General features: G+C 34.9%; 1 protein-coding gene across 2 annotated transcripts; it reads left to right on the top strand.

Moving 5' to 3' along the window:
- Positions 1-27,098: 27,098 nt before the first annotated feature.
- Positions 27,099-64,589, top strand: LOC106618802 (protein G12). Of its 2 annotated transcripts, none has more exons than XR_011396234.1 (2): positions 27,099-27,241; positions 64,392-64,467. XR_011396234.1 is itself a non-coding variant. In XM_014236689.3 (2 exons), the coding sequence occupies exons 1-2, from the start codon at positions 62,710-62,712 to the stop codon at positions 64,494-64,496; spliced, it is 678 nt and encodes a 225-aa protein (XP_014092164.1). In that variant the 5' UTR covers positions 62,696-62,709; the 3' UTR covers positions 64,497-64,589. The 2 variants fall into 2 exon arrangements, 1 of the variants encoding a protein (XP_014092164.1); XM_014236689.3 differs by lacking the exon at positions 27,099-27,241 and adding an exon at positions 62,696-63,282 and having other exon boundaries at positions 64,392-64,589.
- Positions 64,590-72,089: the final 7,500 nt, after the last annotated feature.

Genomic DNA, 72,089 nt, shown 5'->3' with positions numbered 1-72,089 from the left:
TTATAAAGCATGATATTTATATATTTGTATATATTTGTATATAAATATATTTATACGTGTCTGTTTGTACGTGCAAAATAAGTTAACTTTTCTCCCTAGTGCCATCGCTCCGTTGTTCGCATACTCGTAGACACTCTAGCAGCTAGCAGAAACAAAAGTGAAAACGCTTAAAATTATGCAATAGTAAAAAGGTGAAACTCTGGCAAATGTGTTGCATTAAAAATGATGCGCTTGAGTATAAATTTTAGCGCGCAAAGCACTCGTCCCGCTGTATGCAGGGTGTGTACCCTGTAGGAATATTGGGGGCAGGTAGCTAAACTGTAACTTTTTTCTTAGCTGTGTGTCTGTCACACCCAGAAAGAAACATCGGCTACCATATAAAGTATATTTGTATGAATACATGATCAATGTGAAGAGCTCAGTCAATTTAACCATGTCTATCTATCTGTATGTAGTTCCTCAATTTTTAGATATCGATCTCAAATTTTGCTCACCTTTTTTTCTTAAGAAGTAGTCATTTATCGCAACTTCCGGTATTGGACAACTATAGCATATATTTAACTATCATAAAACTGACCGATCAAACTCAAATCTATGTATGGAAAACTGTTTGATTTTAAAAAATAATTTCACGTAATTCGGCATTCGCCTAGACAGCTACACAACCTTCGAACATCCTGTTCAGATTGGATGACTAAAGCATATAGCATCATTCAAACAGACCGATCAAAATCAGGATACAGTTATTTTTAAACCCTTTTATACTATAAAAAAATGCAACTGTGAAGGAAATTATACATAGCATCAGTGCAGCTAAAGTCAACGTTTTCTCATGTTCAGAAATATCTTCTTTCCACCTTTTTATTGCGATAACAAAAGAAGTTATAGCGTCAGTATTAAATAAACTAAATATACACTTCTGAAAAGAAAAGCTTAAATTCAACAAAATGGATACTCGAAATGCCTTTCTAAGTGTCACCTTCGGTTTCATGTGACCTATTAAGTATTTGCATGCTTGGAAGCATTAACAAAAAAATCTCTTCGCATTGTGGCTCTAATTTTAATGTATAAACGTTTATCGAACTTGATAAAAACGAAAGGAATTCTTAAAAATTCTATTTTCTTTCATTTCCTTAAAATCATCCTCTTTTAAATACAGTATACTTTTCTACATGGCAGTTGAAATCAAAAAATCGCTGCGTCTGCGTTTGTGTTTGTGGCCATATCAGTGTATGTGTATCTTTTATTCATATCTATAAAAATTAATCGCTGGAAAATTTTCTTCTATTCAACAAGGTATGCTAATTGTGGCCACGGATGAGCTGATGCTGTCGGAAATGGCATTAAGAGCAACACCACAAAAAACGAAAAGGTTGGGTTCGGTGTTTGGTCGATGCAAGCGTTGGGAGAAATTAGAAAAGTTATGTAATTTATGCTCCTGTGGTTGCTGGCGTATTTGTTTTTGCAATTGTTAAAAACTGTAACTGTTGAAAAATTGAAGCTGGTAAGGTAGTACCACTTATATATATATATAAATAAGTATTTACCATACAGTGTGGGAAATACTTGTATTTAATGTTCAAATATTTCAGAATGCAAGAATTGTAAAATAACAAGGTAGTACAATAGAAAAATATAGGGTGCGCTATCTACTCGTATAATGCCTCACAACATATTTGGATAATATTTTGAACACATCATCGATAATGTGAATCTTTTTATTTTCGAGAATTTCGATTAGTAAAGTCATGCTTTCGGCAAAAATGAGATCGTCCATTTTCCTAAGAGTTTTAGCGTGATCTTTGTTTTTCAGATAACACCTCTAAAATAAGAGTTGTTGGTTTTAAATGAGAGATCTGAGTGGACACCTGTCATTTTTTTTATATTTTTTTTTCTGAATTCAGACGTCCAGGATATAGTCCCTAAAACGATGAGGACAGCAGTTTTATAATATAATTTGTGTTATTTGAATTTTATATAGAAACACATATAGTAAATAGTTACGCCTCTTAAGTCAAATGGTTCCCCTAATGTAAAATTTCAGATCTCGCCTATGATACAATTGATGAATGTTAACAACAGTCTTTCTGAAACTTTAATTCAGTTCATAAAAGCGTTGGGGATCTCTCATTTGTCTCCTTCTAAAAACAATTCCAGCAAACGTCATAGCGTTATCAGAGGATGCCTGTTGTTTGTGACACTACTTCGACGAGGATGTAATTGTACTGGATTGAGGTTTTCAAAACATGTATTTGTAGAACTTAATGTTATATTTCTAAGCCGACATAAAAGTGGCGCCCACTCTATTCACTGGACAAAAGTGCGAAAATTCTAGAAGAAGAGAAATATAAAGAATATAAAGAAAAGTCTTGAACTTTATGAACGAACATAGCTACAAAACACGGAATATTCGTAACTGTTCGTAATATAACCTAAAAATCGTATATAATCCAAAATAAAAAATAAAAAAATTTAAAAAATCGTATTCTCTACAAAAACTAGAAAAACACATTAACTTCGGTTGCAAGTTAGAATATCCTTTACAAATAAAGAAAATTCCATACAACAATTTGGTTTTTATTGTTCAGTTTGTATAGTAGCTATATGATATAGTCGTACGGTCTGGAAAGTTTCTTCAAATATTCTCTCGAAAACTCAGGGACTATTTTTTGAATCTAGATCAATAGAGGGTTCTAAAAAATACCTAACTCTGACCATTTATTCTGGGAGCAAAGAAAAAAAGATCAAATTTTTTTTAAAAAAAAGTTAATATTTTCGATGAAGCTAAGTGACCCAAACGCTTTAGCATTACAGTGAACTGGATAAGCAAAAAATTGGTATTCGACTATTCTACCAATGTAATAGTGTGTACCCTAAAGTGTACTTTAAGGAAACTAATTTTATCTATTTAGTAATCCTAGACCGGCCTAACTCTTTCCTGAACTTTCTTTTAATTTGAATATTTACCTAATTTTATGAAACACCAAAGGAAATTTGCTTTTTTATATTTTGTTCTAGAAACTATACACTTTCGGGTCTATATGACCGAGCATGATCATAGTGGTGTTAAGCTACATACTTTCACTCGTTTACGCGCAGTGTATATCGCAGCCTACAATTGTCCAACCGCTTGTCCCCCATGAGCAAGGGCAACCTTACAACAACAAATACCAACCGAACAGCATCAACATAACGACAATAAGAATTACTCACCTCGACCACCATTGTGGCATTAATATACAGAGTAATGTTATAAAAATCAACTACCCCACATAACTAGCGAGCGCGCCAACTTAGAGCTTGAATGGGCATTTAAAATGTTGAGTAAAAATCCGCGGATACAAGAGGAGGACGAAGAAAAAAGATTCATTTTAATTTTTCACTTGGATGAGTGCGAAATTAAGTCATTAAATAACAGTGTTCGCGTTCGAGCATTAAAGCATTGTGCCGTGGCGAGCATTATGCCATAACTGCCATTTCTCGACTGACACCGAGTCAGCGACTGAAGACAGCAACAAAAACAACAACGACAATGGCGATGGTAGCAATATGCGTTTGTCTGCCACGCAAGAACAAATGATTTTAATATCATATGATTGCCGGTGTTGTTGCCACAGTTGTTGTTGTACATAACGATGCGTAACGCAACAGCCAAGGCTAATAAGTCGCCCCACCATCGAATTACTTTGCCGCCTCTTGTTGCCACACAACTACAATTATTCCGTTAAATTAGTGTATGCGTGAATGTGTGTTGGTTTTTCAACCGCTTATACAAGTATGTCTGTATATGGGTGTGTGTGCGCTTGTAAAAATTGTTATGTGCTGTATGATGAATATTTGACAGCTCAAATAGCTTCATTAGCATTACCTTGCGCCCCCACGTGCCTCGTTTTGGTTGCCATTTAACTTTGCATATAAATGGGCGTGTCATAAGTTGGTTTTTCGAATCACCATAATTATGGTGTTAGCTGATTTGTTTTTATAAGGATGTGTTAGCTATAAACGGCGGAATCATTAAAGCAGATAGGCTCGGTTAATTTGACTCACAACGTAACCTGAAAAAAATTTGGTACACAAAAGTTCTTCAAAAAATTTCCAATTACTAGTTAATCCAGATATTTTAGAAGAGTTTTAAAGACAAATACCAGTCAAGCCAAAAAGTTTGTATCATTTGAAGAAAAATTAATATCTTAACATAGGCTAACCCGATGGCTAAATTTAATTATAGCGATTTTCCAACACGATTTGTCTTTTGCTTCATAAAAGATATTAATATAGGCGATTACCTTTTGAAATATGTTTCCACAATATGGAAATATTGAACAAAAACGTCGGACCTTTTTGGACCTTTTCAGGAGCCCATAGCACCCACAGCGATGTCACTTGGGAAGGTCGAGCGGCTTCAAGCTGTATTCTGTAGGCTTTCCATTTAAGATCTCGACATAAAATGCGCCCATTCATTCCATACGTCAGTCCGGGTTGCTGCGAACGGTGCCGAATCGACTCTCCACGGTCTTCGTGTTTACAGAACGTTAATTTTCGTAATAAAGTTGAACAATTTGTAAACGTTTTTCAGGCGTAAGTCTTGCTATGATAAAATGGCAAATAATATTGAACAAAAATAACATGACACCTTTACTCGACTCATGCATGATCTGTCAAAAAAAGGACATTTAAAAAAGTACCTCTACTTGGATCACCCGTTAATAGGAAATTGAGTGCATTTAAAAACAACTGGCACATTAGTAATGATTATCCACAACATTTGTGCTCGAATCGGTAAACATGTTATCAGTATTTCAATGGTCCGGTGACATTAATCAACAGCAGTCGTCTGCTTTGGATTGACTGTATATATATATGACCCAATTATTATAGCACGATTTCGTTCGTGGAAAATACGCGTTGGCCGTTTTCGAGATGCAGAACTAAATGGATAACTGCTGGATTCTCTTTATGAATTTGGAAACCGAAAATATGCCAATTTGATAATTCGTTATTTCATCATTTTGATTTGCTTTTCATCAAACAGAGCTCAACATAAATATATGCAAGTATGGAATGTTTTACTCAGCGTGACGACGTGAATATGGTACCACTCAACGATTGTCCATGTCAATGTTTGCGATATTGATATTTTTAGCACTAACAAAGAATGTTAAATTCACTATAAGAAAAAATTTAACTTGAGAGTTGCACTGAAAAATTAAAATGATACGTATAACAGTCACTGCTACGATGGAGACAAAAATAAGACCAAATAAATAACATGGACGAAAACTGTATAGAGAATGGGAAAAAGAAAGCCGGCTCGTTTACATCCCTACTCCGTAATGTTTGCTGGTTTAGAAGTGACAATGGGAGGCACCTAGTGGAGATAACTGATTGATTGATAGAACTATACATGAAAATTATAGTATACTATACTATAATATTCGATTGCCATCTTGTGGATGTGTGAATGGAATGGAATAACCACCCTAACCATTTAGGGGCAGATGTTGGGCGATTCTCATACCTACCCGCTGAGCATACCAAATTTTAGCAAAATCGGTCCAGCCGTTGCGGAGAAGTTTGGCAACAAACACCGTGGTACGATTATTTTATATATTAGATTTTCAACCAAATAGTTTAAAGGAGAATAAACTGCAGTTTCGTACAGTAGGTATACCCATTTGCTCATGCCAATTGCTGTTAATTAAATATAATTGAAAAAGAACAGTTTCGTTTTCTTAATATAGGACAACTATAGTATAAAGCTGTCATACAGCTGAAGTTAAGTTCTAGTAAGGAAAGCTTTTTTACTTAACAACTTGTTCAAGGCAACGCTGCAATATCTGATTTTTTTCAGATCGGACCACTGTAGTATAGAGCTGCCAAACAAACTGAACGATCAATGTCTTTTGTATTTAAGTAAAGTATTACAGTTGCGGTGCAACTCAAGTTAACGTTTTCTCTTTTTTCAGCTTGGTAAAAACTTTTTCAGTAATTCAATAAGTGTGGCAACGCTTTTGATTTACATTTAAAGTAAAAACTGTTATACTGTATAACTGTAGTTTATTTTGCATTCACAGGAAAAAGTATCGTATATTAAGCAAATGGTTTATTGTCAAAAATATAGTTTATGTCAGGTGGCAACTCCATAAAATAAAATGTGTTCAGATAATTTTTTAGTTAGGATTTTACTTAATTCAGTTATTTATTTGCTCTCTTTTAGGTTCGCTTTATAAAAACTTGTTTACTAATCCAATAAGTGTGGCAACGCTTTCAATTAGCATTTAAAGTGAAAAGTGTTGTAGTAGTTTATTATATATATATAGAAAAATGTCATATATTGTATTAAACAAATTATTTAATTTCCAAAATAAAGTTTATGTCAGGTGGCAACTCCATAAAATGCATTCAAATATTGGTTTTTTATTTGTTAATAATAAGTATTTAAAGTCAAGTGGCAACTCCATAAAATAATATTTTTGATAAAAAATTTTCTCAGGAGTTTACATATATACATATGTGAAAATTTCTCTCAAGCTCTGAATCTTAAAAAATCTGTTGACTAATAAAACGGAAATATTAATAATTTTTTTTAATTTCTCTGTGATTTATATGAATATATATTCGGAAACTTTAAAAATAAATTTTTAACCGAGTAAATTATATTTATTTTATATTTTTTTTTGCAGTGCGATGCGAAATAAATAAGGACAACCCGGTCTCGGACCAACCAGGGTTATTTTTTCCATAAAAAAATTTAATTGAAACAAAATATTTACTTCCCATTTTATTTGCAGTAGCCATATAAATTGATTTAGTGTAGTTATATATTATTCGTACAGGATACGGATAAATAGAATCAGGCATTTTTGTACCTTCATAATAACTCACTTGATATTTTCGTGGAAACTTATTTGAGAGCTATAAATTTTATGGTTTTGCTTGTAATGATTTAATGAAAAATATTAAATTCCGCAACCGAACAATCACCTTATGAAAGCTTTATATTTATATGGAATTTTTTTGTTTGTTATCATTTACAATTATAAGCGCCACTCATATTATTCGTTCTTCTAGTTTGGTCCTTGTGAGAGGGCTTCACATTAAGGGCGAAAATAAAAAAAAAAATTGAAGAGCATAAATGCACAGGCAAATATGCTTTCAACAGATTGCATTGCATTTTCACACTCGATTACCTCGAACGAAGGGCTTACTGAACGGCTGGCTGGGGTTGACGAGCGACGCACTGCCGCCAATGCTTGAATGCCTGCACGTGCTCAATATGCACTTGCATAGAATTACGGCTAACGCTTTTACACTTCAAAAACAAAACCTGCACACAAAAACAAAAATAAAATATACAAACAAAACAAACAAATACAACAGCAATGTATGCGCAAATACAACAAAGCTGACTACAACCGTGGGCCACGGCGTATGAGTTACGCAAATGCGTAAATAAATACACACAGCGCCGCAGATCGATTTTTTCCCATTATGAACGGCTGATGTGTGGTACCATAATGCGTTTTTTTTCGCTGGGAATTTCTTTTGTTTAAAATTTATTATGTTTTTGCGATTTTTTTTGTACTAACTTTGGTATGGTAGAACCACAAGCAGGGGTGACTATATGGCATCAAAAATCGTCTTGCCACTCCCTCAAAAACAATAAAGGAAAAATAAATAAAAAATGCGTGTGGCTAAAAAGTGAAAGTATAGAACGCATGCCAAATTGCTTGTCTAGCTGCTTATTTGCTGCTTATATAGCGCACACGTGATGCATTGCATATACAAACAAAAATCTACATATGTATGTTTATCAACTGAAATGCTTTTGAACCCTTGAATTTCACTTTTCACAATGCCTCACAGCATTCTTGCTGCACTACACTTCATTTCACTTCATATTATCAACAATTTCGAATTATTCAAACTGTGTTCAATAGCTCTATGCCACATACAAGTACATAACATACATACATATCTACATGGTAACGCACACAATAATGAAAATGTTTTGTTTGCTAAAAAATTCCAATCGTTCCATTGCGACGCAATCACCAGGAACATACACACTTATACACTTACATACTCTTAAAGCTGAGCGTGTCTGCCCGCAGGCGGCCCCACTATATACCCAAACACGCAAGGTAATTTTCAGACTCACATATGTGCAGAGGTATTTGCCTCACACTCCGCCACACGTCTTACACGCTCACCAAGCATTTGCCAAGCTTTAATGTGTTTCTGAATGCATTGATTTCGTTTTGTTCATTTGTTCATATAAATTTTGGTTTTTGCCTGGCATGGGGAATGTCTTCCGCTTGGTTGGTAATAATTTTTAAATCTATACAATTCAATAAAGTTTTATTACTGCAAAAGTATGCAATTTTCGATTCGAACTCACATTCATTGATTCATTTTCATATTGCCATTATTTGGCTCTAAATCGGTGAGTTGGCATGCAGTCAGGCATTTGGGCATTCAATTGGACAATTGGCTTTCGGGTTGTTGCTCAACACAACTTGTTAAAATACAAGCAAGATATAAATATATTTCAAATACTCATAGGTAACCAATTGAATTTGTTCGTTAAAGGTGGTTTGGTGTTTTAGATGCAATCGACAGAGAAACTTGTTGGTGGTGTATTGAATAATTTGTCTTTGACTGTCGTTAGGAGCTTTATTGTTTGCAAAATTTATATGAATTTTGTGTCTCTTTTACAGTAAGCACTTTTACTTTAATTCTTTTGTGAAGATTGTTTGCAAAAAAAAGTTAGGAATTGGTTTCAGTTGACAAGAATTTTTTCATAACACGTATAATAGATAACATTAAATGACAAAATCGAGTTTTATGAGTATTAAATACAACCATTTTCCCCCAGAGATTCAGTGTTAAGCAAACACGTAGAAAAAGGCCTATTTTTTAAAAGTTAATGTCAAAAAGATTTCGAGTTACGAAATTGCGCTCACTATAAACAGTGTTTCTATATACTCTCGCAACATGTTGCTATCGAGTATACTAGTAGTTTTGTTCACCTTAAACTAAACGAGATAGATATGAATTATAGTAATATTGACAAGATGAGTTGAAATCCGAGTGACTTTCTGTCCGTCACTTCGTCCGTCTGACCGCGCAAGCGATAACTGGAATTAAAACTGAAATGTTTTGGTAAAACTTGCTTAAAATGTTCCTTGGTCCTCAAGACGGTATAAAGTGCCATAACTAAGCGCTACATTAAGATACAAAACTGTTCATCTGGTTCAGAGGTTCGCAGTAGTGTGGAAACCCTTTGGGCTAAACATTTTTGAATGTAAAATTTAAAAATTTTTCAAATCGCTGATGCTAGCTCAACCAAACTGATCCAAATCCATTTTCTAAGTAGTGATCCTAAATTATACTTAACTGATATTTATTCTAATACCTATTGAAAGATAAAGGTAGCACTTCTAAAAATCTAAAGATTGTTCCTCTAAGAGATTTTTCTGGTCTAGAGAAGCACGCAGAAGATCCTTGCTCTTAGAAAGATTCTTGCTGCTTGAGCTTGAGAGCTTGTCGCAATCATAGAAGGTTAGGTAGAAATATCTAAGTTCTTTCGCCTCCATTGTCCAACTTTTGCATGATTGAGCTTAATCGTGAAAGGGTAATCAAACAATCAAAGGGATTCCTATTGGTCCTGGCCATATGATCGACTTTTTAATCTAACCTATGCCCTAAGTATCAGTAGGTAATCTTTCAAGTTAATACCCGCCTAAAATATGTTTTACAGTTACTGACACATATAGTCCTTCGAGCTTAAACAAGTAATAAATATCGCTTCCAATATCAGTAAAAACACTTTTCATACTTTCAGTTGTGTGTATTGAATTTTCAGAAGAAATCATCCGGTTTTACATTTTCTTTACCTACGTGAAAATGAGAGCAGCTTTTTCCTCTCACTCCATAAAACAAATACTTTAATTTAATTAATGGAACTCCATACAAACCAATGATAAGAACCGATTTTTCTTTTTTTTACGAAAGATAATTTGTAACCACTAGTTTTCTATTAAGGATTATATATGATTTGCTTCTTAGTAGTAAACTCATGGAAGCACTACAGTTCGCAGCAAAATGATTTTCCCAAGAAAATAATATGTGACAACATTAATCCATCAAGCGCGAAGCCACAAATTCGCGCGTCAAACACCAAGTATACACGAATCTCAGCAAAATAGTTGTATCTTCACACATACATTTGCGAGTGCTGATTATCCATTTCAACGCTTGGATCAACACTTTGTCACGCAATAATCTTACATTTCTTCCTTGCCATTTTACAGCTTTCATTTCAACACCATTTTATTATTGTTGTTTCCAGTAATCTTGGCAATGCAACAGAGCAAAGCAACAACATGGCGCCGAATGTGAAATTATTGCAACGCGCCACGAAATCCTTGCCACACCACATCACACGCCTTCGCAATACTTAATTGCTGTTGTTGTTTTATTGTGAATGCTGCTGGTGCCACTGCAACTGGCATTGTTGTAGCATGGTTACTTCAACGATGTGCCACAAAATTTTTATTGCATTTTACAAGCGCCAAAAATTGCGTTTATGACATGTACTGTCAGCATGCAGCGTGTGGCATGTGGCATGCGGCGTGCGGCACGCGGAATGAGCGCTGATTGCTGGGTACAGATAATGCATGGGTGGAGAAGGAAAGGGAGTGTAAAGTAAAGGCGAAATATTTAAGATATTTTCTCTGACGACTGAAAATGTCAAGTAATTATATAGTATAACTCGAATAGTTCGCCCGCAATTCTATGCAGCTCAATAATTTCAAGATATACTGTTAATGGCGTGTGCAGGCACGTTTCAGTTAACAAAGTATTGATGGTGAAATTTTTCATAAATCTTGAAAGCAGTAATCATAAAGTTAAAATCATTCTCTTAATAATCAAATTTACTCATTAGCTTGATGAAGAGCAATTTACACTCTAACTCTCACTTCCTAGCCGAGTTTTCCAATTTAAATAAATTTCTAATTAACACTATTTTTAGCAGGCCTGAGATTACAAAAATTACGTCACGAATAATTTTTGATCTTTTCATAGAAATCGGGTTTTCCAATAGGAATGATATGATTTCTAAGTGTCGTTTCGGCCATTTTTAATATGTCATCATATGAAACTTTTTTCGTTGTATTCAGTGTCAAAACTGTCGATTATGGTGCGAAGAAAATCCACAAATTATTTGTGAACAACCATTACATTCATTCACCTAAATTGACAGCTTGGTGTGGTTTTTGGTTTTGAAGCTGGTGACAACGTTACTGTCAGTGCAGAGCGTATGACATTGATTGGCCTTACAGAAGTTGTGATTTAACATCATTAGACTACTTCTTGTAGGGTTATTTGAAGTCATTGGTCTTTAGCAACAAACCAGACTCTCTTCAAGCTTTAGAAGTTAATATTGAACGTGCTATTCATGACATTTGACTTGATTTATTCATGGAATTCGTTGCTGCAAAAGAAGTCGTGGAGGCTATTTGAACGATGTTATATTCAGAACTTAATTGTACCGACTGTACTTAACATGAAATAAAAAACATTTTAATATGCTTAACAACTAGTGTGATTTTTTAAAAATTAAATTATAATACACCTTTAGTTACCAACTTACCATAGACGATAGGTGTTAGGTCTAAATATTCTCCGAGAGTTTACCGAATATTATAAAAAGTAGAGAATAAGATCGAAACAATTAGAGAAAGCTGATGACAGAAATTATTTGAAAATATGCAACACACAAAGTACTTATTCTATGTTAGTTAAAAAAAAAATTTGTTAAATTCATCTTCAGAACTTAATCCTAAACTTCAAACTTCGGGAATCGAGATGTTAATAAATTAGGGCCAGTCTGTATATTCTGAGGGACAAGTAGTTTTTGAGATACCATTCAGAAATTTTGCACACGTCTATTTCTCACCAAGAATCCACACATTTGTCGAAACTGCCGTTGTCGGATTATTCTTGGAAAGAAACTTTTTTTTATTTGTAAAGGGAATTATAGCCGAAGTTATTTGTTTTTCGTTTAATAATTTTTTTTTTACATATAAAAAGAAAATATAAGAGAATTTACTTCCTTAAATATTATATGTTTGATACATTCACTGCTTTCAAGTTCGATATCTCATAAGCCTTATCCGGGGGGCCGGGTGTCATAATAAATAAAATCGTCGCCTACATGTCGGAGCGTAAGATGATTTTTTTGGCAATTATTTAAAGAAAAGGAATACAGTCTCAACTTTTTTGAAACTTTAAACAGTTTAATTTATTATTTAATTCATTAGAAACTTTTTTTAATTTTTTTAAATTATTTACAGCGATTCCCTTAAAACGAGTTTATTGGATAAATAACATATGGATGTAAAATGCTGCTGCCGCAATATGGTGTGAGTAAATAACAAGCTTAACTAGTTTATAATATATTCTCTTTATTATAATATTACGGAAATACTAGGTATTAATCAATAGATATTGTACATTACTCAATCATTTTTGCTACAGTATAAAAAAGAGCTTTAAACTCTCATATATCTTAAATATATGTATGTACGTAAAATGTAAGAAAAATAATCGTATTAAATCTAAATTACAACAATTCATATTTACTCCTTCTTATATAAATCGTTGCCCACAATTAAATCATCCTTTATTTTTCTAATCGTTAAACAGTTGCTTCTTCCATTGAGCTGCATAACTTTCATACTTACTTAAGCTTCGATTAACCAGCAATTACCAGTTATTAGTCAGCTAGTATTAAAACTATATCCACCTTCACTTTACGGCATATTTATCCACATATATATTTACAACAAAAACGATAAAATGCATTTTTGCCTTTCATTCTTGAGGCGGATAAAGTTAGCTCATATAATGTTCTTAATTAATAACTTCTCAATTGAACACATTTAAGTCTTACTGCAGCTGTTGTTAAAATCTCCTATAGATCCTTCATTACGCTGCCACAGCGGGAGTGTATTCTTGTGCTTCTTGTTAATTGCACTTTTATGCTGCTTATAGTTTAATACGTTCTATTATGCCGACGTTGTCTTAAGCCTTATAGATATTCTTCTTTTTGTGAAGGGTGTTTTTTTTAGAGAAATAAAAATTGTATTTCAAATACAGTACAGAAAAGTTATTGAAGTTTGCAATTTTTTGGCTTTACCAGTTTACAAATTTTATGACATTTAGAATAATAAAAAAATTTTTAAAATATCGTCACCATAACCACGTTTTATGTAGACCATCTAGACGATCCTAGTTCAGAATTTATAAAAATATGAACCAGTAATGGTTTCCTCATACAAAACACATTAAAAAGTAGGATCTTTTGGAGAAAATTTCTGCATGTTTGTTCAACCACTACAAAAATTACTTGTTTACTTATCCATGAAGCCGAAATTGTGCTTCATGATTGTAAATGATTTGACAGTAAAAGTTTAAATACCAGTTTTCCGTCGAAAACGATTTTTAGAAATAATCTTCATGATTTTCAAATGTGTAAGTCTTGTAATGATATTTGGTAAGGTCAGAATCATGTATTTACTTTAACAGTATGTTTAACAGTTATCCCCCTGAAAATGTCTAGATATATATTTCGCTAAAAAAAGACTCTATATATATATATATATGTAATAGTGCATTCTGACACTGCTGATCTAGCAGCTTGCCAATGTGTTCGTAAGCAACAAGAAAGTGATTTACTGAAACTGTAAACTGATTTTTCGCGTAACTACAATTTGCACAAATTAGTTAATGGAACTCAATATCGAAAGATGATAATCTTATAATCACTTAATGTATAGGAAATTAAGAAATTCCTGTGGAAATATATGATGTGAGAATTTATATCGTGTTCTTCATACAAAGTTTTTTTGATTTAGAAGAACAAAAACTTCGCTGTTTAAGTAAAGCTAAGTAGATAATATGAAATTTTTACAATACAAATTATATAATGTTTCAACTACTTGAAACTATAAAAATACTAAAGGAAAATGGAGAGCAACATTTGTTGCTTACTAAAAAAGTTGCTATTATTTTGCACTGCAGTTTAACTGAAAAACTAACAAAATTGCCATCTTCGTACCGCCGTTTCTATGCTCGCTATCTTTGTCCACTCTATTGACTAAACCTTTTCATGTTATCATTGCCAGTTGAACTGGATGGCATGCACGCTGATAAAAGTATTTATTTTACAAATTATATCGCCTGTTGTCATCCATTAGGCATTATTCTGCTTTTTATAATTGGAGAAAGAAATAGTAAAAGAATTTACATTGCAGAACGTTAAGTATACAATATATAATATATGTAAGTAAGTGATTAAGTACAAGCATCAACAATCTGAAGAGACTACACACATATTGTATAAATGCCTTCTAATTCTTCAATAACCTCTATATAAAGTCATAAATATTCTGATTTTGTTTCTAGAGAGGTATATAATATAATTTATACAACATCTTTAAAACGGTCAAAATGTGCTTATAAAGATCAGCTGTAGACTTTTAAATATTAAAATACAGATTGAGCAGTCATTAAAAAATTTTCATATAACCTTTAAATCTATTTGTGGTACGACCCATGCATAAACGCTGAACAGGTTATATTATACAGGGTATATTAAATTTGAAACACCCTGAAGGAAAAGTCGGAGACCTAATAAAGTATGGTATATACCTTAATAAATGATCAGCGTGATGAGCTGAGCCGATTGAAACATGTATATGTCCTTTTCTCTCCAAGAAGCTGCTCATTTGTTGGAAAACCTAATATCAGGCCACTTAAGTATATAGCTCTCATACAATCGTGTTCTTGTATGGAAATCCATGTTCCAATAAAATCCAAATAAAGTTCTTTTATAGAAACATTTTTTACTTGACGAGATATCTTCACGAAATTTGGCACGGATTATTTTCCAAAGCAACACTATAATCTCCGAATATACTGTAGCATATTGCTGCCATACAAACTGACTGATCAAAATCAAGAAGAAAGTTTTCTATATCCTTTTATGCGACAATAAATGCAACTCTGAAGGATATTATAGCTACGGTGCAGCCGAAGTTAATGTTCTTTCTGGTTTTCAGATATTTTGCTATGAGGCTTGGTTTTGTGAAGCTTGCTAAATTATTTAAATATAACCGCAATGACTCACGAGAGGATGAAAATTTGTTGTTACTGCTGAGAATATATTTCATCGCTGACGGCAGAGAGAGATACACACCTTTGAATATGTTGAGGATTGGAATAAGCGTTGTAATGTTATTAATTTTTTTCAACAACTAAAAGATTTTAATAAAATAAGCTAGTGGAGAGGGCGTTCGGGACCCCTAACTGAAAACTCTTATTCATTAAACTAATTGAAAATTAATATTGTTTATACCACGAGGTAATAACCATTTACTCAATACATCATAGTAGTCATTAGGCTAAAGATTTTATATGAAAGTCTCTATAATAAGTTTTTTGAATCTTAACTGCGACGCTTAACTATTTGCATATAATAAAACCAAAGGAAAACTACAATTTATAATACACTTATGTACATATATATGCTTGGGCAACGTTTTACACTCAGCATATTTAGTCACTTTGGAGCACTCCCTTTGGACCGACACTGCACAGAAACTTTCAACAATTTGATGCATGTAAGCTAACCAGTGATGAACTCAGAGAGTAAAATTATGAACAACATTTTAGTTTTATTGTTTTGCTTACAACAAATACACACAAACACACACACGCATGTGTATATACATATATATGTATGTAAATAATGTAGTTTGTACCCACACGTAGAAGTTTTGTTGTTGTTTTTTTTTTTTTTGTCACTACTATGTCTTTGGTCATTTTGCTTATGTAGTTATTTAGGGAACTTTGAACCATGGTCTGCTGCTGTCTCCGACTCAGACTCGGTTGGCTGCCCAGCTGACTGACTGGCTAACATGTTGACAAGAAATTGCATAATTATGGGTTTCCGGTATCCGCTTAGATCAACTCAACCGCAACTGGCATCAGGCATGTGTGTGTGTGTGCATATATATACATAAATCTGTGGGTGTGTGTGAGTAAGCATATGGGTTTGTTCGCTGGCAGCTGCGGTGAATTGTTGGTGCAACAAATACCATTCCTTTATAACTGATGCCACCATATGTGCGAGTGCCCACACACACATTGAGTGTTTTTGTTGTTCATGTTTCGAGAAGATGAAGTTCTTGCAACATGCAACTATGCTAAAAACTAAACATCAGTCCTTGCAGCTACCGAACAGCATGATTCTGCATTGGAGTAATGGCAACAAATGGTGGAAGGGAATGGCTTGGCTGCAGTACAGACAAAAAATTTGTTCACATACATGCGCAAGATATGGGAATGTCATGTGGATGCAACCTACCATCACACAAACATAAATACATACATTCATGCATAAGCTGCTGCAGCAAACAACTATGAAAGCTAAACAATGCTCGAAGGCAGTGAGCAGTGCAACACAATAGCAAAATAGCATATGCGTGGCAGAGCAGCTTAACAGTGCAGCATACAATTTATAAAAGATAATTTCTAAAGAAGTGATTAATACATTTTAACAGCATTTAAATAATATATGGTATATCAGGAACATTTCTAAAGAGTATTATATATATTATTATATATATGTTAACACTGGGAAAATGTGAGACATAGAATATGTTCTTTTTTCATCGAGCGCGAATTTTACTTTTATATTTTATGCAAGTAGCATACTCTTTCAAGACTGATTCTATCTTAGATAAGGATAGAGTTAAAGGACCTAATCTAATGAATAAGTAGACCTATCGATAACTTCTCGTAAGAAACGTTTAAAAAGTGACCTGATCTATTGAACTATATGATATGCTGGAAGCATCTACTACAGCTATACCTAATACTAGCATGGGACATTTTCAAAGTATTCTCTCTATATTTTTTCGGATTTTAATGTTAAGCGGGTCATCCCATGTGATGTGCTGAAAAAGTATATTTATTTTTTATTTTTTAACTTGTCTAGAATACGGTAGCAAAGTGGTTTTAGGTGAAATTCGAAGTCGGTTTAAAGATACTGCAGTTAGAAGAAAAAGCTGTTCAGAGCAGTTCTAAGATGACTTGAAACTTTAACGCGTTTCTCTCAGAACTGTGTTTTCCAATATTTCCTCCATCGTATTTTAAAACACTGAGCACATGGAAAACTTCCCAAAATTTCGTTTTTTTCAAAGCAAAAAACAAAAGAATGCAATATTTGCAACTTTTTTTTTTCAAATAAAAGCAATTTTTCGTATATTTATTTGATAATAGTTCATTTCGTGCACTTGAGCTTACAGATTAAAACGTTTTTTTTCTTTTGCTTCGGATAAGCCAATCAGCGGGAATCGTGGGGGAAGTGCGAGCACTTTTTTTTGAGGCGGGGATGTTCAAAACACTGTAACTCATGCTCTACACTATACTTTTAGCTTAAAATTTATATTTATGCTATTGTAATACAATAATAAGCTTAAAGCTCTATATATTTACTGGTCACAGGAAAAAATCATGAAATATCCCTAAAAAAAAGGGCGTCACATTTGATGAACCACTTACGGCTAAATAAATTAACTTTATCCTATTAAAGACTTTGAAGCAAGCATTGACAACATAGGAAATATTTATCACAGACTACATAAAATAGTCTGATTTAATTTATACCATAATCCCAGAAATTTTTTTACTTTTATGCATGTTATTATGGCACAGGAACTGCGTTCATGGTAGAGCTTTCGGTTTCGACTGTTTTTGCTTTTTTTGTGTCATTCGGCTATTGACATCGCTTGAGATCTACAAATATATATTTTTTAAACATCTTTTTCTTTTATTTTTTACTAAGTTATATGCATCCACTTTTCTAGTTTTTGATCTGTCTAATACCCATTTGGTTACGCTCACTATAAATAGTATCAGTTTGGCTTTGGAGAGGTTGGTAAGCTATCAGAAGTTTTTGAAGCTTTAGTTGATAAAGTCTAGATATTTGTATTTAGCACCGATCCCTTTCCATTTTTTCATTCATCCGGAGCTTTTCTTTGTATGTGCGTGTGGAAAAACTTCTAAGATTGCCTTGGTTCCCCTAGGCTTGGTGGTATTCTAAGTCAAATGGTATTCATCTCCAGAAACCTTTCTCTTATTTCCATTCTATCATTAATGTAAGTGCCAGTTAAAGGATTCCTAGTATATCCACTGGTATGGATCTTTGGGTAAATATTTTTTGAACTTCAACAAAGGCTTCAATCTATTCATACATTGACCATTTAGAATTTTAGAGCCGGATTGTAAGGTAACCAGAAAACACAATGGATAACTAAATGCTGGGATATTGGCAGAGACTTTACAATTTCAATCGGTCCAATAGTTTCAATATGCAAATTCGAAAAACACTGGCTGTCTTCCTAGTGTTTCTTGGTTTGGTCTTTTAGAATGAGGCGAACCTGTAGGAAACTACTTTTTTAGGTTCTGTTGGGCGTCCAGTGGGTACGATGGGTTTTGGAGTCGAGTCCGGTTAAGGAAACTCAGAAATATGGTATTAAGAATTAGCAGACGGAATAATTATAATCAAAATTTTTCCATTTAAAAGCTTTTGTTTTTCGAAGCACCGCGAACACTTTTTAGAATTTTTCAGAATTCTATTAAACATGAACCCGAATGAGGTTTAGTCGAATATCTTTTAATGGTGAAGGTACAGCTATTAAATATTATTATTTTGTCAACAATTTTCTCATATTTGACACACAGTACCTACGACTAACTCCAATCCTTTTGTTTCGAGTCCACGCAGGAAGTCGAACAATTGAATTGAATAACATGAATGAGAAATGAATTGGCACACCACGATATGGACTGAGCGAAAATGGCTTGAATGCTGACGCTTAACCGCAACACCGTTGTATGCGTAGATATGCGAGCGATTATCGGAAACAAGTGCGATGTGTGCGGTCAGAAGAAACTAAGGCAACTATGAGCGCTGCGGCCAAAAGCTTTGACAATGCCAATAACCCGAGTTGCAGGGGGAGGCAACAACACGAGCGCTTTCTACATACAAACTAAGGTTATGGCGCACAAAAGAACCGTGCGGGCGGCGAAGGATACAAAACACACACAAAACAAAAACAAAAAAAGCAGAAAGCAGAAATGCAAATTGAATACGTTCAGGGCGCCGTAACTGTAAAGTTCTCATATTTACATAAGTAATGTGTGCATTAATTTATGCGAGTGCAGACAGGCGTTTCAATGGCAGCGCAAACGGGGCAAGCAGTCAGTGACCCAAAGTGCATATGCGCCTTATAGGCATCTGCTGATGTGTGTGTTTGTGTGTGCGCTTTTCGGCCGCTATGCTTGTGGCAGCGTTGCATTTGCGATTGTCAATGGCGGCTTTATTCGGTAAAATGTCATTAAATGCAAATCATTTATGCACTTTCGCCAATGCCAGCACATCACACACATATGTAAACACATATGCGTGCTTGCATTCAAAGCATTTCCTTTTAATTTGGTGGCTGTGTGTGGCGCTTAGTTTGCTGCCACTCATTCCTGCCACGCGGCATTCCTTCAAATGCAACTTAAATATGCGTAAGCGTTACCACATCGCTTGAATGCCGGCACCTACTTGTATATGCAAACAGCGGAAATCAAATAATGCCATCCTTGACATTCAAAAGCGCCGCACACCCACTTAACCCGCTCTCTCCAAATATCACCTCTCCAGATACCACCTCTTCACATACCCCTTCGCCGTATACTTCCACTCCATATACCTGCACATACATTTTTGCATCTTAACTGTCGCTGCCTACCTTTAGCTCTGTCACACACATATGGAAATGCGTCAAAGTTGCTTTGCGGTCGCCGTTGCCACAGCCACCTTCACCAGCACTCAGGTGGTTTGGCAAAAGTTTTGCGGCGTTATTATTTTAGTCTATCTGTCTGCCTGTCAACACTGAGTTCCGGTTCCGTTGACAGCGCAATGAAATTGCATTTTACGCATAGAAAATTCGTTCGTTACAATTAGTTTGCAACTTTGTTGATTGAATGAGCGACACACAGACTTGTGTGGCATGAGTTGAATAATGACTGTGCAATATGCATATGCAACAATTTTATTGTAACTTTGCACTAATTGAAATCAACGTACTTTCAGCAACAGCTTCTAAGTATTTTTATAGCAGCAACTAATGTAGTTCTTAGCGGTTAGTGGACTTGATTATGGCTTTGAGAAAATTTGCATTGAAAATTGCAATAAAATGTAGTAATTGTTTTATGTTTGTACAAACTTCATGTTATTATATCCATTTATTATGAGAGACTGCTATATCCTTTTTATTCTCAAAACTCCTAGATATAAACCAGCTGACCCTTATAGAGCGACTTAGCGTTTTGAGCTTACCACAAATTTGTTCAGGCGGCTAATATCAATTGCAGCCACTTCGCCAGTTTCACCGAAGGTGTGTCTGAGGTGATGTTTCAATTTCAGTCAGACGGTTGAGAAGAAAGTATCTCGATGATTTCATTTCGTCTGTGTTCATACAGTTTTGGCAATTCACATTCGACAAGATATGTAGCCTCACCGCATGTGAGCCTATTGCAAATCATTTCATTTCAGACTGTGGCATCTCTACGTAGCAAAGCGGGTTTGCCAGTAGCACTACAAGCGATGTGAATTGCTCCCTTCACAGCTCCCCTAAGCTAGATGCCGCCTCTTGCACCTCCAAGACCTGGTCTTGAAACTAGTCCAGATGTCAAGCCGTGACGTTGATAGCAGTGGCGTCCATTGCTAATTCAGCACCCGCGGGGATGATATAGCTAAAAGGGTATGCGCCGGCTTACAGTATGTGAGTATATGGAGGATAGGGTAAGTTGTAGGTAGATATTATCTATTTTGAGACGAAACCAAATTACGATCTAAAATACAGGACATTATTCCTTTAATATAGCTTACCTATTGACTTATAAGTAGGGTAAAAATTATTTTCACCCAAAAAGAAACCTATTTATGTATATTTTTATTCTCTGAACAGAGTAGTGAACGTGAACTAGTAACTCAATTTTGGAGATATCAATCTGAAATTTTGCACACGTTCTTTTATTTTCTAGAAGCTGCTCATTTGTCAGAATACCTGTTATCGGACTGCTATAGCATATACTTGTAGCTGTCATACAAACTTCAGATATATTCACGAAATTAGCCATAATTATTTATTCGGTTTACCGATAACCTCAACATCCGAACTCAAATTTCCAAAAATTTCAATTCCATGCATAAACTATAATCTGCATAATTAGTTCAACGAATTAAGTTTTTTGCTTTTTGCACGAGTTGTGCGAAAGAAAATTAGCATAATGGAATTTTATTTGTTTTCGCATCAATGCCGATTAGCACAGGAAAATAAACATACATACATGTGCAATGAGAACACTGCAAATCCCCATTTGACGGTTTATTTATACGCAATGTAAGCATGTGTGTCCATGTGTGCAAATCGTATTTAGCTATTTGTACGCTCATTTGTTTACTTGACTAGCGCCAATTTTCTAAGCCAAATTGCCAAAGCGTAAACGGTCAATTGGCGGTGGCGGTTGTTGGTGTACAACAATTTGACTGATGTTGCACATATTTACATAGTTGCCGTTATTGTTTGCACAACTATGACCATGTGGCAGTAGTTAATGTCGTTGTTATTGCTGTTGCAATGGTCAGCTAAAATGGTGGCAATAAAAATTAAATTAAATCAACGAAACAATAAATTGTGAATGAGCCAAGTGGTCGAGCTGAAGCGGCTGTTAGCCGAATGGTTTGCGAAATAGTTAAATGAATATGTGTAAATGCGCTATTATTTCACGAGTATGCACAGTTATACACATATATATTAGTCGTTTCGTCGCTAACTAGCCACTCGGCCAGTGCATATGTTGGGCACTCAACCGGGCAGTGGAAATTTGTGTTGGCTTTTGTTCGCAATTAATCAACGAAACGGGAGAAATGTCAACAGTGGCAATGAAAGCCACCCACAAAAGTCAAATATGTACTCGTATGTTTGTGTAAATATATTTATCGTTCATTTTGCAGTGTTTTCATGTTGGTCTTTCTTTACTGACTAGTGCTCTTAAATGTTAAATACTATACTCAGCTGGGAAAACCAGTTTAAAACAAAGAAGGAAGGACTTAGTTTGGGTGTAGCTGAATATTTTATACTCTTGCAACTTGCCATAGATCATAGCCAGGGAAATACCCTCAGACACATAAGGTTTGTTAGAACAACGAAATTCAATATATGTATTATATGGTAGTTTGGGAAATTTGTGAACCAACCCAAAAATATGTGAATTTTCGACATTAAACTATAGTATATATATCTAATTTTATATGCCTAGTAAATTTCACTAAGGTACCTTACTTATTTAGCGATATATGCAATATAAAATCAGTCCATTTTTGACATACAGGCATATAATTATCTGAAAAAGATTATCGATAAAATGTTCGCTGTCGGAGCTGGGGTCCACATATTCCGTATCAGGCGGCTTGAATACTTTTAGTCCAATTTGGACAATTTTTGGTAATAAGGTGGCGCACGTCAACGGCATTATTCGTGAAGAGTTGTATCCCGATACACTTATTGGTGCAGTTTTAATAGACCACAGATGCCTCTTGCTACTGTGATACCCTGTGCCAAATTACAGTTTTGTACCTTTATTTAGTGCTTAATTATGTTGTGGGTGTGGCATTGATCCTATTACGCCCATCTACGAACTCGTCCTCACTTGTTTACCAAGGAACACGTGTCACAATCAAAGGACGAAATTAGTGTTCTACGATATATAAGAGCTCAAAGGATAGACTGATCTGATCTCATTTTAGTCCTTTAGTACGTTAAGAGAAATAGATTCGCAAAATATTATTTTTTAGCCTCTTCAATTTTGATAACAATATCAAACAGAAAGAACAAGTATTAAATTACTTAAATTGAAAATATGGGAACTGAACGTAAGAGAAAATAAATTTTATAAAACTTAAGTGTTATATTCAAGAAAATTTGTGCATTTTATTACGATGATATCTTTCTTAATTTTTCGAAATGTAGAGTTTTGCATCATAGTTTTCACATAGCTACGGAATCAATAAATTTTTAAAGTATGCAGACATAGCATAGATTAATCTAAATTGATCGAGTAGTTTGTGATAAGAAATCTCATTCTTGAGTTGGTGAAGTCACGCACATTATTCATTATACCCTGATCAGGATATTTTATGTTTACCACGAACATTGTAACACCCAGAAGAACTCGCCGAAGACCCTGTAAAGTATATGTTTAAATGAGCAGCGAACTACGCAAACTAGTTCCTCATTTATATATTCAAGGAATTGATCTGAAATTTAGCAGATATACTTTCTTTTCCCCCAAGCTCATTTATCGGAATCACCGATATTGGACCACAACAGCAGATGACTGTTATTTAAACTGATTGGTCAAAACAAGATTGATGTTATAATAAATGCCCGTGTGAAGCGTATAATATCTTCAGTGCAGACGAAGTTCTTTTTTTTCCTTGTTTTCTCATAGCTTGAGTATTTCACGTAATATTTTAAATAAATTTATTAGAATGAGGAAACCAAATAAGCAGATAGAAATGGATTAGTCATAAATCAAAAAAAAGTAAAGGAACTTGTTTTATTAACGAGGAGATAAAAAAAATTCCTCATGTTACTCTGCCCTCGTTAGGAGGCTTTATTCTTCAACCGGTGGACAAGCTGAAGTACTTAGGGCTGATCCTGTATAGAAAGTTCTCATATGAGCATATGAGCCAAGAAGAGAGGGAGTAAGGCATCAGTCGCCTCATACCGTTGTAGAGAAGCAATTAGAAAGAGGTGAATCTGAGGATCCACTTTTAGGAGTTTTGTGTAACACAAAGCAAAGACTCTTAATACTTCTCTCTACTATGTTAAATTCGAAATATACGAAGAGGCATAAACCGCTACAACTCAGTGCGAAAAATACGATATATCTCTAACGAAAAACGAAGGAAATTTGAGAGATCTGATAGGGATCTTTTCAAAGCGTAGTAGACTTCTACATCGTGCTATCCAGTAATATTAACTATGCCGGTAATTTTATTCAGTAACTATGGAAAATCAGATTAATGAAACATATTACGGCGTAATAAAAATTAGCTAGATTTGTGATTGAAATAATTTACAAAATCATTGTGTACGTTCTACTATAATATATTTTCCGACAGAGTTGCCATATGTATTACAAATCACACAATTATGTTTTAGGTGGGTAGAATACAACAACAATAATAATTCTAACCTTTGGGAGATTCAGATTTCCCTACCGGCTGAATAAAGCTTAGCTGTTTACGGGCAAAACGCTGTCAATCACACGTGTACCATATTGGTGACCATCAAATTGATGGATGAAATTGCTGATTTACCAGCAAATAATAAATATGTTTAGCGCACATAAACAAAACACACACACACACAATCACATATATTTCGACAGTGCATGCATGTATGTATGTATTTGCAACATCACAAAAACGATCAAGCAAATAAAAAAGCAAACTTGGCAAATATTAAATCAATGTGGAGGTCAAAAGCAAAACCAACAACTGATCAAAGCAAAAGGTAAAGCAAAAATTACAACAACAGCAACAACATTAACGCTAACGAAATCTTTGCCTGCTCGAACAGTATTTTAAGGTGAGCCTGCAGCGGATGTGCAGTGATTATTGCAAACAGTTTTTGTTAGAATAACCCGCCGCACAAGCACATACACATCTACACACAATTACAGTACAACCGAAATTACGGAGAGGATGTTTGCATAGAAGAATCTGAAAAAATGTCAGTCTGTATGTACAGGTGTTTGTACAATAATCCAAAAAATGCTAAATGAGAATTTATTGCGGCTGCCAACTGCCACTGTCTGACTGGATGACAAGATGTCACAATGTTGCGCCAGCTAAAAGCCAAATCAATTGCGCTTGCGTGTGGCGCGCAAATCAATAAAACAATAAATAACAACAACAAAGAATCCAGCAAAGTTACGGTAAACAGTTGTTTCCGCTCAAGGAAATCAAGCAATGATTGGGCTGTGAGCATCTTTGTTGTTATTGCAGAAATGTCAATCAACGCTGAGCAAAATGAAAAAAAGGTGTACAAGAACAACTGCAAATTACAATGAAAATGTACATAGCAGCAAACTGAAACAAAAAGGCTTTTGTTAGCAAACGAACCAGCGAACCGGCGAACCGAAAAACAGAAAAAAGAGGAGAAACGAACAACGTAATCAAGGCTAAAACACAGGTCAGAATGCATAATTAAATTGGAGCTGACAAACGATTTGTTTGAATTGTACGAGGCGTAACGAGGAATATGTGGGACTAAATCGATAAATAATTGATAGCTCGGAGAAGGAGTAAAAAAGATGTCAGTATTAAAAGGTGTCACATACCATACTTACCTACACGGGGGAGAGGTTCGTTGAGTGTTTTGATTATGTTTTTCTATCCAATATTTGTTCATATCGTATTGAGATTGTGTGTATTTTTATTTTTTTTTTGCCAATTTTTGCTTCCAAAATTTTCTCATGGCTGGTTTGTGAATCTCGCTGAACCTACATACTTTTTTAAAACAATCAAAAATTGCGTTCTTCGATAATTGGCCGTAGAAATTTACCAAACAATCAAAACACAAATCTGTCCACATTAAAAAGTTTCGTGTTATATTCAGCTTTCAAACGCTATCTTGCATTCTATGATATCTTCGTTCTATAAGAAGTTACAGATCAAAAACAAGACCCGGTGCTCAACCTAGCCCTCTCCCCTGTATATATATATTAGAATGGGGCGTTTTGTATGGCGCCAAAAAACGCAAAATTCGCATATGCGTAGAAATTGTTTACGGATAATTCTGTGATAGGGATTATAAAAATTTGTTTGTCAGTTTTTGATGGCAGCAAAAATAAAAAAAAATCGGAGACAATAACATATATCTCCCATACAACCGATTATTCATTATTATTATTTTATATATGGTATACAGCGTCTACCAATAGCATAACACAGAACTGCAAAATTCCAAAATAATTGTGGTCTCCACGATAATGTGCCACCTTCCCGTCAAAGAAATGCCGGAGTGAAGAAAATATCGCTGCCGTTCAGACCAGTGTTGAAGCCAATCCAAATCAATCGGTTCAACAGCAACGGTCGTGAAGCTCGCAGACAACATTCAGGGTTATCGCAAATAGGCACAAACGGGTGAATATATGCAAACGGAGCCGTGGTGGTCATTTGACCAACATTTTATTCAAATAATAAATGGCATAAAATTATCTGCATAATAAAAACAAAAAAAAAAACAGAACCCATTTTGACCAAGTTTGAAAGTTTTATTTCATTTTAAAATCACGTTGTTCTTGTTGGAGACCCTTTACACTTATTTCATGTCATATATGTATGTACATGTGGGGTGATATTTTGCAAGTCTATAAGTTTTAGTTGTACCAGAGAACGTATATCAATAAATATGATTGCATAGGTATAAGCGTATAAAAATATAAACCGAAAGAGTAACATGCGGCTGTAAGTCAGTGCAAGTCCTGAGCATAATTTTTATTCAATGCTCAGCTCTGTTCACGCGCCACTGTTAAAATTTCTCCTTCCGAGCCGACTGTGGAGAAACACGCTCATCGCATTTTGTTAGGTTTTGACAATTCACACGCTGGTCCGTAGTTGGACCTTCTCTGTATTTTACGTTCTCTGGTTGTACCTATGTATAATAGGATTCAAATCCTAAATTTGAAGTGTGCTTGTTTAATAACTTGAAAAACGAGCAGTTAGCAGCATACAGTACGTAAGCAGAATCATTCATTATGATTAATTTTATTTAAGTATAGAATAATATTCCCCTCTATTAAATATTTTTTAGTATGCATTGTAAGACAGCTATATGCTATTGTGGTACATGTAGGTGATTCCGACAGATGAGCAGCTACTTGGAAAGAAAAAAATGTGCGAAAATTCGGACTACAACCATGCTACTTCCCATATATCACAACTTAAAATTCCATCTGATTTTTACACTTTCCAGTATAAAAATCAGGCACCAAACAATATATTGAGATAAAACTTTACACGAACAGTGCTTTTAAGGTATGCCTTCTTAGGTTTAAAAATTTTTAAAATCGGACTATAATTATTCAAACCCCCATATACCGGAAATGTGAACCCCAGAGGTAATGGGTGACTTTTTACCCAAAATTGCGGTCAATGTGTGAGATATATAAATTAAATTAGGAGAGAACCCTTTCCTAGAAAAAGTATGTCCGTACGTAAAAAATGGGTTGAATCGGGCCCCCATATACCTAATAAAAAGATTTGCGAACTTCGAGATAAAATCGGGTGAAAAGTTGCCTTAGCCCACATATAACTAATAACAAGATTTTAAAAAATCTATTTTACTTTATACCGCATATATTGGTAATGGTTTGTGAGGTACCTTAATAAAACTCACAGAGCATCTGTTGTTGTTAATAATATGTAGTAATGCCCAAAATAGATAAAATCGGTTTAATACTACTTCCGGTTCACTTTATATCGCATATATCGGTCAATATGTAAGATATAACTGAACGTATAAAATATAGTTATAAAACTTATTGAGTCTATGCCCTATAATATAACTTAATAAAATACCAAATTTGATTGTAATCAATTTACAATTTCGCCGAATAATGAATGTTGAATTCTTTCGCAAAATTTTTTCTTAAAAAGTTTTGCCAATAGCTAAAGGTATTTAAACGGCTTTGAACCTTGCAAATTTCAAGAGTATTAAATGTTCGGTTGCACCGAAACTTAGCCTTTTCTTGCTTGTTATATACTGAGTAAATGGACTTATGACGCGTTCCCTGAATTGCTTTTTTCAGTTTCGAAAACATTAATAAGTCAGAGTGAGCCGAACCTAGCGATTGTATATTAAATTTTATAAATAATTCCAATTCCAAAACCCAACATGGTTCACCATTTTACATTTAGGCCAAACCTAGCACAAAAATCTACTAATAAAAACCAATAAATAACAACTGTCTACTGCTACTAACAAAAATGAAAGTGATTTTCGGCTATAAAGCGACTGCAATGAAAAGCACTTTCCCGTTAAAAACAAATAACAACCACCACGCGCATGGCTGGTAGATGGTTTAGTTTTTTCGTTTTTAATTTTTGTGTGTGTACAACTGTTCGCAAGTGCTTAATTTGCTAAGCTGTAAAGTAGAAAATCAAACATAACTGAGCGGCTAACCAAAGCTGCCAGCCAGCCGACCAACCAGTCGATTGCTCACAAAGCAAAACCCAACCGAATGATCAGTCAACCAGCCGGCCAACCGACCAACCGACCGAACGGCCAACCGGCAGACTAACCAAGTAACCAACCCAACAACCAGTCAACCGGCTAACCAAACAATCAAACAAGCCGACAAACAAGCGGGCACACAACCAGACATCATTCATTCAGCGCCTTCCCAGTTTAACACAAACCTGCCTTTAGGCTGGTGGGTGTGTGTGTGTGCGTTTGTTTTTGACCAAAAGTCAAGGTGTGTTCGTAAGAGCTCTTACTTGGTCCACCACGACTTCGCACCACACACCTGCTCACTGCTCGATTTGTTTGCTCTAAATCAACTTTTGCATACTGTTGTTTGATGTTTTCTGTTTCTGTTTCTGTTTCTACTTTTACTTTTTGTTTTTGTTTTTGCATTTGATTTCCTTTTTGTTTCAAAGCAGAAACCATTAAAAGGTAAACAATGTCTCTGCGTATTAGTGTCCCATCAAATGCATATGTGTGTGTGTGTGTGTGTGCTGATGCGCTTGTATTGTACTTCATTCGTTTCCAGCATATGCGTAACCCTGCAAATTACACCTCCCACCCTCACTTCTGTTATTTACTTGTGTTTGCTGTCAGCAAATATTGACCAGCATTGATTGTTGCTTTGCTTTTTGCGACTTTCTGCAGGAAAATTGTTGAATTTTTTTCTCTCCGTAATCGTAACTTGTTTTTGATTTTCCAATGATATTGTTATTTACGCTCTGTGGAATGTGCAAAATAACAAAGTTTATTTTGTTTATACTTTTTTCTTGTTTCGACTTGTACTGATTAGCAATTTCGAGTTGCGGAAATGTCAAGGAAGTGCGGTGCAATCAGCTTGACAAGCACTCGAGTAAATTCGAGGTAAAGGTTAATATATGTATGTATGTGTAATTTTTTATGAACCACGCGTTTTGGTATAATTTTATGTATCTCGACCCCTCTCATTATTTACATATAACATTTGTTCGAATTTGAATGGTCCAAAGTCAAACATATAGCTGAATCAGAGCATTATTGGAATTATAGAATTTAATTAAGGTTTGCACCGCTACCGAAGGTCTCTTGTGCCCATCCCCTCTATAACATATCCTCGAAATGGCCCAGCACTCTGATGACTTTCAAGAACTTGCTGGGCGCTATTGAGGTGATGTGATCCCGATCTACATAGATATAATATGGATCTAAGTGTTGTAAACCTACGCATACAGATTGCTGTGGACTCTATCAAATACTCAGCTGTTTCCGGGTCTAGGTCTCTGGGTGCCTCTTGAGTCTGCAATAATGATCAGTGTGCGATTAGTAGGTTCCTTTATGGTATTGAACCCTACTGCAAAACAAGGTTCTAGTCCCACTAGAAGCAGCGGCAGAGCGGGCAAGTTCGTCAGCCAATTCATTGCCGTAAGTAAGGCAATACCATTATTACAATGGTTGCGTTGGAGATTTTTTTCTTCACACTGATGTATAGCAAAGATCTCGGCTTGAAATATTATCGAAAACATCTCATCCGCTCCATATGTAATAGTCGGTCCAACGATCATAGTATACAACCACCTGATGATGCTTGGCTTACAGCCACAGAATTTATCGGCCAGGCGTCTGCATACCGTGAGTGCTTTTTAGCTTTAGACAGTGTTAGCTCCACATTTTAATTCCACTGTAAAATGGAGTTCAATGTGAAGCGCAGGGCTCTTCTTTTTTTGTAAAAAGGACGATGCTTGTTTTCGTCAGATTAACATTTAACCTAATCCCATTGCACTATTTCTTTGCTAGGCATCCTCGTAACATATTGGAGAGAGCCTCTTGCCATTACAACAATGTCGTCGGCGTACCCTGGACACCGAGTCTCATTGTTAGTGAGCTGCTCAAGGAGCTGGCCTCAGCTATTATAGATGTAGATTACATTTTCTATTCTCCACGGTTCTAGGATAAACGCCATCAGAAGACTGTCTGACATCAGCCCAACAAGGTGGGGCAGTAAAACTTAGCTGGGGAAGGCTATGCCTTATATTTCGAGAAGGAAGCCAGTATCCAATTGATTGGGTATACGGTAAATAAATTACTGACTTATGTGCGTCCACTGGTGGAATTTAATCGTCCCGAACTGTCTGCGGGAAGTGCGCAAGCATCAGTGTCATTGGCCTTTCCTTTAGGTTGGTCGTATAGGTCCTCTAAAATGGGTTTTCGACTAAGAGTATGTTACCATAGTAAGTTCTCATTGATCGGGTTTCGTACCTTTACGAAAGGTAACAAAATTAATCTGAAAAACATGTTTTAAGCTAAACGTTATTGTCAGCTGGAGTCCTTATGGTTATTTCAATTATATTTTTTAAAGAAATTATGGAAGAATTGTAAAATTAGCCGAATTTCTTCTTGCGAATTGATCTTGTGTTGCGCTTACTTCACCCCCACTTTGGTTAAGTTTCCGAATTTCCATGTGTCTTAGTAATTGTGAAAAGTACAGTCTGGTAGTCTCAGGACTTTTTGTTAACCTTTAACCCATACCTTGCCGACGGTCGAGGTGTAGCGGTTATAGATGTGTACGACCACTATCAAGCGGTTGAATTCAACTTTGAAATAGCTTAGGTTAGATTATACTGACTAACTGTTATGCCATACATAGACCTACAAGTTTTTATAATGCCAGGTGGAAGCTCAGTTTAATACGAAATGAAGTTTACGTCGTGGAGGACGTGAACGCTTTTTGCGAAAGTTAATAGAGGCTTGATAATTAATTTTGATACTTCATCCAGCCCTTTAAATTGCGAAACTTCCATGTAACTAAGTCGAGTTCTAGATAAGGCCTACTTCCTTGTACTTTCTATATATGTCATCGTTAATAATGCCCATACGGTCTTCTGTTCCCTTGCTCATGATCTTGCCGATCTGCATGTCCTTAAAGCATTCCATCTCACCCTGATCTGTCTGCAAGCACTTTTGAAAATGTCATTGTTTGTCGTTTTTAGCGAGTTTCATATTTCCTGTTCTGCTTCTGTAATCAGACGGATGGCACTTTTGGCAATCTCATCAATTATTTCGTTTCCGGGAATACCCTTGAGACCTGGAATCCAGTATACATGTAGCTTTCCGGCAGACACTATGTATCTATTGGCTATAATGTTCTTAATGTCGGTTTCTGATTTTAGCTACATATCTCAGCCGTTTGCCTGACCACACAATTTTCTGCCTGGAAGGTACTGCAGTATGCCGACAGCTTGAAGCTTCGCCTGAGATCTAGCTCCGCGCCGTTGCGCCATCCACCTTCCTTTAAAGTGACTTAAAACTTTCTCTCCCAGATCAAGCGTAAGAATATGTGGTGGTTTTTGAGGAAGATTCACCTAACGCTACCAATTTTGCTGGGTATGAATAATATTTAGCATAGCTTAATTATCTACTGTTCCCCAAGTTCCATAAGAAAGCTTTTATGGCGCTGTTTTATAATAAGAGATTAAAATTTTATCTGTGCGGTGGTGGTGGTCAAGTGGGCTTATGAGCTTTAACCAGTTGACTGAGAGAATAGGTTAAAAGCTTCATAAGTCATTACAATTATCTCTGAGTTTGCAAATATGTATGTATATACCATATTTATATTATATAATATATTATATACCTATATGCGGCTTATAGATACAATTAATTAACAATAGTGCGAACATTATTCGCGAATAATCCAGCTAATTTGTAGGTGTTACTTTAAATGGGAATTTCATAATAAGCCCAAACCAGCATAGCTGTGAATTTAATTTCAAGTCATCAGAAGTCAAATGGGATTAATAAACACCACCGCATTACTAGGGAAGCCACATTCATACATAGGACTTATGAATAGTAGCTGCAATAGAATTAATTTTACACGGAAAGGACTGAGAATGTGTTTGAATGTGAAATGTAGCAGAAGGCAAAGCGCTTAGGCTTACGCATAAAACCGCAGGCTAGCTCTAATGGCGAGATGACTAACGCGAACAATTTCAATTTGATGTTATGTCTGTTTGAGAGGCAGGTAGGTAAATAATCTCATGAAATATAGTGTGCTTTTAGGGTTCTAGAATTTTCGCAGCTGTCAAACCAACTGTCAAGTGAGACACATGATTTTAGCATATATGAGGAGAAGTTTTGGTGATCTACAGGACGAGGCTCTTCAAGCTCTTTGTAAACTTGACCGATGAGGTCAAAATGTCTTTATTTCAAATAAAAGTTATATACGCCTAAAAACACACCCTATATTATGTCACTTTGTGTAAGACATGCAATTGCATCAAGTCATACTGACTTATCTAATGGTAGCTACATGCATATAATTTAATTAAATGCCAAATGCTTCTGCGGAACTTAGTGTAAGCGTATGTAATATCAATGACTGACTAAAATTAACGTCCACTACACAAAACAAGTAACGGAAGTAAAACAGTATCTAAGGAAGAGTATGAAGAAGTGAAATTTAGTAGAGTGGGACAATTCAAGTACGTTTCGAATGTCCTTTTGAAGTGTCCTTATCGCTGTAAGTTGTTTGTGGCCACGGAACGAAAGTTAGCGTGCTTGAAGGAAATGTGAAGTGCGAAGCAAGAGTAAGGTAAAGAGAAGTGTCAATAACTAAGTTGCATGCTATATATAAATATATGAATATTTTTCTCATACTCTGTATCTCAAAATCATAACAATAACAATATTTCAACTACAATACAAATTATGTAGAACAGCGGCAATCAACTTTTGAATGACAGCTTAAGTACTTGCCAAACAAAACACTTTGTGAGTGGCGGTATTTTTGTTTTCTTTACCGCGCCCTCATTAGGGTGGTTTGAGTTGGGAAAGATTATTTTTATTCGAAGAAAGCGCAAGCGAGCTCAAATGATTTCAATTTGTTCCGGTTAACATGAATTATGTATATCTAGGAAAGAATTTAAAAGCTATAGATTTTGCTTTAAAAATAATATATTCTCATATTTGAAAACATTGTGCAATGTAATGATGAAGTCACAGCAAAAATAACTGAACTGATTTTGAGTTTATTTGGAATAATACACTGAAGGATATTCTTATGCAATAAAAAAAGAATTATTCACTATTTATTTTTATATGATAGGAGAAAGGTTCGTTGTAAAAGGCCCCAACTTTACTATCCCATTTCGAGCTATGATATATTGAGTAATAATTTGAGCTTTTACCCTTATAACTTACAAATGTGTATTTTTGTGTCTTTTCAGAACTTATATTTCCAAACTCTAGATCCGGGTTCTAGATATCTTCTCAAAGGTTTGGGTAGTTTCATTAAAAGATTCTAAAATATTTAAAAAATGTAAAGCAACTGTGATACTTAGGGACAACCCTAATATAACATACACTCATATCTGATTCCCTCCCTATTGATATGTATTTTTCCCCCGCAATAGAGTATATGTTAGCACTTGTGCTCATCTGCGCTTATAAAATTCATATACATGTATTTAATTGAAACATCATTTATCATTTTTTGACTGACTCATTCGAACTGCCAAGTTGAGCACGCAAACAAAAAGTTTCCGACAGCTTTTATAGACCTATTTGACTTACGCAAAGTCTGCAGGCTTATACAAACATACATACTGTCTTGAAATTATTTGCTCACACATATTGGTGACATTAGTTTATATAGTAAACTCGGGATCGCAATACTGTTCGGGACTATGTTATAAGTAAATAAGGCGAAAAAACTATTTTTTCGGAGCAGATGTCGACTTAAAGATGGGTTATAATACTTAAATGGACATGTGGGATGCTTAAAAGGAATTAGGTCTATATAGCCCTCAAAAATACTTAAATTTGGTAGTTTATTTTAGAAGGAAGGGAGAAAAAGTTTAATTTCTCTCTTTTATTCGTTACTAAATGTATTTGAGATTAAAAAATAATACTCGTTTATTGACAATTTGTCACAAAAAGGCAGCTACTGGGGAAATCTTTTTTCTAGAGATCCACTACAGTAATTCTAAAAATTCACAAATAAACAAAATAATAACTGCCCATTTATCTTTATGTATGTTTTGTAAAAAAATTTCAACATTTCACAATTTTAAAAAATTCAACATTTTATTTAGAACAGGGTATACTAAGTTTGCCACGCTGTTTGTACTACCCAAAAGCAAACGACAGGGTCAAAGTATATATTTAAATTATCAGCGTGGTGAACGTGGCGTCCGTCCCTTAGTTTTTAAGATAACTATGTGAAATTTTGTGCACGTCCTTCTCTCACCAAGAAGCTGCTTATTTGACGGAATGGTCGATATCGATCGGCTATAGCATATATCTGCCATACGACCTGAACGATCGAAATCAATTGCTTGTATAGAAACATTTTCCATTTGACGAAATATCTACACTAAATTTAGCATAGGTTATTACCTAATGCAATGAAACAATCTCCTAAGAATTTGTTTAGATCGTAACACAATAGCATATAGCTACCATACAAACTAACGGGTCAAAGTTCGTGTAAGGAATCTTTTGTATTTGTGAACGGTATAATAGCTTCTTTTTGTAAAAAAACAAGAAAGAGGATTACCTAACAAGGCAAAAATATCTTTTATGTGTATCCTTATCTTGATTTTGATCTGTCAGTTTGAATGGCAGCTATATACCTAGTCGCGCCATAAGTTTTGGCCGTTATAAAAATTAAACTATAATAAATTTTTTAATAAAGTTAATTTTATTTAACAAAGCATACATTACATAAGCGATGTGGCAAATATTATTCGAGATGGTCACCTGTTTTTTTTTCACGCAAGCCTCAAACGGCCAAGGATCAATAAAAGCACGTCCATTTTCTATTGGTACTGACGACGTAGCAAAGATTTTTTGAGACTATCCAAATTTCTGTAAGATAGACCATATTATCCAGCTCTGACCACAAACTATACTTCAATGGATTCAATCCTCTGCGGCTATGAAACCAGATATATTACCTTTTAGCAGCTGCTGGGTTATATTTGCCCTGGTGGTGAACCAGAATCTTACTGCAAGATCTAATATACTCCACCGAAGAGATTATTGTTCAACAGCTTTACCACGCCTTCTAAAACAACAAGCTGGTAAACTTTTGCCTCAGAGGTATATCGCATTTACAGGAGACTCCCCACCAAAGCATTACAGCAGCTGGATGGTCACGTGGTTACCGTTGAAACCTTGAAATAACATGTTTTGCGTCGGAAGGCCTAACCCGTTAAACTATTTTTAAAATTGTATGATACTTTTTTTTTGCATTTAAATATATTACTCTTAAAGTAATAAAAAAAATCATCGCTCATTAAATAATATCTTAGTTCTAAATCAGTTTATATACATAAATCGATATAAAATTACGGTTTTTCGATATCTCAAAACGCACATCAATATCTTCCAACAACAGCAACAAAAACCGCGCAAATTTTTCATAATAACTAAGATCGATTTCTACAACTTTTCGCTGATATGACGCCGACAAAACAAAAACAGCAAAACAAACTCAAAAAACAAACCGCCAACAATTTAAGCGCAGTCAATTCTCATTTCACTTGCTCAACTCAACCACCAAGTGAGCTTGTGACTTGCATTGAATTTGCCTAAAATGCTTGAGCAACAGTGATGTGGCATGTTGTGTGGTTAGAGTAACGTGCGGCGCTCTGCGGAAGTTTAATATTTGTTATTGGGTTTCTTGTTATGTTTTTTCCCTTGTTTTAGCTTTTCTTTATGCGCTTCTAATTGACAACTCACGCAGGAAACAAGCGTTTATCCTGACCGTTGACTGGCGTGGCGGGCAGTGGCTGTGTGAGTGGCGGCGCTCGCCGTACGTCAGCCATGAAATTTATTTATTAAACATCTCTCGAAATTAGCGCCAAGTCATTTTTCTTTTGTACACATAAGTTTTATGTATGTGTGTGTGTACATGCTCACCGGGAAGTGCGTCAACTCAAACTTTCACTCTCAAAGCCATTTGGTAGCTCGAGCTTCGAGTAGTTTGTTCTTCACTTAAGTGACCTACATACATTTATTCTTACTTCGCTTGAAATTTGCTATATCATAGTCTGTGTAATTACTTTTTCTTGTTGTTGCTGTAGTGCTGTTGATTGCATATTATATTTACTGTTATGATTTGTCAAATTTGACATTTTGGTATTTGATATCAACGATTACACTCGTTTGCGTTTACATGTCCGATGGACAACAGTTTGTTGTAGCAAAAGCGTTCGTAATTGCAGATTACTTTAATCAGTTTGAGCTTTGTACCGTTGGAAGTAATACAACAAAAATGATTAATGACGTTTGTGTGTAGGAGTAAATATATAAAAGCAATTATATAGTCGGATTTGCAAATTCGATTGCTGAGGCGCAATAGAAAAAAATATATTTGTGTTGCAAATTTCGAAAAAGACTGAGAAAGTGCACTTAATCGATTCTAGAAATAGAACCGAAAATTTAGTTTTCCACTACTCTTTTCACTTTACTTTTACTCTTACAATTTTTCTATAAGTTGAATGATATATTATAAATCTCTAAAAAAAATATATTCGAAGATTTCCTAACTGATATATTCAAAGGGAGCTAAATGCAAAAGAGTTGGCTATTTCAGGATCCTTAATATAAGCAGACCTAATCATTAAACAATTTTTACCACTTGTAAATTATTATTAGTCACATTATTCGTCTGTAGCTTAACTTGGCTTCCCTTCGAAGTCTATTAATGGTTTCTAAGAATATAAGACCAGAGTTAAGTGCATTCAAGAAGCTAGATATCTCGCTACCTATAACTACAATTAAGAGCAATTTCATTATTCTAAACAAAGTATTCAATGCCTATATGAGATATATATTTAAGATATAAGAGTCTCAAGAGACTGATTCTCACGACAGACTTTTCTACAGTTGTAGACCGCTTCTTTATAATGTCTGAAAACACCAAAAGATGGATCAACTTTCATATAATATATCTTCAAAGTGTATTAAGGCGCTCAAAAATCAATTGAAGCTACCAATATAGACTCAAACCAGTTCGCCCGGTTGGCGAAATTTTGGGTAATATTCAGTAAAGACAATAACTAAGGCAAGGTAAACCTTGATGAGAGCAAGCTTTAATGGATAACTTGAGATCTAATCTGTACCCTAAACGAAGACATCTATACTGATTACACGCTATTTTAAGTTTAGCTCTTGATATCTAGAAGGATAAGAGCAGAATGCAACAATGCCAAGAAAGTCTATAGATGCATTCCGCAGTGGAGTGTTATCTCTGCTCATATGGACATTAGTGGTGAATAAGCTGTTAAGAAACTTTGAAGGCAAATCCACCAAGATAGTGGTATATGCAGACGACAGTGCTATCTTAATAACGGGAAAGTGTCTACACACCAGACAATAGCAATATTATGACCACCACACTCAATACAGTCCAGAATTGGGCATAGTAAGCGTGTATGAGGTTGAATCCGGAGAAAACTGGGAAAGAAGGTTCAGGGTAAACATAAAAAGATATGGTTGACTTAAAGGTGTGTTAGCTGCGTGCAACACATTAAAAATTTATAGGGAGGGCTCGAAAATCGAGGATTGTTGGGGCCAGGATATACTGTCTGGAGTTAGGCAAAAGGCAGCCCTTTAAGCTGCCGAACCACTGCAGCATATTGCTATTGGGCTGGCTTCTAATGCAGAGGCCTCTAATCTAGAGCTAACATCTACGTGGACAGCCAAGCAGCAATCAAGGCAATAACCTAGTTTCGCATATCGGCTTTTGAGAAGCACGGCAGCAGTAGAGAGTGTCGCTAGGAACAAACGACTTCACTTCAACTGGGTGCCAAGTCACAAAGACAACAAGGCAATGAGATAGTGAATGAGATTGTCAAGAGTAGTGTACGGCTGTCGTCCGAAAATGTATTTGACATTGGAGCATGGTATAGCAAAACTGCAAAAGTCATGTGTAGAGCGGTATATCAGGAATACGCAAAGTTTTTACTGGCACTCATTAGAAGGGACTGTAATAAGAACATGATTGAAATACTCACTGGCTACGCCTGCAGAATGAGGATGACAGATCAAGAACGCTGCAGGAAATGTCAAGATCAAGGCACCAGAAGATAATGGATCATCTCTTGTGCGCTTGTCCCGCATTGACAACGCAACACTTCAAGCATTTGGGGCCGCACTATATGAGACGCTGGAGAAGGTTTCGTTAGTGCAGCCACAGAACCTGTTAAAATTCGCGTCAAGCGCAGGCTCGCTAACGAATGACTACTCTTTATGGACTATGCAACGGCACTCCTTCTAATATCGCTAAGAAAATTTGACTATGGCGCTTAATCCTACTAGACTTATCTAACTTAAGCTTAGCTGAGCTGTTTTGTTGAAAAGAATGAAACACATACATAAAGTCATATTTTTCTTAAGGCAACAGAGAGCAGAGCGGCAAAAAACTTGCTGAGGTCCTTCATGAACTCCTTGATGGTTGCAGCTTCTTGGTGATTTTTTAAAGCTTTAGATGTGTTAAAACGGATTGGGACATTGGCAATAGCCAGGCATGAAGGAAAACTAGAAAAACTTGATAAATAATTATAGATATATTATTCATAATTTGTTTGATCAAGGAAGAAAAAAGGTAATTTTGCGTGCTAAAAATCTGGTATAATAGAGAACACATTAATAATGCCTCAATTGCTATGCTATTCTAAATTAAAATTTATTTACAAACGAATATATTTATTTATTTTTAAAAATTTCAAAGGGGAGTGATCAAAATTTGTTCATATATTAATATAGTCTACTTTTAGCCAGCAGTAAGGATATCCTTAAATGACTTGTGTTGGCCACAGAACAGATTAGCATAGTCTAACGACTACTTCTTACCATCACAAGAGTCATTTTCATAAAACAAATATAAACGTTCTCTCAATAAAGTCTGCTAGTACATAATATGTCAATTTCCAAAAAAACCAAAAAAAAAACAAAATTAAATAAAAACAGCAGTAAACTGAAATAGTGTAATTATGGCTTTTGACGGCAGTTTCAAGAGTTTAATACGAACAATTAAAGACAAAACTTCAAATCAAAAATCTAAAAAAAAAAACTAAAATAAATACAATGCTAATTTCGAGGAGGACATCATGGACAATTAAAAGGAGCCAAACGAAAACGAAATTAATTTCGAAACAAGCGTCGATTAAATTAAACGAATTGCAGCGAAGTTGAAGGAAAGACAATTAAATTTCAACACAAACACAAACAGTTCGGTGCATAGTTGTTTAATGTCAGCAAAGGAAGGGCAATAAGAGCAAGAAGACACATGCGGACATACAAATTAATTGCCTGTCAACCGCAGGCGAAGCACGATACGTGTCACTCAATATGTGACGAATACATACTTACATATATACATGTACATTTAAACATATACATACACTCATACAAGCATACATTATCTCACCTACTTATTTGGATGGCTAGTGGCACTTGTCGTCCACCTCGACTGGATGCAACCGCACTCAATCAACGCCGCCATTGCTGCCGCCGTCTTATCAATTTGCCACCAGCGGTTGACCTGAGCACCTCTGTGCACACACACACACACACACAAATACAGGCAACACTGCCATTCGCCGTTTATTGGCATTATTATAGCAGATGTGACACGGCCTGATAGTGGTTTTTGTCGTGCTTATGCAAATCTTCAGCGCTTGTATTCAAGCGGCGTTTCTTAGGGGCACCTGCACTTTCATATGTGTGTGGGTGTACGCAATCGCCATTGTTTAACTGCTAGCGCACTTGTCATACCGACGCTAATGTCATTTCAGCGCCGCAATATACACACCTGCTGTTGTTTATTTGTTGTTGCAACAGGGGGTTTGCTTGTGTGCCACCAACTAAATCATCATTAACCTCAACAACTTGCAACATCAGCCGCAAACTGCTTTCTTAACTGTACATAACACACTCGACGCCTATCAACTTTTATGCTGATGAGCTGTTACTCCCCTGACAGGCATCAGAAATCTAATAATCACACAGCTGCCTACCACCGCCACTTCCACTACGGTCACTCGGCTGTGCTTCACTTCAGTTTCATCTTCAGTTGACTCGCCGGCGGCACAATTGTCAGCTTACAAGCAGTTAACAATATGAGCAACACCTAGTCGAGTATCTGCTTTCCTACACATACTTGTACTCGTACGTACCGTTATAGTTTGTGTGTTGCTGCAATTGCTGTTAACCCTACGAGCCGACGTTGCAATTTGGCGGCCTAATTCGATTGCTTATTCTTGCCTTCAGCAGCTGGTGTACAATAACAAAAATGACAACATCTCGGTTCGCTGTTAAATATGCAAATCTCAGGCCGTTGGGTGTCATAATCAAGCTGAGATAGTGTAACGCAATTACACACGCACACTTGCTTAATCAGTTACGTTTAGGAAGGCAGTTCGAAAAATTTTAAATAACTGGGTGCTTTTGAACTTAAGACATGTGGTTGCTCTGAAAGCTTTAAAGCTCTGTAGGTTATGTAGTTCCTTTATTAATTAACTAAGTAGGATTTCAGAGGTTACGGAGTGCAAACGATTGCGTCTTAAGACATAGCCTTTAAAAATTTCGGTATACCTTATTGCAGAGTAGGTAAGAGAGCCTACAGCACGTTTATTCTCTTTAAGATAAATAGAGAAGTAAGTATGAAGTCTAATGTGCTACAACAGGGTATATGACGACTAGTTCCACAAGTTGTGTAATGATTTCCTTAACGGTTGCCTTATACTGCTGTAGAGGAGCTACTTGTATAAGGAAGAGGTGGGAGCTTTCATCAAAGGTGGTGTTTTAGCTCTACGAAACCGTAGTCAAGCCAATAATGTTCTACGGTGTGTTCGCCTGGTGGATGGTGCTCGAAAAGACCACATTCGTTAAGAACTTTGAACGTGTCCAAATAGCGTCTCGCATCTGTATCTGTGCCGCACTGCGCCAACAATAGCAATTAATGTAATTCTACACATGTATATTGCAATATGTAGGCTCAAAAAAGATGGGTATATGAAGAGATCCAAACAGGATCGCTCTCTGAAATACTTCCCTTTTTCAATTGCATCCCTCAAAACTTAGACCACTGCGCCACAGAACTACTCCTGGTGACTCTTTCTCCGCTCACATACCGACCAAGGATATTTTGACGGGGACAAGTCAGGCAGTGAGTTTTTTCACGGAGGATTTGTTGGAGTGAGAGTTTTCTGTAAGAAGCTCTACGTAAATCTTAGCCTTAGGTTACGAAACCAATGTAGTGTTTTTTAGACAGAAAGGGTTGCTATTAAGGTAGTAGTAGACGTACTACTAAAAACAGCACTTTCAGAGAGGTGATCATTTACTCCGACCGCACAGCGGCAATATTAACGTTGAGTTCGCAAACTGTCAAAAATTGTCTAACCACACTAGATATAACATCAATCTACGTCATTCTCAGACTATTTTCGGTGCCTGGTCATAGCGATAACGCTGGAACCTGCATAGCCAATGAGCTAGTTAGAGGGAGCACTCTTATCCCGCTCACATCGAAAAGGGAACAAGTTGGATGCAACTCGGGTGCGCTTAGCAGGCAGCGTTTGCGGGACTGTGAGATACTTCTGGCCAAGAGTAGAACATAGAAGATCTACTAAACTACTTGCCCTTAGCAAAGTAACAAAGTAAGTGCGTGCCCGTCTAACGTACTCAATCGGAGAAACAATATGAATGAAACTACAACAGTAAAGCATCTCGTTACCTAACTTGAACTTTCACACAGTTTAAAGCCAAATAATATCAAAAATGCAAAGAGTCAATGCCTTGCCTTTACAGACATTGACGATCGTCATTAATAAATAACAAAAGTTTAATGTACCAATAAATGCACTAACGTCAAATATTTTCAAAACTATTAGACATAAAAAAACAGCATCACAATGCACCAGCAATTCGCTTGCAAGTGCTTTGATGGGCTGTAAAATGAAAACGTCATTTTAAACGTCAAAGATTTCCAGAAGAAATACATCAGACTTTATATTTCCTCATTCAATTTTAATTATAAATTAATGACTACAATGAAATATGTGCGAGTACATATTACCCATTCGCGGTAAGACGTCAAGATACTAAGAAAGTATTAAATTCGATTAGGCACATTCGCTGATGATGATATTTAGTTTTGTTCGTACGTACGGATTGATACTTCCTGGCAGGAAAAAGTTAAAGTCAAAGTTACTTCAACCAGTATCACATCAAGAAAAATAGAGAAAGAGGGACAAAAATTAAGACATTATGCGTTAAAGGCAAGAATTATTTTTATTTACTAACAAGTGAATATTAAAATTTAAAGTGAAATCAAAATCGTATAATCCTATAAATGTAGATAAATATTTACCACATATTTTTATTTAAATTGCCGCATCGGCAGCCATTAGTGATGAATCGTTAGATCCATAAATAAAGTATTAATTGCATCTTAAGACAAAAATTGTTCAAAATTTCGTACAGCGCTTCATCAATTCTTTGGCTAATATTATCTTTGATCACCATAGCATCTCTTACAGAGTTATATACAAGAACTGATGTAATAGCTGTCTATGATGCAGCTGAACGTATTGGAACACCTCATTTAAGTGGTACAACAAAGCAAATCATAAACTGTATACTTCAGGTCATATTAGATATTAGATTCGGAATTATAAATAATTTGTTAAATAAGCCAGTCTCTTGTATTTATACCAGTTGTTTGTTCTATTCCAGTCTCTATAGCCAGTCTCTTGTATTTATACCAGTTGTTTGTTCTATTCGCCGCTTACCACTCACTCTGGTGAAACGAGGCATCTACTTCCTCAAAAGTGTATTCTGTTCGTAATAGCAACTCTTAACAAGACTGATTCTATATTGGTACACGAGGTTGAAATTTTTTTCGTTGTTGATAGAGTAACATCAAAGTATTAACTATCAAGAGTGTAACAGTTGCTCATTTGCCAGAGAATTCACTCGCCAACTTTTACCTATACCACACAAAAGCAACTTTTCTGCGGATTTTTAGGTCGGCTTTCTCTCGAATCTTTAATATTTTCACTAAGTACCTGGGGAAGTCTTTCAGTAATGCTTTGTAGACTGATTCTTTAAATCATGCTTCCAAAGGATTGAAATGAATGCTATTTATTGGATTCTAACAACCATGTTCAAGTAGTCTACATAGCTAAAACAGAAATATAAATGGATAACTCAAACTTCAATGAACTGCGCTTCGAGATCATTTGTAATGAGATTTCCGACGAACACTTCTACCTATGTTAAGCAATTTCTATATATTTATGTAATTTATCTCTTTTTATACCAATTTCTCCGAACTATTGAAGAAACCAACAGTTTGAAACTTCAAAATCATTACTAGAAATTCCTGCATCCAATTGACTAGAAATCAATATAACCACCTAAATCTATATACAAGTATATATGTATTCTTCCATTACCATTACTCACTTGCACTTAGTTGCTCGCTTTTGTAATTTTTTCCAATTTTTTGCTGCTTTTGTTGTTAATGCTTTTAATCTCCTTTCGCAGCGCTGCTATAATCAATTAACAATTTAATTTCCGTTCACTTTGGAAGGGGTCACGAAATGTCTGCGCTTCGGCCATTTGCGAGAAAGGATAGCTGAATTTAGTTTGTTGGTATGTGAACCATAGACATTGGCGGGGGTCGGTGTGTTTGCGAATGGCGGTTGGCGCCAATAAGTGATGACAGCGAATGCATGAACACGTCATGCAAGCCACTAAATCCATTTATGAATTGGGAGAGGGGAGTGACTGGTGCATGCGCTTGTTGCTTAATTGAACAGATTTCCACGATAATGACATGTGATAAGCGAGCAGCGCAACAGAAGAACATATAGTAACATGAGCAGAAAATTAGATTTGTTGGTAGTTTGTTGAGCAATTTAATACAATTTTTAACAAAGATCTAATTGGCTTATGAAAATATGAAACATTTTTATTATGTTAGCTTTAGTTGAGAAACCGGAAAATTTTATAAAAATTTTTAAGTAAAATATGGAATTCAAAACGATTTTGCTACAATAGCCAAAATATTTGTCACTTCATTGCATTTAAAATATCCTTTATAAAACCTTATTGTTGCTGCTGTTATTATTGTTGTTGTTTTGATTATTGTTGTAGCTCTTGTTGTTTTTAATATTGTCAGCATTTTGTGTGTTGTTTTAGTTGTTTTTGTGTCGATTGTTTTTATTGTTGTTGTTGTTGTATTTTTGTTGTTGTTGCGCACATTGCTATTTTATCAATTTTGTTGTTTTTGTTTACTGTCCGCGCATCAAATTTCCCTCTATATAGCTATGTATGGCCATACCGTATACACATAAAATACCCTCACACGCATACATACATACCCACATACTCGTATATGCGTCACATATAAAACGGCGTTGAACTTTTACGAAAAACGTTTTGATGGTTATTGACTTTTAACAGAAAAATTGATGTAATGCAATTAGTTTTACTGCTATTTCGTTCATGACATCAACGATTGGCGACACTACAACAAAGCTGCAACGGCGGAAACACACAAACACATGCGCATAATAAATGACGTATAAAGTGGCCGATGAAAGATAGCCGATAGATAATGTACTGTTGGGTGCTGGGCTTTTCGGCAAAAGGGGTTGGGGGTGTGGCACATGCCAAGCTTCAAAGTAGAGACCATCAGTTGGCCAGTGTATAGTCATAGTTTGGGGGTGCTGTGTTGGAGCCGTGGACGTGTTGAACTGACGACTAGTTGTTGTGTTGGCCATTTCAGCATTGCGCCCCATTGACAGATATTTGCGTTTTTGGGGTTTGAGGTGTAAATTGATGTAATATTTGAAACAATTTCAGTCTCCATGGCTTTAAAAAAGTTCAACGACACGTTTTTGTTATTGCATTTGCTGTTTTTGTTATATTTTTATATTTTTGTTGCTGAGTTTTATGGGGTTGATTGTAAACTTTGACTTGACTTTATTATGACGCAATTACTCCTGAGTATTAATTAATGTGTCAATTCAATTTTGTCAATATGAGCGTTCGTAAATGTTGAATATAAAAATTGCTTTGGAAAATGGTGAACTTTTATATACAATAATTGAATTGTATGAGCTCGTGTGTTGAAAGGCTGTTTAAAAGTTGTGTGAAATTTTCAGCAAGTGATACAATGCGATAAATGGTATAATAAAGTTTTAGACTACTTTTTTATACCCTGAACAGGGTATATTAAGTTTGCCACGAAGTTTGTAACACCCAGAAGGAAACGTCGGACAGCCTATCAAATGTATACATAAATGATCCGTCTGTCTGTACGTCCATCCGTCTGTATATAAGCGAACTATAATAGTTCTCAGTTTTTGAGATAATGATTTTAAATTTAGCATATAACCTTTTCTCACCAAGAAGCTGCTCATTTGTCGGAATGGCCGATATCAGACCACTGTAGTATATAGCTGTCATACAAGCTGAATGATCGGAATCAAGTTCGTGTATGGAAAACTTTTTCATATGATAAGATATCTTCGTTAAATTTGGAACCAATTATTATCTAAAGCAATAATGAAATATAAAAATAAATTGTTAAGATCGGATCGCTATAGCATATTGCTTGTTCTTCTAAGGTACTTTTTGTATTTGTGAAGAGTAGTATAGCTTCGGTGCAACCGAAGTTAACGTTTTTTCTTGTTACACGATTTTTTGATCAAAGCAGATCACAAAAACGCGAACTCACAAGACAAAGATCTCAAAATGTGTATATATTTATTTATATCAATATGCTGTCAGATGTCTCATTGTGTCCAGTGTTAAACCGAAAACAGTAAAAGTATTAAATAATGCAGACAAATATGGCCTTAAATTGAAGTCTGCTCACTTAAAGCTATTGACTTTTTTTCTCTTGAAGCAATCTGTATATTGCGACGAGAATAAATCAGTCAGAATAGTTTACAACTAACATCACATGTTCTTCACTAACTTAGATCCGCATCTGTGCTAATAGGCATTTCCGTTTTCTAAATCTTATATACTTCAATCACATCATTGATTCAAGCGCAATTGAGTTCCCCGTCGATATCAATAAAGTTCAGCTAAAAGAGAGTTGCACCTCAGCTTTCATCTCATTTTCCTTTATCTATCGCATCACCAAGGGAATCTAAGACTATTCTCAATGATTTTATTCCGCTGCTTATTCAACGTTAAATAAAAGAAAAGAGGAAAACTAAGCGAACTGCCAGAAAACTCGTGTAGTATTAAAGTCGCTGAAGAGAATCTAACCAATTTTAGCAACAGAAGTGCTCGTCCTCGCGCGGTTTGAATATATTCAGCTTTAAAATCTGTTCGCGGACGCATTCGCAGAAATCTCTTTAGAAAACTGAAAGTCATGTCACGGGAAATGGATATATCGAGCAGAGCTATATCAAGACTTACTCGAGATTGTATCCAGCCTACCGTCGATCAACTAGTCATCTTCTGACAAAGCGCTTGAAGCAAATTAAGTTCAGTGGCACCCAGTCAACGGTTATGAAAGCAGCTTCATCAATGGAAACTGTGTGTAATGGCGGTAGAGACTTCCCATTTAAGCATTTACAGATACGTTTTAACGGGTTTGGCAACGTGAGGTCGAGCATTGTCATGCAGCAGAGTCACATTTTTTTTCCCAGCGCATGTAGTCGCTTTGAAATTGCTTGGGTGTGACACCCAATGCTGAAGCAAGCTCTTATTACGTTTGACACGGATCCTCATCGAGCATCGTCTCCAAATCCCCGTCTTCGTAGGGTTTTGGCCTTTCTTCACGAAGACGGTCATTACTATCAAAATCGTCATCTTTGAGGCAACGAAACCAATCATGACACATTATTTCACTTCAACATTACCTCCATAAACTATTTGGACTTCCCGATGTACTTCCGCCGCCGATTTCTTTGACTGAAAGAAGAAAATCAACACTTCTCGCAAATGACGATTATTTGGCAAACAAAATCGGACATATTCGCAGAATCAAAAGTATATAACTGATATAATTATGCTACAATGTTAGCACTCACGAAAGATTTCCCTTTTTTAATAAAACGCTCTTTTTATGTTTAAATTAAAAATGTTTATTTTTTTTATTAAATGTTATTTTCACAACCGTTGAACTAAACGTTAATACCACGATTTTTAAAAGGGCGGTAGCGCAGATAGCGATTATACGGTGACGTTGCGCAAAAGAGATCGGAATTATTTCGAATGTGGTGAATTGAAGATCCAATCCCTCTTTTTGTTGATTGTGTGGGGTGTCATCGTGTATGGTGGTAACTTCTGTGCTGACATCGTGTGCAGTGTGGTCGTTTATGTTGTGAGTGCGTGTTGTGTTTCAAGGTGTGGTGTGTTGTATTAGGGTGTGACATTATTTACCCTGAAGAAGCGGTGTAGTTGGAAGGGGAGTTTTTGTCATTTAAACATCCTGGGCCCCCTAGGCGAATATTTTGCCTAGTAGTACAGATATGCTGTAAATGTCCCAGGTATCACGGCGTACTGCAATTGGAGTAGCCGAGGGCGCGGTATGCATGATAATGCAGTAGTGGTAGATCCATATTTACCTGTACGTGTAGGATGGAATCTTGATTTTGAAATTGGTATTATGTTTTTTGATTTGGAAGTTAGTGCGTTAAGCAAGCAACGTTGTTTTGCATTTATTCGATTTGTTGTTGTGACGACGTATTATTAGATGGTATATTTTTGTTTATTCATTTTATTGCCGATTATCTACTATTACTTTATTATCGGCTTATAGAATGGCGACTCCACGCCTAGCTCAGATATGGCCAGAATGGGTGCTTCTTTGAAACCTTTGAAGAGGGATCTTGCGAGCGTAAGATTTGTGATTTACGGCTACTTTTTAAGTGGATTTGTACACGTATTACAAGTATTTCCCATAAACCACCAATACGAAGGGGGCTTAGATATATGCGATTAGAGCGACCTTTGCTTGTTGTAAGGCTTGGTGCGTCATTGTATCGCATTGGGAGCATGCTGATCGCTTAACTTTATTTTTAAATTGTTTTATAATTTTGAAAAAGTAAGCTACTAGAGCATAATTTGTTATGTGTCGATTTTTTCGACTTTTTTGGGATAATTTGGATATATGTATGTTAAAGTGCGTATGCACTAATTTGGCAAGTAGGAGGGCATAACATATCTCAAGCTTTTTGAATCAGGATTTTTGTATCATTATTGGCAAGAGCCAACCTGCGGGGTCGAAAAGTTACATATTTGTGTTTTTTCAAACTGATCTTGTCAGAAGGGACTCTGAGTTTGTTTTTTCGGCTAATTCTTGGAGTGTTGGAACATTGTGAATTTAGTGGTAGTCGTATGACGTACCGACCATTATTTGATCGAGTAGTTGTGGCTTTGTAGAAGTCTTTACAATACTGATCTTCTGAGGTTTTAATTGATATGAGGGGGCATTTTTCTAACTCCCGAAATTTCCTTGATTGTGAATTAAGGTATTCTTTTGAATTTTCGTCAACTTGAGTTGTTGATGTGGAAACTGGTTCAGTAACTAGTCCACTTAGAATCCAACCGAATATTGTATTTTGGGCTAGAAGGGTCGTTGAAATTTTTTCAACACCTTCAAGCATTATTTGCGGTATAAGGTCGCTGCCTATTAGAATATCTATGTTAGCGGGGGTGTTGCAGTTGGGATCTGCTAGCTTTAAGTGTGAAACATTTTGCCAATGCTTGCTATTTATGTGATAGCTTGGAAGCATATTTGTAAGTTGCGGTAAGACTATAGCTTCTGCTTGTATGTGCTTATCCGCTTGGGGGGAAATTAAGGTAATGGGGCAGATTTTATTAGAGTTTTGAACTACTCTTCCGCCCATTCCTGTAATTTCAAAGTTAGCTTGTTTTGTTGGCAGTTGTAGCCTATTTTGAGCCCTAGACGCTATGAAAGATCGTTGTGATCCTTGGTCTATTAAGGCCCTAAGTTTAAACAGCTCTCCTCGGTGCTCGATGGAGACGACTGCTGTGGGTAGTAATACCCTACTTTGAATATCGCTGTGTACCGTTTGTATTTTTAATGCCTTTGAGCAGCACGGTGCTTTTTGGCAATTTCCAGGATTTCGGTTTTTGGCAGTTTCTGTTACCACTAAACCTGTGGTTCTTTTTGTATAAGCGCTTCTTTGGGGTGATATGGGAAATTTGCTGTAATGGAGCCTTGAGTGGTGTCTTTTGTGACAATATGAGCAATTGAATTTGCTTTTGCAATTTTTATATTTATGCGCATGTGACAAGCAATTTGTACAAAGTTTTTTTGATCTCACGAAATAGTTTCGTTCGTTAACTTTTAAGTTTTTAAACTTCTCGCAAGATTGTAGTTTATGCCCTCTCGTGCATAGTTCGCATGACGTATGATTGTTCTGTTCGGATGTGAACGATTGAGATTTGTAGAAGCTTCTGTTTAATTTGTTTTTGCTACCAGCTTGGGGTCTATTGAAGCTTCTTTTTAGGTCGTTTTGAACGTTTTTAGTTCTAACTAGCTTTTTGTCTACCCTTTCAGCGATTTCGTACTGGGTAGTTAGAAAATCTTTCATTTGTTGCCACGTGGGGCATTTCTTTCGTGATGAGAGCGATTGCTCCCATAAAAGTAGCGATTTTTCTGGTAATGCGGCAGTGCATATGTTTACCAGTATAGGGTCCCAGCTGTCTGTGGGAATATTTTGTGTCGATAAAACCGACAAACAATTTGAAACAGTGGATTGAAGTTTGATAAATTCTTCACTTGTTTCCTTTTGAATTTTTGGCAAGTTCATTAATATCAGTATTTGTTTATCGACCAATATTCTTTCGTTTTCGAATCTTGATTTAAGAGCTTCCCAAGCCAAATTGAAATTGTCGTCATTAAGTGCGAACTGTTTGACTATTGCGCCTGCTTGACCTTTAGTTTTGCATCGGAGGTGATACAATTTTTGCACTTTTGATAATTTTGGATGGTTGATGTATACGGCAGTGAACATGTCCCGGAAGGACGGCCATTCTTCATAACCTCCATAAAATATTTCTGTGTCACATGCGGGCACCTCGAGATGGATGCCCGAACTTGCCTCTTGACTTTGAACTTGTGGCAGCTCTACTCGCTGATGTGGAGTAGGTGCAATTGCTTTTATTAGCTTTAGTTGATCGGAGATCATAGCTTTTGTAGCTTCGTACTGGTCTAAGCAGTTTTCGTATAGTGCGTAAGCCGATGATTTAAAATCGTGTGGTAGATCTGAATTGTCATAATCTACTATGGCGTCATGAGCCGTTTGGAGACGAGTCCAAAAATTGTCAATATTTTGTTTTTTTATTTCCAATAACGATTCAGAAATGTCTTGAATCGGTGAAAATGAAAATCGAGTGCAGTATCGTGTTAATCTGTCACTCTCGGAAATGAATTTGGCAACACAAATATTTTTGCCCTTTATTTGCTTTGTGGTAACCTGTCTTGCGCGTGTAGCTTCTGCAGGTGTAATTTGATTTTTATCGTCATTAACCATTATTGTTTTGTTATTTATTACTATATGTGTCAAAGTTAATTAAAATTTTCTCAGTGTAAACTGATTTAAACGCAGCAATAAATGATAATTAATACCGAATACTATTTTACGTATATACGATTTTTTTTTTTTTTCGGACTAGATATATATTTACTTGCGAAATAATTTTTTAATTTGTATTTTATTTTAAATATATATTTGTCAGCGTAATTTAAATTTTCTTAATTTAGTTATTAAGAATGGCACTTTTAATTTAATAATACTTATGTTCTTATGTTGGTGTATTTAGGTACACCCTAATACACGGACTTGTGTGTACATATATATTTATGTGCTCGTGAAATTGAGAGCTCGTTGAAGAGATCAATACGAATTGTTTGTGCGTATGTAATATTTTTATTTTCTAGGGCAATTGAGAGCTCGTTGTAGAGATCAATTTGCTTTTACTTTTGTGTACGCAATCCTGCTTGTTTGTTACAAGGGGTATTGCCGGATAATTGCCTATGAGGACTTTGAATATATGTAAAATTGTAAATATATATGTAACATATGAATGTAAGTATGTTGTTGGAAAAAATGTTTTTTTTGTTTTTAATAATTTTAATTTTTTATAAATTCGTTTATCATATATTTGTTTTATCGCCGTTTGATAATATTCGAAATTTATGATAATTTTTTCTTTTTTGAAATGGATATTAAATAACTTTATTAGGTCCAAAAGTAGGGTATAAAGTTACAGATATTATATATTAATCGCCGTTTGTGTATATAAATGTGTATATATACGTATGCATGTAGGCTCGCACAGCGAAGAGAGCGCCAAAGCAAAGTAAATAATGTGCAGGTATTCGACCGTATGCACTTTGTAAATATATTTTTGTATGTATATATGTTTATTAAAAATATGTATTTAACGATATATAGAGATGTGATATATAAGCGTTATTTCGATATGCATATATGTATGTTTGTTTGTTGTGTTTTTATTTGTTTCTCTGTCTTGTTTTAGATTTTCTATTTTGCCTATGCTTACTTATTATGTGCAATCCTGCTTATTGCTTTATTAAACACAAGGGGTATTGCTGGAGAAATTTGCAAGTATATACTTGAATTCGTTTTTGATTTTTGTTTCTTGATGGTGTATTTGAATACACGAAGCTAAGCATAAATAGGCATTGAATTATTGTTGTTCTTAATAATACATCTTTAGGTTGGTATATATATATTATATATATATTTTACCGAACTGTTGTAGTTTGGTGAACGTATTTGTTATTACAGGTTCTATATATATAAAACTGTAATCTTTACATACATATATGCATGATAAAATAAAGGAATAGGAAACGATACGACTCACTTTGGGGTCCACCAAGGAGTTTTGGGGACAATATTGTATACCATATGTGTGTATGGTATACTTGTGTGTTGCCTTTTCCGCTTGTGGCTCTCTCCCAATTTCTGCTTCGCAGTGCTGATTTAGGCTGGTGTGGTTGTTGTTGTGTCCTTTTGAGGTGATTATGTTTTTTTGTTAGTTTTGACTCGCGCCCGTTCTTGTTTTTTTTTTTTAATTATGTATGTATTTTTGTTGCTATTCGCGCTCGTATGAAATTTTGTGTTATTTCGCGCCCGTTTTTTTTTTTTATAATTGTTGTTTTTTACCTCTTGTACATATGTTTGTGTCACTCCACACTTTCTTCTTCTTTTTTTTTTAAATTAACTTTTTAACAATCTCTTTTTCTTCTTCTATGTGTATATGTATGCCAGTTCACTCCACAGCACTTTTTAGTCACTTGTCATATATATATATAAATGTATATTTTGTTTTTTTTGTTCGTTTGCATGTATATATTAACGTTTATCTACTGCACTTCTTTTTTTTTTTTGTTACTCCATAGTGCCGCTCACTATGGCTCGAAGGACCATGTATTTCTTTATGCGCCACCTTGTATAGCACTCACCTTTTTATCTTGCTTTCACTAATAAATTGTTTTTTTTTTTATGTTTTTTAAAGAAATTCACACTTTATTGTCGCACAAAATTAATAATATTTTAAATTATTCACAGGTTGTGACGGTTGATAGTGGAGATAGCGATTGGTACGAGTACGATGCGCAAGAGCGCCGGTGGTCGCTCGTCGTCCCCTTTTTACCTCCTTCGGTGTGGTGTGTAGTGTGTCTTCATGTGTGGTGTGATCGTGATGATAGGGTTGGTGTGGAATGTGTGTGTGGAATGCAGGTGTGGTGATGTGGATGTGAATTGCTCATTTAACCACTGATAAACAGAGTCACTAGTGTGGAAACGCAGTTTCGTTTGCAAATTTAAAGTTAAGTTTATCACGTTTTGAATATATCAAAATCGATCACCACCAACTGTTGGAGCCTTTTATTGACAAACAGCGGAAACTTAGTTGCGCACCTAAAACTTTAAATTCACTGGCTTGGTGTACCGCTGGCTCTGGACTCAAATATTATAAATTTTACTGTAGCGCCACCTGTTGAAAAAAATATGTTCTATATGTAGAAAACTGTAGCACAAGCAAAGAAAGTTACATTTGTACCAAAAACAATCCAATTATATCTCCAACATATTTTTTTTAATTTTTATGCGAACTTTAAACCTTGCAAGTCTTATTTATGTAGTCCAAATTTTCGAACTAATTAGTATTAATATAGTAGTCCTAACACCATACTAATTTCTCACAGTAAATCTCGCTTCCATGTGTGTGTGTGTGTGTAAAATTTTCGTAGAAGCAAAGTGTAAATAGTAAGTAATCGGTAGTCAAGGCAAACATTATTCCGCAGCTAATTGGAGGAAAAAATAACATTTCCACTGACTAATGGCTGATGGCACTCATCAACTCGAGCTTAATGAAGAGAAGAGTAAACAAAACAACATTTACTTAATACAAATGCACAGAAGTAAATAACCACAACATGCATGTTTGTTATTGTATTTCATACAGAACAACTGAAAAACGCTCATAAGTTTTGAAAATGTTTACCACCACTTGCCACCCATCACGCACACGCCTTCTCCAAGATGTGGACTCGTGCAGAAATACATCCAGCGTACAATAGAACCGCATAATTTTTGAGTAAGAACGAGTGCCTTTCGGTATACAGCCAGGCGAATGAAAACCTGACAAGCATTTTAAACAGCAATTATTTACTTAATTCCAACAATAATAGCAAAAACATAAAACCAAATCAAATAAGCAATTGCAACAATAACAAAAGAAAAAGTGAAATGTTGTGTATTTGCGTGCAACTTTTATAAATTGAGAACTCCAAAAAGAGTGATTACAAGTGCAGAGATGTAATATTTCGGCGCATAGCATACACCCAGGCGCACAAGCACACAAGCACAACATGCCCAAATCAAAAATATAACGAAAGGATAAGGTTGGTTGGTTGGTTTTTGGCAATTTGATGAAATTGATATTGTTATTGTTGTGTTGTCTTGTTAATATTACTCCAGCACATTTCCTGTGCGAACACGCACACACAAACAATGAAATGAAATAAGGAAAATGTAAAAATAACAAGCGCTCACTGCACTAGCTCTTAGTTGTTCAAAAGCATACATAAAAATATACAAACAAAACAATGGTCAACGCTTCCGAATGCAGACCCCAACACACACTCACCTCTTTTGTCTGACAAGACAACTCATTTAGTTTCCTCTCAGTTAGTTTGAACAGCAGAAGCATGCAAGTTTTCCAGCTCAAGTAGTGGTAAAATAAATTATAAGTATACTTGCGGTTACTTAGTGGTTATTTCGAGTATTTGTTTTCGTATTCTCTGAGAGCGTTGGCTTGTTTAAATTGCAAAATGCCCAACGGTAGAACGCGTTTGGCAAACACAAGGTTTACTTTATTTTTCAATGATATGTGATGCTATGTGCTTCTCAGTTAAAAAGTAAGACTTCATGAGAAAAGCAGTAAGATGAAGATAAAGATAAAGAGAGAAAGATAGAGATAACGATAAAATAATAAGCAAAAAGTTAAGTTCGGTTGCACTGAGGCTACAAAACCTTTCACAATCACAAAAGTTTTCATACAAGAACTTGATTTTAATCAATCAGTTTGTATGGCAGTTATAAGCTATAGAGTCCTCAAAAACTGGGAGACTAGTTCGCGTACATACAGATAAAAATAAAGATAAAGTTAAAGATAAAGATATAACTAAACATAAAGGTAAAGATAAATATAAAGATAAAGAAAAAGAAAAAGATAACGATAAAGGTGAAAGATAAAGATAAATCTGAGCTTTTCTTTTGTGGATTTTCTGGGCATTTTCATGCTTAAAAGCCTTCTTCGATTTCAACTTTATTTATTGGCGTCTGTTCTTCTATGACTTGTTATAAATTTAACACACTACCAACAAATGATTACTTGCCTGGATTTTACTTCCTAGTACACGAAATTTCATTTTAAGCCCCTTTTTCAAAATACCCAAACTTAATATCTCACGAACCACATGTCCCATACTTTTTTGTTTATAAATTTGTATTTATTATTTATAATATATTAATATTTTTAGGGCTTATTCGAACTACAAAACATATATATTTACTTTTATGTATTCAACTGTAGTAGTTCTCTCTCATAGAAGCGTCAAGTTTTCTGCGTTCTGTAACATCACTTCGCAAAGAAAAAAAAAACCCAACAAAGTCATTGCATCCAAATTGACCAAAATAACGCTCTTTGAGAATGCTCTCGCTAACCACGATCAATTTCAGATGATATCGGAGCCTTCAAAATGAGTATTCGCTTTGTTAAGATTAAGAATTGATTTCCTTAAACAAAATGTAAAAACAATATTCATCAAAACAAGTCCTAAAAGACAAATGTAAGCTGTTGAAACATATTATAGTACTTTGTTGTCAGTTGGAGCTTTAGCAATTCATTAAGAACAAAATCTCCCCACATGAGAATATTTTTTTCTTTATTTGAAATTCGATATGACTGTGGTGCAAATCTTTTTTGTCAAAAAAACTGCAGTCACATATATACAAAAAATACAAATTGCTGCTTAAGAAATACAATAACAACACGAACAGCCTACTCGATAAAGAGAGCGATGCCAAATAGTGTGGGTGTCTCTCAGCAAGCCAAGAAATTGATGTATTACCGATACGAAACGAGTCGAGTTGGCAAAGACAGCGAAACTTAAAAACAAGAAATTTAATATTTATGTATGTATATATATGTGTATGCATGTATATATTTTCATATATATATATATTTATTTATTTATATGCATATATAAATGCATATAAAAGGCTCCAGCGCAGTGCGGCTGCAAATGAACATCAACTGTAATATCAATTTCAAATTAATTTTCATTGCACCAACTTGCACATTCTCCATCATATCGCACACATACACACACATATATATATTGCGGGGTCCTCTTCGTATTTTCGTAGCATTATGCCAGCGTCTACTACTTACTGCTTCGCAGCTTGCGAGCAAGGCGCGCTCATTATTTTAAAACACAACCCGAAACAGACTTTTAGGCGACAGCACACATACACATGCATTTCTGAATATACATATATATAATAATATGTATATGTAGTTGTGTGCTTTTTTATGTCGTTATACAATTGTTAACGAGATCATTTCTCATATGCGGAAATTAAGAATAATTGCGGCAGCCAGCATTGGCACGCCAACGCCGAAACACACACACATACTAATGCATTAATGTTTATATATATTTGTGTATATTAATTCACTTTAACTGACACTTCCAACTTTCGCAGTTTGGATTGTCGCTGCATCCTTCAACGCCACCCATTTTCATGTGTATTTTGCTCAAGTGTGAGTAAGTGCAGCATACTTTTGGGCGCCATTATACAGTTACATTTGCGTTTGTATGGCTTTTGCATGCATCAAATTATATCCCAGTGGTTGTGTGTGTGTGTGTATACAATATGAGTGCCGCCTGCTGTTTGCAGTTTTTATGCGTTGTTGTAGGTGCGAGTATAGTTTATTGCATAATAATTGCATTCATTTACACAATTGTTTCGTATTTATTTATGGTGATTATTTCTATAATCTGCAAGGCAGCAGAAGCGAAAATCTATGGTGAAGCATTGTTTTATTGTAAACTTGACTTTTATATTTTACAGTCATAAAAACGCGTAAGAGCTCTGAACTTTCTCTAGTAATATAGTCAACTGCTTAGGATAAATAAAAAAAATTGCGAATATAAAGTTTGCTAACTCATTTATATATGTGGGTCTAATTCTTAATCAATCAATATCTTTTATATATAAAAAAAATTCAATTCATAAACTGCTCTTGACAAATTATGCTCTGAAATGGGCATAACAAGTTTGCCACAAAGTTTAAAACGCACAAAAGTAAATGTCAGAAACCCTATAAAGGACATACACGACTGATCAGCGTGATGAACTCAATCGCTTTAGCCACGCCTGTTTGACCATCTATCTGTCTATCTGTCGAATATACTCGAACTAGTCTCTCAGTTTCTGAGACATCGATCTACAATTTTGCACACGTAATTTTCTCTTCAAGAAGCTGCTCACTTTTCGAAACCATCAATAACAGACCACAATAGAATCATACAAACTGATCGATCAAACTCTAGCCCTTGTATGGAAACCTTATTGCTTTGTGCAAGACAACGCTGCTATCTACGAATAAATTGTTTAGATCAGACTACTAATGCATATGCCACCAATACAAACTTACCTATCACAATCAAGTTAAAGATAATTTTTTATATCCTTTTTATGTTATGCTTTAAAAATGCACCTGTGAATGCTTATAATTTTCGCTTTCGCCAAAGTTAACACGTTTTCTAGTTATGAGTAGTAATTATTATGTTTTCAATTAAGAAACACATATTTTCATGCTCATATTTTCTCATACTCAATCTTATAAGGGAGTGTGGATATGATCACTTTTCTCTGAAAGCTTACACTGCGAAACAGTAGTTTTATTTTATGAAGTTTCTAACCCGATTTGGTATGATTTTGCCACTTTGATTTCAAGTCTATAGTCAGCTTTTTTCTTGAGTATTTTACATTTTTAGCCAAATATAATATGATTTAAAATCAAAAAATATATTGCTCTTACTTAACATGGCAAACATTTTCTTTTATGTGCTTTTCTTGCATGAGTAAAAACATCAGTCTTGCTTTGAATGCTCCAGCAGTAATCAGCCATCCTATTCGCATTTTAACGACGCTGGTATCGCTCTTCCACAGTGCGAATATTCTGATGAAAGCGTTCTCTTTGTTATTCGCTTAAGTTGCCTAAATTATCCTGGAAAGCGGTCTAAATGTTAGAAGAGGCAGTACATATTGATGCTCGCGTTACATACTAGTCTCTGGGAGAGCAACGTGAGCTGCTCAATGTGTTGAATATAGTCTGAAGACTTTTTATTTTCTATGAAAGTTTATACAATCCAAATAAATTCAACCCATGCACATTTCTTCTTATCTGTCATACAATCAGTAAAATGTTGTTCCTTTATTAGTTTATTCGAATTGAGAACCGTCAAAAATACCAGCTTTAATTTTTTCTGTGCTCGATTTCGGAAAGGTTTTACTGATATATTTAATACATTCTACAGAGCTTTTACAAACTGTTTTTTTTCAGATCTAACTTTATATGTAGAGTGGGTAATATAATGCTACTAGAGGAGCATTCATCACTTCCATACTATCCGGTACTAAATTCACTCTCAATGGCCAAACGTTTTCAGTTCAGTGTTCTGCCTTGACAAGGCTTTCCCATAAGCACATAAAATATTGGTATTTAGTATATTCTCCTTGTTGACCGAGAAGAAAATTTACTCGATTTCAAGCTCGACAGATATAAGCCAGTTATGTTCTATGTAAGTCGAACATAGTATTCCAAATATGTAGACCTTTTTTATAGAACCAGATGCATTGAAAAGGCATTTGTGTAAAGTTTGATCTCCATATGTCAGTTAGCGTGTGTTTGGTCGTTGTTTGTTTGTAACAAAGAGTTTGATGGAAATTTTTAATTTTCATTGAAAACGTAGCAGAAGTATTTCGAAGATGATGATCGTCATATAAGCAGAAGAAAAGAGTCTAAACATATATTATAGACTCCACATTTTTGAGTTAATGTCAATTCTAAACTCATACCAAAAGACCTAAATCTTTTGCAAAAACGGCATTGAGTAGAGGTCGCAAAAGAGATGCTTGATACGTAGCTGAGAACCCTGTATTCATCAAACGCAATATTACAAGTAACGATACGTGCTATTATGAATATCGTCGAAACAGTTCAGCAATCTAGCGAATGGCGCTCTGTACCGAACTGACAAAACCAAAATTCGCTGAAAACTAAAAAAATACGTGAAAAAGTAGTTTTTCTTTATCGTCAGTTCGGATCAAATTTATTTTTAGACAACAGTTTTGGTATGATAGACGTTATATTGTATTTATTATTTTGAAATTTTTATTGCTGCTCAAGTAATTCAGATAGAAATTAATACTATTTAAAGCAACGTTCTATGAGAGTAATCAATTTCTTACACACATATAGCTTAAAATTAATAGAGCCTGGTATAACTTCCACTTTTCATATTTTTTTAAACCACACTTGCTTCTGTTATATTTATTTAAATATTTACGAGTTGGTGACAGTCAATATGTTAGTTTTCAGAATTTCAGTCATAAATGTACTTGATAGATATTCCAGAAAGATATGCAATTTTTTAGTTCAACTTAAAGCCTGAGGAGCAATTTTAAATTAATTTTATTTAGCTCTCCTATGTTTTATTGAAAAATACTTATCCAACAAAATAGTTATCGTTTCTAAGAAAACAACTTTAAAAAAATTTATGTACAGGACCTGCGATCCTTTTTGTGTTTATGTAAACATTGAATAACTTTTATATGTTTCAACCCATTTAAAGGATTAGATAACTTGTATATTTTAGCAACCCCAATTCAGCACAATTCCATTTACGAATCGCCTAATAATGAAGCAATGCGATGAAATTCTGACGCCTTACTCTGAAAATAATCGTTCAGTATACGTAGTGTTAACTCAACTTGCATATCGTTGGCGTTGTCATAATAAACAAAATTATCATAATTGTAGAACTGAAAATTAATTCGATACTAATTTATAGATTTGCGCCGGCGTTTGCAAAACGAAAAACTCGATTAAAAACATTATCGCCCAGATCACTCAGAACTCTTGTTGTGAGTTCTCTTGACTTCTTTTTCGTAGAATTATTCTAGTCACGAAGTGTATGGCAGCAATATTTTGTTTATTGATTGGTTCCAGACCAAACTTCGTACCAAAATCATCGTTATGAAATCGGAGATGATCGAAACAGCGTTGGACAACGTAGAAAACAGCTGTGGCTAACAAAAAATGGTCATTCTAATTATGTAGTGTTGAGAAAAAATTCCACATAAATATATTAAATATAGTAAATATTAAAGGCAGTTTATTTTCATTAAATAATTTAAATGCATGATTTGTGCTCATAAATAAAACAACGTCTGATTCACTACCATAATATGAGAACATAAAGCGATTATTAAACAATTAAGAAGAGAAAACTGTCGAGTTTTTTTTGTTGACGTTTTCGCTACATTCGCGCCTCTTTTCACGTTCAATTAGTAACTGTCTGCGCTTAAATCACTTTCGCTGCTTGGCTGACTGCCCATTTGCACGGAGTACACACACACACGTACATATGTGGTACACCTACATACACACTCATATACATAGGTTTGCACTAGCTACTATATGTTCGATTTATTTGCGCCTTTTTTCGTCTGTGGATGTTTGCTAAATGTGTGCGATTGCTATTTTTGCTTCATATTTACTTTTTGGCTACTCAATGATATTGGGCAACGGCACACAAAAATTGTAACTATCAGCGCCATAGAAAGTGTTTTTGAGCCGAATGAGGCGGCCAGTTGATCTAGGTGCCGGCGCTGACTGCTTGTTTGCCAGCGCCAATTTGTAGTCAAATAAAAGTACTTGTGGCTGTATGTGTCTCTACTTTAGTAAAGAGCGCGTGTGCATTGGTCGTGCAACCAATTTGTCTATCTAGTTGTGCGACGAAATTACTTGTTTGCTCGTTTGTTGTAACGGCTAGCATGTGGCAACTGATTCTTTTTAAACTTTTTATTTCTGTTTTTTATAATTTTTTGCAATGCAAGCAATATTTTTTCGCATTCAAAACTGCATTTTTACCATATTTGCTCTATTTTTGGGCGCCTGCACATTTTTGCACAATTTGTAGGTAACTTGTTTGAGCGATTCTATTGAAGTGTTTGCAATTGGGCAAAGCAAATCTGTTGCAAGGGTATTAGCGATCACATAATAAATTGCTTTGACGACCCGAGAGGGAGCAGCAAGTCAATTTGACTTGAAATAATATAAAAATTATAAAAAAAACAAGAAAAAACATTAACTTCAGTTGCACCGAAGCTATAATATCCGTCACAAATACAAAATATTGCCTAAAAGATCTTGATTCCTATTGTATGACATTTAGATGCTATAGTAATTTGATCTGAACCATTTCTTCAGAGATTCCATTATTTTCTTAGATAATGATTCATTCCAAATTTCGGGAAGATATCTCGTAAAAAAAATGCAATAATATTATTATTATATATTTATGGGAGCTATATGCTATAGTGGTAATTTATAAATATTCGGCTTTTGGATTTTGATCGTTTAGTTTATATGGCAGCTATATGCTATGCTGTTCCGATATTAGCAATTTCTTCGGATATTGTACCGTTATATTGAACAATAATCCATGCCAAATTTCGTGAATATGTATTTTGAAATAAAAGAGTTTTCTATACAGGAACTTAATTTTAATCGTGCTGTAATGGTTCGATATTAGCGGTACCCATAAATAAGCAGCTTCTTCGAGAGAAAATTCGTGTGAAAAATTTCAGATCGATATCACTAAAATTTATGAACTAGTTCGCGTATATACAGATATAAGAACAAACGGTAGACAGACGGACATGGCTAAATCAATTCAACTCGTCATGCTGATCATTCATTTATATAATTAATAGGGTCTGTGACGTTTCCTATATTATTACGTATTACAAACTTCGCGGCAAACTTAAAACCCTGTTCAAGGTATAAAAATTATTTACGAAAGCGAAAGTCTTACACATTTTAGTAAATTTTGGTATTTGCAGTAGCATATAAAATCAATGTTAGACGATTTTTTTTACATTTCTGCAAGTTTTGCTACTTCAATATATTTTAAAGTATTTTTTAATATCTTTTTTTTCAATTTTCTTCAAATGTTGGTATTTAAAATATAGTACAATTAGACGTTCTTCAATTTTTAAGGTAAACAAAAATAATAATTTGCATAAAATAACAACTCAAATCGAGCTGAACGCCGGCTTAGTTCAATTTGTTTGCACAAAAAATTAGCAGCATAGCCCGAAGGGCTCATAAATAAGACGCAAACTGCCAATAACCAAAAACTATTATCATAAATAAATAACAAACTAGCAAAATTAGTTTCATTCATCGACAATGAATAACTATGTATTATTACAAAAAATTTCTTTGCAACATTAAAATTTCGCGACTTAAACGCGCCAATATTTCCAATAAAAACCACAGAACCACCTACTTTCACATTTAAAACCGACCAAACCGCAGTTCCGTTAATCAGCTCAAATCTGCACGGTCCACAACACTACAGCCTTTAATAAACATGCATTTCAGCGCCTTCGTAGCAACAGTTAGCCTTGCCATATTCGGCGTGGCTACCCTCACGCGCGCTGCAGCTCCCACAAGCACCAGCACTACCGTTAATACCGCTAGCACCGATTTGCAATCCGATCTGCGTGATTTCCAGGCGCTGTTACCACGTCGCCGCATTGGTTATATTGCCGCTCATCATTACATTGTCGATGCGCGTTTTCGCAGCGCTTTGGCATTCATACGCGGTCCGGAATTTTCCGCCACTTGGCAGCAGATACGTAATACCAGTGACTTTGCAGAGCTTCTCAGCTTAATGCAAAGCGATGGTGGCGCTTTCGATGTTACCACCATCATTGATAGCATACCAAATCAACTGCGCGCCTTCAATATAGCATCCAAGGTACCGGTGAACATGATGTTCCAACGCATGGTGTCCGATTTTCTCGGCGATGTGGTGCGTGAGTTGCCGCGTGCACGTTTCGCCAGCTTAATGGCGCGAAAAGTGCAGGCGGGCGGTGAATTTTCACAGCTATATCGAACTGTGCGTAGCGAGGAGTTCGGGAGCTTGTTGCAGAAAACGAGGGTGAGTGAATATTTGGGGACGTAGAGTTTGTTGATAAGTTCAGTATGGGCGGCGCATCTTTTTATAAGCTGGATTCTAAAAGTTTGTGTTGGTATTGGCGTTAAAACGTTAACTTTTTAAATTTTTTAGGCATATTTTCAAGCCATTCTGCGATATATATTTTTTTACTTTTCAAAATTTGTTTCTGCCTGTTCGATTACGCCTCAAAATCGACTAATGATTTCTCGTTATCGACTTATGAATTTATAATTTTTTCGATTGTTTTAATAATTGTTCGATATTAACCACAAATTAAGTGCACAACCTGAAGTTTTAAAACCTAAAACGATTTATTTAAATTTTTTGTTTTAATTTAAATTTTTTGTTTTGTGTATAAGCATTTACTCTGGGTTGATATGCCAGACGTCTGACTACCATATGATATATCGAGCAGAGTTCTCAACATTTTGTTGTTTAATTAATTTTAAGCTTTTTGCATATAAATAGGTTTTTTTCAAATTTAATTTATATTCTCATATATAGCAGTTTTTGTTATCACTATTGATTTTGTCATTGATATCTGGAAGAATTTTTAAAAGTTTTTCTAATCATTAATTTAACCTTATTATTAATCTCCGCACATTAAGTGGGTTTTTTATTTTTTACTTTAAAATGATAATAAACCAAAAAGTAAAATATATCGTTTTTTTAACATATGCAAATATCGATATACCATAGATGGAATTTCAGATCGATTATTGTTAACAGCTGCTCTTGAAGATAACTTTAGAAGATTTTATTGTGAACGAACGAATTTCATGTATTTTCTTAAAAAACCAAATTACCGTATTTCGATTCTTATTAGCAATAAGTTTTATTTTCGATTATCGCTAATTGATTTTCCTTATCGGTAATCGATACCACCCTTTATTCAATAGGTAGCCTTTAAGTTTATATACAAGTATTTGTTCAAGGCTCCATCATAAATTATATTTCTCTCTGTGAATCAATTTATCAATTAAAAATAATCGATAACATAATTCAATTTTTTGTTTATACACTACAAGTTAAATATTATATTATTCTAAAAATCTGTATTAAATATTATTGTTTTCTTCTTCTCGTTACAGAAGTCTCCAAATCTGGCCGCACCCATTCGTAAGCTAAATCAAAATTTCATTGACGTTGATAATATAATCAAGATTGGCTTTAATGTGCTCAGCTGGGGTCCGTAATTATCTGCAGACAAAGCTGTTTATTACTTTTTAAACTTTTTAAAAGGATTGAAAGGTTTAATTATTTATTTTATAGCCGAGCAACATAATAAATTAATTAATAATTAAAAAATCTGAAGGATATATACTTTCAGGGTGAATGAGACAATTCGACAATTTACAACAGAGAAACGTTAAATTTGTTTGCTCTTATACGTCATCTAATAATTATAACACCTTTTCAGCTAAAATTTTCACCTTCTTTATTTATTTCAGACAGCCTTCTTTCTGTGTTTTTATTTTGCTTTTCCTTGAAATGAACCCGTTTTACTCAGATACTCGGACTGTTATTTTATGTAGCAATAAAAAGAAGTTAGGTGACAATAAAGTTGAGAAAGGAAAAATATAAAATTGTTAATATGTTTGTGTTTTCTGCGAATTTCCAGCTCTTCATGACTTAGTTACATGGAAATTACGCGAAATTTTCCCTTAGAATCATGAAAAGATTTTTTATTTTTGGCGACGACAAATGATACGCAAAAAGCAAAGAGGTCGTAACTTACTTTAAATATCTAAAAACATAAGCGAGAACAATACAAAAGTTCAGTCCGTTCTTTATTATTTATTTTATCATTCTTTTCACTTATTTAGCAACAAAAAATATTTTGTTACCTTCCTTGACATCGAATATGTCACGAAAGTGACCGCAAAGGTATGTTTCGCCATTTTTCATTTTGAAAAGATGAGGTCACAGGTCATTGCGGCTCTCGAATACAATTTATTTCAAGTGAAATCCGTAGTCTCAGCCTACTTCATGCTTTAATAGTACTCTCTCGCATGGCTAATCACAAAAGTAGGTAAGTACATATTATTTAATACCACAAATCAAGTAAAAGTTTACAGCATACGCCAACAAAATATTGCAATACTTTTTAGCATTCCTTCGTCGTACGTTTGTCGTAGGAAATGCGTTTGTTGAACGACATCGCCAAGCTCGATTGCCGTCGACACTTTCGACGCGCTGTGCTTCCGCAGCCAAGCGAAATTAGCCAAGTGTAAAATTTTTTATATTTCATATTTTCTTTCGCGCACATCGAATTCGTCTGAAGTAATGTGGCAACCAACGAATCGTGCACAGCCTCTAAGCAACCATTCGTAACACGTCGCTTCCTGTTGCCAGCATCAGGCTCAAGCGGGGGCCATACATATTGTGACGGGTTAAAAAGCAAAGTATGCTTTTAGGCATTACCACTTTCTCGCATCATATAATATTATATAAATTATGAAATTCGTGCGCCGAAATTTACCAGATTTTCGCTTTTCTCGCTTTGCCATCTCCGTCCATGTTTTGGCACTTCATTTTGTTTTTTACTTCTTTTTTGGGTTTTGTTTTTTCTGCTTACGTATCATTTAGAAATAGAAAGTATATTCCCCGACCAGAAAATAAATTATTGATTTTTATGTTCGCTATAAAAATGTTGAGCCTATGGCCGTCCGCCGTAGTGGTGTGTTTTCTCCTGGTTACTTTAATGTTTCCTCGGAATTGAATCCACCTGGCATGAATATGAAAGTAATGGCCGTTATGGTGCAAAGTTGCATACCTGTGTCAGGAGAGTTAACCCACATAAATTTCTTGTTTAGGTATTTTGCAATGGCGGTTTATTAAGGTGATTTTTACATTAAGAAAATTAGTTTTTCGACCATTAGAAGTTGCAGATTTGATTCCGAGTATATTTATGCAAATTATGCATTTTACAAACATTGATTTTCTTAATAGTGTTTTACTTACGTCGAGACCTGGTCAAGTATAGTAGTTTGTAAATCCATAAATTTGTATATGAATAACTGTTATTTGCTACAGCTTATTACAGCTTTCTATGGTTTGCTATAAAGGCGGGTAGTACATAATATAATATATGTGTCTACCGCTGGCCTAATTCGGCGAAATTGTACAGGAATACTAATTTTAAGCTCTCCCGTATTTAAATCGGCATTTGAAGACAGAAATAAAATACGGAACAAAAGTATCTGAAGTTTGTATAAGGAATATAACTAAAATCGAAAAATTTAATCTCAAGGCTGCCCATACATATATGTATATGTATCCCAAGAGTGTTCGTACCTACGGTAACCAATTTAAAAAATATTGAAATATAACCGTTTTTATATTTGGTGAAGAGCTACCACGACAGTAGTATTATTTTTCAACATGTTGCATAAGACAAATCCTCTTACGACAGTGTGCATATATGTGAAATCGATTGATAACCTCGCCCACTCCTCATATAACGATTTTGTTAAAATTAGCTAAAAGTGCGATAAAATAATAACTAAATGCGTCAGTTTTACATCCAGGATGAAATGGTACAAAACGGCATTATAGGAGCTGGTGTCAAATTTGGACGATTTGCATGGCACCGCCCAACTTTAGATGAAATTACATATCTCTGGAACTAAAAAAACGAATTCAACTAAATTCGGAACATAACAGTCATCTGATATTTCTATATTAATGTGCAAAATGGTTGGAATCGAACTATAACCATGCCTGCTTCCCATATAACGCAGCTTTAAATTTCATCTGAGTATTTAATTTTTCAGTATACAAATCAAGAACCTATGAATATATCTAAAAATTGTCAAAATTTAATCACAACTGTTCAAGCCCCAGATATCAAATATATGAACCCCAGTTTCACGGCGAAAAGTTTACGAAAAATATATGTCAATGTGTGAGATATATAATAAAAATTGGAAGAAACCCCTTTTCATAACATGTCTGTATGTAAAAAAATTAGTTGAATCGGCTCAATACTGCCCTTAACCCCCGCACACTTAAGAGAAAGATTTTGGAACTTCCCGCTGACTTATGCGGTATAAAGTCCATCGGCCAATGTGTGAGTTAACTTAATAAAATTATGTGAGCGTGTTTTTCGAATAACGGTATATAATTGTGCTCAAAATTTATCAAATCGGGGGTGCGCTAGCCCCATATGACTATGTATTGTAATATCAGAGATTTTGAGACTTGAGACAAAAATAGAAAAAATATATTTATTTACATTTATTTATTTAATTCAAATAAATAACTTTAAAATTTCCTTAAATGCATTACTCCTAACACCATCGTTAGCATTGACTTAACATACCTCTAACAAACGGACATTAACAACAATTAAATTTATATTGTACTGCAATGTTAACAGCCATGTTAATGCTATCAAAACGAAGAATTAATATTTTCAGGTGTAGCAACAAATTTCGAGACGATTTGGTATAACAGTGATGCTATACTGCTTATAACAGCAATGTTAACTGTTAACAACTAGAATAGAATGTTAATACGAAAACAAATCAAAAGTTATAAGCATGCCATTAACATATGCACTGTAAATGTAGCAGAACAAGAGCGATTCTGCGCAAACAACACACAACAAACAAACTATTCTCACCTTGTGTCGGTAGGGAAAACCAGTATTTTCTAATTTGAGCAGTACTTCATTGCTTGTCCAGCATTCTAAGGAACATTTTCCAAAGCTTAGTGCTGAACGCCACATACTATGTACTACGAGTACCATAGCTAACAGTGGATTGCTCACACATTTTCAACTCAGCAATTGCCATTGCTGCGTCGCATTCGCAGCAATGCATTGTGTGTGCTATGAAATGCGCCAAAGGCAAAATGACAATCAGAATGGCTATTTATTCATTTACACCAAATTACCACTTGATTTATCGCTAATTATCGGCGCGCATAAATCTAAGATGCCGCAGGCAGCGCATATACATCTCAGCGTACAAAAACAATGCGCTATATATGTGTGTGTACTTGTGAAGGAAATTGTTGCATGCCGCCTGTGTAATGGCTCCCTTTAGTGCAGTCAAATGCATGATTGATGTCGCGACAGCAGACGATAAAATTTGCCAAAGGAAATGCTAACGCATAGCAAGTGGAAAAATGCTTTGGCGTTTGTTGGACAACCGAGCGAAATTCAAATGCATTGTAGTAGAAAATCAGCAAAATGGCAAATACTGCTTTTATTGCGGCAATTTTCGGGCTGTAAGAATTAGTAACTGTATCTTTGTACATATTTCTCTATATGAGTCTATGGCCTCTTTTATTACTCACGCTTTTATTGGGTACACAGTGATTTATTTTTGCTTGCAATTTTTAGTTTTGTAAGAGATTTAGTGGATTGGCCAAGCATTAGTCCAGTTATTTACAGAGTACGAATTTCCATAAATTATCAGCAATTATTCTTATTATAGAAACACAGCTGGAGGATTAATAAATGTATATTTTTAGTTGAGCTTCCCTTCCTTTGGTTGAATGTAAGTCGTGAAGTTATCCCAAAACTGAAGGATTCATCTTTTTCAGTAGGCTCTGTGGTTTCTAATAGATTTTGCAAGATTTTTTGATAACTGAAAAATGCTTAATAGTTCTACATTTTTAATTTAATCGGCCGAATTTTATTAATTTTTCATGAATATTTTATTCAGTCAGTATTATTTGTGACATAAAAAGTAAACACCGAAAGAAAAGTATGGTCTCTATATCAAGATTTTTCATAACTAGAAGGAATAAGCGTCATATTTTAAGATTTTGTCTAAATTCCATCAAATAACATAAAATTTTGCTTAATGGTCAGTCTGGTGTGATGTGTAAGTTTAACAAGTAAATTATTCAAATATAAAAAGTAGCAGTAGTAGTAATTCTTATTATGGAAGAAATATAACCTTAGAATCAATCATCTGCCAATAAATCATATTAGAATAGTTACCAATCGCAGATAAATATTTAAATTAATTCATAGCCTTTTGGAAAGAAATATAGCGAAACAATGGTATGATAGATTTTAAGAGGTATCTCTGTAAAGGTTTTCCAAAACTAAAGGAATTTGCTACAGAATACGTCATATTTAAAGAACATCGAGGAAGATTGTTGACCTATATTTATACTCTGAACAGGGTATATTAAGCTTGCCACGATGTTTGTAACACACAAAAGTAAAAAAGGAAAATATACATATAAAGTATCAGCTTAACAAGCTAAGTCGATTTAGCTATGTCTGCCTGTCTGTTCGTTCAGGTTTTGAGATATCAACCTGAAATTGTACACATGTTCTTACCTCATCAACAAGCTACTCATTTATTGAAACCGCCTATATTTTACCGCTATACCATATAGCTGCCATACAAACTGACCGATCCAACTCAAGTCCTTGTATGAAGACTTTTTTAGTTGACAAGGTATCATCACAAAATTTCATTATCTAAAGTATCACTCTAATCTTCAAACATATTGTTGGACCACTTAGGCATATAGCTGTCATTTAACTTGCTCGATCAAAATCGAGAAAAAGAATTTTTTATACAATTTTATGCTTAAAAAAATGCACGTGTAAAGGGTATCATAGCTACGGTGCAGCTGAAATTAACGCTATATCTTGTTTTCTTTTGAAATAACTAGGCAAAAAACATATAGGAGAGTCGTTTCTGAATATTAGTCATTCCATGTCAAATAGACAAATAGTTGGACGCGACCCTAACCGATTCGAATGAATTTTGGTGGAAAGTTTTGTCTTATCACAAAACAAAGTTCTGCTAAAGGAAAATTTTTTTAAAAAATGTCCCTAAGAGTTATGCGAAATGGAAAATTTCACTGTTTTCCCGATTTTATAAGTTTATTATTATTTATTTAATATCTCAGAAACTACTATATATTAAACAAAGCATGGGAAAAAATTGTGTTGAAACAAATTTGAAAAACTACCAAAATTAAAAAATTTTGAATTTTTCAAAATCGTAAAAAGTAACGATTGCAGGAAAATTTTGGCCTCAAAACTTTTTATATTAAACCTCTAACATATTTAAAGAAATTCTGAAATTTTCATTCTGCAATTTTCAGAGGGATGTTTTTTTTTTTAGAGCCGTTTACAGTCCAAGATGCCGAGTTGGTCAATTTAACATTTATTTAAATTAAAGTTAGTACCATTTTTTCATATAACATCTATTTGACTTATTCACAACTGAGTAAACTGTTCAGTAAGTGATGCAAAGCAGCTTGATAGAAAGCTGGCATTGAACCTGGTTGTAAAGCTCTAGAAGGAAACTGAAAAATTCTATAAATGTTACTTTTTTTCTTACTGTTGTAACGATATAACATATTTCCCGAATATTTTCGTTGAATACTGGCGTGTAGAGAGCTCTTGATTAGATCAAGTCTATTCAGATTGCGATTCATGAAGAAGATTTTTCTTCTCACATCAGTAGGCTCTCAGTTGATTTGGCAATCTTAAAGCTATCTTAAAGTTTCCTATGTATATTTCGACACCAATATTTCTTAAACTATTACACCATAACTATCCCCAACTGCGTCAAATAATAGTTGGTGTTCATAAAAAAAGTTTCTGATGAGCCTAATATTTAACTACTTAAATGGCGTGTCTCCTACGTGCCGCCAACTCACGTGCCACAATTATCTCGGCGAAATATTTTGTCATTCAATTTTAATTCCAAGGCGTTGATTCATCACTCTAATTCGCTTTATTTCGCTTAACGACTGTCATTTCCCTTTATACCGACGCGTTTGTTTTGTTTTGTTTGGCTTAATTACTTTGGCGTGGTTTGGATTTACCACGGATTATTGCCACAAAAAGCGGATAATAAAGTGGGCCAAATGAAATTAACAAATATTTGAGTTTATGATTGGTCTACTACTTACTTACACACATACTTACATACTTACTTGCATACCTACATATATACTTATACGCAGACTTTTGGCTTTTCAGCAGCTGTCCTTGACGGTTTATGGTTTTTCATTTGCGTCGATGGCTGAGTTGCTCTTGGTTTATGGCTGGGTGCTTGTGTGTGTGTTATTTATAGTTGACGAAAACTTTTGCAATTATTGTGTTGATTAGCGATTACAGTGCGTTGAAGTTAATATTTTTGTACGATTATTACATAATAATGGAGTTGTTTATACATAGTTAAATATAATGTAGTGAAAAATTGTGTGATAACAGAAGAACAATTTTTTAGTCGATCGTCGTTTAACATACAAACGATAATGAAAAATAGTTTGACTTGAAGCGCAATTCTAAATTTGAAAAACCTATCAATGACTGGCGAATGGAGGACTTCAGTCGACCACTCTGAAAATAACTTGGCTATACAGATTTTCACTGATTTTGAAAATGAGAGGTGTCTCGAACATTATTTAGGCGTACGTTTAATCTTAAAGCTTTGAAATATTTATACAGCGTGTCGTTTACAATTTATTTTTTAAATTACCATACAACAACTTACTGTTGCACAACGTTGCAAAATGGTGAACATTTATTTCAAAATTGCAATATTGAGCCCAGCGACGATCTTCATTAGACACTGTCATGAGTAGCATGAAATTTTTGAGCTAATAAAGCCAAAATAGTGACATTTCTATTATTTATTTAAAACAGAAGTCATATATCTTTAAAAACTTGTACTAGAAATAAAATGGTTTTTAGTATGCATGTATCATATATCTCAAACTTGAACCGTTGATATTAGTAGCCCATTCCCTTTTTTTGAGCTATTCATGCTGATGTTAAATTTAAGGCAAAACAAGAA

This window comes from Bactrocera oleae, chromosome 4 (genome assembly GCF_042242935.1).
Source record: "Bactrocera oleae isolate idBacOlea1 chromosome 4, idBacOlea1, whole genome shotgun sequence".
Classification (NCBI taxonomy): domain Eukaryota; kingdom Metazoa; phylum Arthropoda; class Insecta; order Diptera; family Tephritidae; genus Bactrocera; species Bactrocera oleae.
The sequence above is the reverse complement of the archived record's forward strand: the minus strand, read 5'-3'. Positions and strand labels throughout refer to the sequence as shown.

What these genes read in the sequence shown, in the direction of transcription:
- LOC106618802 (XM_014236689.3), top strand. Translation starts at nt 62,710, where the DNA reads ATGCATTTCAGCGCCTTCGTAGCAACAGTTAGCCTTGCCATATTCGGC. An exon ending in GCTTGTTGCAGAAAACGAGG is followed by an intron (nt 63,283 to 64,391) that starts GTGAGTGAATAT and finishes TTCTCGTTACAG; the next exon opens with AAGTCTCCAAATCTGGCCGC.